Source organism: Nesoenas mayeri (genome assembly GCF_963082525.1).
Source record: "Nesoenas mayeri genome assembly, chromosome: 27".
Lineage (NCBI taxonomy): Eukaryota > Metazoa > Chordata > Aves > Columbiformes > Columbidae > Nesoenas > Nesoenas mayeri.
Genome location: NC_137555.1, coordinates 1045704 through 1113517, shown reverse-complemented (window position 1 = coordinate 1113517; position 67814 = coordinate 1045704). Strand labels below are relative to the sequence as shown.

At 53.3% G+C, this 67814-nt stretch overlaps 7 protein-coding genes across 9 annotated transcripts; 3 read left to right on the top strand and 4 right to left on the bottom strand.

The window, feature by feature from the left end:
* Nucleotides 1–10944: 10944 nt before the first annotated feature.
* LZTS1 (leucine zipper tumor suppressor 1) lies at nucleotides 10945–14199 on the top strand (the record flags this gene model as incomplete). The annotated part of the gene is made up of 3 exons (XM_080360298.1): nucleotides 10945–11295; nucleotides 11756–12577; nucleotides 13534–14199. 3 exons carry the CDS (start codon nucleotides 10945–10947, stop codon nucleotides 14197–14199), a joined length of 1839 nt encoding a protein of 612 aa, XP_080216424.1.
* Nucleotides 14200–20581: 6382 nt separating this feature from the next.
* Nucleotides 20582–27658, bottom strand: ATP6V1B2 (ATPase H+ transporting V1 subunit B2). The gene is made up of 14 exons (XM_080360218.1): nucleotides 27529–27658; nucleotides 25091–25146; nucleotides 24518–24616; nucleotides 24164–24257; nucleotides 23987–24064; nucleotides 23454–23593; nucleotides 23222–23323; nucleotides 22718–22815; nucleotides 22342–22465; nucleotides 21758–21908; nucleotides 21467–21549; nucleotides 21270–21374; nucleotides 20958–21087; nucleotides 20582–20833 (listed from the first exon to the last, which is right to left on the bottom strand). The coding sequence occupies exons 1-14, from the start codon at nucleotides 27626–27628 to the stop codon at nucleotides 20691–20693; spliced, it is 1503 nt and encodes a 500-aa protein (XP_080216344.1). The 5' UTR covers nucleotides 27629–27658; the 3' UTR covers nucleotides 20582–20690.
* Nucleotides 27659–31222: 3564 nt separating this feature from the next.
* Nucleotides 31223–38029, top strand: SLC18A1 (solute carrier family 18 member A1; the record flags this gene model as incomplete). The annotated part of the gene is made up of 15 exons (XM_080360249.1): nucleotides 31223–31594; nucleotides 31824–32157; nucleotides 32778–32836; nucleotides 33056–33139; nucleotides 33378–33470; nucleotides 33589–33678; nucleotides 34578–34621; nucleotides 34765–34825; nucleotides 34940–35035; nucleotides 36628–36706; nucleotides 36814–36865; nucleotides 37043–37106; nucleotides 37189–37308; nucleotides 37505–37638; nucleotides 37916–38029. Exons 1-15 carry the CDS (start codon nucleotides 31471–31473, stop codon nucleotides 38027–38029), a joined length of 1548 nt encoding a protein of 515 aa, XP_080216375.1. The 5' UTR covers nucleotides 31223–31470.
* Nucleotides 38030–39986: 1957 nt separating this feature from the next.
* Nucleotides 39987–42791, top strand: MAK16 (MAK16 homolog). Its single transcript, XM_080360181.1, has 10 exons — nucleotides 39987–40028; nucleotides 40363–40412; nucleotides 40593–40702; nucleotides 40824–40888; nucleotides 41012–41163; nucleotides 41340–41394; nucleotides 41485–41559; nucleotides 41724–41834; nucleotides 42036–42092; nucleotides 42180–42791. The coding sequence occupies exons 1-10, from the start codon at nucleotides 40014–40016 to the stop codon at nucleotides 42366–42368; spliced, it is 879 nt and encodes a 292-aa protein (XP_080216307.1). The 5' UTR covers nucleotides 39987–40013; the 3' UTR covers nucleotides 42369–42791.
* A 24-nt stretch (nucleotides 42792–42815) lies between these two features.
* TTI2 (TELO2 interacting protein 2) lies at nucleotides 42816–46121 on the bottom strand. 3 transcript variants are annotated; one of them, XM_080360180.1, is made up of 7 exons: nucleotides 45353–46121; nucleotides 44897–45083; nucleotides 44302–44394; nucleotides 43809–43993; nucleotides 43580–43723; nucleotides 43173–43335; nucleotides 42816–42919 (listed from the first exon to the last, which is right to left on the bottom strand). In XM_080360180.1, exons 1-7 carry the CDS (start codon nucleotides 45979–45981, stop codon nucleotides 42839–42841), a joined length of 1482 nt encoding a protein of 493 aa, XP_080216306.1. In that variant the 5' UTR covers nucleotides 45982–46121; the 3' UTR covers nucleotides 42816–42838. The 3 variants fall into 3 exon arrangements, 2 of the variants coding, with proteins under 2 accessions (XP_080216306.1, XP_080216305.1); XM_080360179.1 differs by having other exon boundaries at nucleotides 43809–44066; nucleotides 44302–44390; XR_013923377.1 differs by lacking the exon at nucleotides 42816–42919 and having other exon boundaries at nucleotides 43207–43335; nucleotides 43809–44066.
* Nucleotides 46122–47167: 1046 nt separating this feature from the next.
* On the bottom strand, nucleotides 47168–53557 carry RNF122 (ring finger protein 122; the record flags this gene model as incomplete). Its single annotated transcript, XM_080360400.1, has 6 exons — nucleotides 47168–47282; nucleotides 47365–47447; nucleotides 48211–48252; nucleotides 48448–48493; nucleotides 49336–49492; nucleotides 53533–53557. 6 exons carry the CDS (start codon nucleotides 53555–53557, stop codon nucleotides 47168–47170), a joined length of 468 nt encoding a protein of 155 aa, XP_080216526.1.
* A 1076-nt stretch (nucleotides 53558–54633) lies between these two features.
* DUSP26 (dual specificity phosphatase 26) lies at nucleotides 54634–55971 on the bottom strand (the record flags this gene model as incomplete). The annotated part of the gene is made up of 3 exons (XM_080360361.1): nucleotides 55766–55971; nucleotides 55062–55274; nucleotides 54634–54853 (listed from the first exon to the last, which is right to left on the bottom strand). The coding sequence occupies exons 1-3, from the start codon at nucleotides 55942–55944 to the stop codon at nucleotides 54634–54636; spliced, it is 612 nt and encodes a 203-aa protein (XP_080216487.1). The 5' UTR covers nucleotides 55945–55971.
* Nucleotides 55972–67814: the final 11843 nt, after the last annotated feature.

Here is a 67814-nt window from a genome sequence, read left to right as displayed (position 1 = left end):
CGCCAGACAATCCCAGGGCCGGGCAGGAACGGGCGCACCGACGATCCAAATCTGGCCGCTTTTACCCCAAGCACCTCTCACCTCTTCCTCCGCTTTAGCATCTGCTCTGGCCCCAGAGCGAGAAAAGGACAAGCTCCCGACCCCCTTCTCCAACACACCGGCACCCCGCGCTGCCGGGACGGGGCTGCGGCCGCTTCCCCGCGGGGGCGGAGGATGGGACGAGCAGGGACGGGACGAGGAAGGACGGGGCGAGGAGGGACGGGCAGAGGGGGGCTGGGACACCCCGTGGGCTGGGACACAAAGGCCGGGGGCTGCGGCGGGGCGGGCCGATGCGCGGGCGCGGGGCTCCAGGCTCCTCCTCCGCCGCCGCCGCGCCGGGGATGCTGCTGCCGGGCGCGCACCGGGAGCCCCGCGGAGCGCTCCGCAGCCGCGCAGAGCAGCCAGCGGCCACCCCAGGTGGGCGAAACCCCGCGGAGGGGACGCGGGGAAGGGAGTGGCGGGGAGCGCTGCGGGCCCCCCCGGGTGTCGCTGCGCTGCGGGGACAGGGGACGCGGTGGGGGGGGCTGAGCTGCGCGGCCGGGACTCCCCCTGCTTGGCGCGGAGAAGGGGCTGCGAGCGGAGCGCGTCTTTTGGGGGTTCAGCGAGCGGGCAGCGTGGCTCCCCCCGCCACCCCCAGCACCGCACAGCAGCTTTCCCGGCCCGACCCCGCGGTGACAAGGCGAGGGGCTCGGGCACAAAGGGTCGGAGCTGCCCAGGAGAGCGGGTTAAATCGAGTGCGCTTCCCCCCCCCACGCACCGGCAGCACATCCCTTTGCGAGCTCTGCCAGGTCGGAGCCGCCTTCGGCTCCCACAGGGCTCAGCTCTGTCTTTTCCACTTCCTTCTGAAGTCTGGAAAACTTCTTTTCAAGGCAACGAGAAAATTCTGCACGTTCAGCACCTTGATGCAGGCTGCTGCTGGTTCCACGGTCCCCACACTCTCCGGGAAGAGAGAGAAAGGAGCAGATGCCTTTGGTTTGTTGTCATCGGTGTTGTGCCATCCTCGGAAAAGGGGCTGCCTTGCCCTTGGTAGAAATTATTTGCCGGTAGTGCCTGTGTGCATGGGGTAGGACGGGCAGCAAGCGGGTGGGCAGCGTGGGTGGAAGAGGAATCGCAAGCGCGGAGGCTTGCGCGGACATCGGGTACCTCTGCGTGCAAATACTCACCGCATCTGGCTGCGGTGTCGTTGCGTGTGAGCGCGCAGGCAGGTAGCGCTGGAAGTGGTTTAGCCTTTCCTTGGGCAGGCAGGTCTGAGCGGCGATGCTTTGCTTTCCTCGGGGTGTGCATGCGCGGTGCGGGCTGCGGGGTTTGGGACGCGTTGTGCACACAGGTAGATGCGTGGCGGGCAGGTCGGGGCTGACCGGAGGATGCACAGCTCTCAGGGGTGCCCGCTCAGCTCCTGGAAAGCCAAGGATTAGCCTCTGCCTTTAAAAACAGTGCTGGAGCGTTGCTGTGGCAGAAGTCAGCTCCACGATGCCCCAGCTGAGCAGTGCTGGGGGGATTCATTCCCCCTCCCGTGTTAACAAGAGAGCTGAGACCTGTGAACTCCTTGCATGTGTGACCTGTGTGCTCACTGCAGAGTGGCCGGCACCCAACCCATTATCCCGAGCAGGCTTGTGTTCCCGCAGCAGCTACCGAGGTTGTCCAAATCGAGCTTGTTTTCCTCCCTAGGGGCTGCAGCAGTGGAACACGAGCAGGAAAACAGTCCTTCTGAGTCTCCACTATCTGTCCTCCCGGTACCATCGCTCCAGACACTGATTAACCTCCCTTTGAAATCATTGCCGGGGCAGAGCCTGCTCGGCTGCTCCTTGCCTGGCCCCAGCGTCCCCCACCAGCCTGCGGTCACGCACCGTCACACACCGTGTCCCCGAGCCCCTCCGTGCCATGCCGACCTGCCCCGCTCACACCTACGCCTGCAGCCAGGCTTTTCCGAGGGGCCGCAGAGCCGCCGTTGTGCACTATCACCCGTGCAATTAATCACCAGGGCCATTAATCAGTGGGACAAAGAATTGTAAGTGCAAAATCGTCAGTGCAATCAGCGGTGGGGGCAATTAATGGCAGCTGCAAAAGTGCACTCAGGAACACAATCGCACTCTCCGGGGGATGCTCTCAGGCTCCCGCCAGCCTGCGGCACACACACGTTCCAGGGGCTGCAGCCCCCTCGCCCTCCGAGCCCCCAGCTGTGCCGCTGTCCCTCCTGCTCCCCAGGTGACCCTCCTCCTCTTGGCACCGCAGGCTGCTAAATTGGTCTGAAGTCGTTCTTTTCCACCCACCCCTTAGTCACTCTTCCCTGGCAGGCAGCGCTGCGAAGCGGTGGGAGGCGAATGAATGCGAAACTCGGGCAGGAAAATGAGATTTCAAGAAAAGCCGAGCCACCGGAGCAGGCGCACGGACTTCCAGGGCAGGGTTGCTGTGCCGAGGGTATGGGGACCAGATCCCCAGGCACTGGAGAAAGGGGGAGAGCTCAGCCCTTGCAGATGGCAGCAACACGGATGCTGCCCCAGGGAGCTGCTGCTGCTCTCCCGTCCTGTCCCTCCCATGGTATCCTTAGCCCTAAATCACTCTTTTTCCCCTCTTTGAAAGCCTCTTGTTTTGCTGGAGGCAGGTACAGTCATGCTCAGGTGAAGCATCTTTGGCATGCGGAGAGATGGGCAGCCGTGGAGCAGCCGCTCTCCGTGCAACAGGGAGCAAAACCCGACCGAGGGCTGTGTCGTGTACCTCCTTTCCTTGAGACCACTGATAAAAGCCCTCCCCATCTCCAACAGCGTTCCACAGGACACCAGCACCCACAGACATCCCAGCAGAGCTCGTGGTGCAAGGTGCTGCGTGGACAAGTGTGAAAAGATAGTATCACTGCAGCCTTTATGGGAAACGGATGCTATAAATGTTCCCCAGAGCAGCACAGACGGGCAGAGAAAGGACGGCGGCCCTGTACTGCTCGACATTAGAGCCCCCCAGGCTTTCCTTGGGCAGTGCTGCCCTGCGCCCCAGGCACGAGACCTTAATCCTCAGCACTTAGGAAAAGCTTAGCACTGACGGGAAGCTTGGAAACCTTTTTATTCCCTAGTCCCCTTAACCACCGACTTGCATGTGGTTTAGAAATATTTCTTTCTCTTGGGAGGTCTTAAAAGTCCCGTTTCCCCCCCTCCGCCTAATTTATTTGCTGTTATATGTGTACTGGCTGCCCTTGGGTTTGCTGTCATGGGTTTTTTCCCACCTCTGTAGGTATAAGCTGCAGAATGTCCCTCTGTGGGCAGGAAGGGTGAGGAGGAGCAGCGGGAGGAAGGATGTGGGGGGAGATGTGGGGTGTGCAGCCCCTGGGTCGGGGAGAGCAGCGGTGAAGGCGAAGGCGTGCGGTCGGGAGCGGGCAGGACCTCCATGGCCGGTTGCCATTAGGGATTAGTTAAAAATAGCAGGGAATGTACAAAGATTTGGCACGTGGGTCACAAAGTCTTTCCTACACGGATTGTTTGCTGCCGCTGGGTTTTTGCGCTTGCTGACACGAAGAAAAGCACCCCCTTGGGCAGGAAGGCTTGACAGATTGTTTCCGAGAAGCCCTGAATGTGCATACATGTGGTCACTGCCTGGGTTTGGAGAGTAAAAGCCGAGGGAAGGAGGACACCCCGTTGCACGAGCAGCTGGGATTACTGAGGAGCTACGGGAGCAAACACCGGCCCTGCATCACTTCGCAATCAGCTCCTCTCAACAGCAGCACTGCAGCTCAGACCTTCCTCCTCCTCCTCACACACTGAAGTCTTCCTCCTGAGCCCAAAGGAGATCTCCATCCACCTCCTTTGCAGCGTCAGGCCTCTGTGAAAGCGAGCTCCTTCCACCAGAGGGTAGCAATGCATGTGCACGCTCTCCTCCTTAGAATAAAGGGAGTTTTAATTGTGTATTAACGAGCCTTATCTCCTGAGCCTCTTTTGGAAGACCGAGCGAGAAAAAGCCTCCAAAAGATTCCTCTTGTCATCATGCAATGACACAGAGTTATTTGCCAGCCAGGGCATTTCCTAAGAGAAGTTTATCAAGGTTTCCCAGATGCAGAAGGGGTGAATTTGGCCACTTGCCATATTGCCTAAGCACGGATAACCATGGCAGAGGTTCTAGAGCAGAATGCATGTTGGAAGGAACACTTAGGTGTTCAATTTTAGCAAGACATCAGTGGTAAGAGCAGCAAAGGCCAGAAGTGTCTCAACAGATGCTCCTCTGAAATGCAAGTGCCTGTGCTGATTCTTTTAAACAATTAAAAGACATCTCTGTAAGCCAGTTATGGATGATCTCCTTTAAAGGTTAATTGAATATACCTTGCAATTTTGATATACATTTCTCTTTAGGAGAGATCTGCTCCATTTGGCAGCCAGGCATTAAAGGGGTGGTTCTCACAATGGGCCAAGTTAGAAAAGAAGAAGAGGAGGAAAATAGGAAGCAAGCACTGAATTTGTCTCTTTTTCCTTCTGTGGCTGCTGCGTTGAAGTTGTTTGAGCAGAGCAGGGATGGGGCCATGGAATACTCTGGAAAGCACGAGAGGGAGCTGAAGGATGAGAAGAGAGCACAGCAGATGCTTTTTGCAGCAAGGACTGAGATTTGCTCTTCATCAACATGCAGAAGTTGCCTTTGCTCAGCTCCCACTTGGCTGAGCATCATGCAAGGTACAAAAATACCCATAGTTTAGCCCAATCTCAGCATCACCGGTGTCACAAACAAGGCAGGACAGCGCAGAAATGCTGCACAGCTCAGTTTTGGGGCTCAAGTGCTGTGAAGCCAAGCACAGACTTGACATGGAGAAGTTTCCTTGGCTGGAAGGTCTCCTGGCTGCTTTGCAACCACTTCGGAGAGGAGGAGAGACAATAAAAAGGGAGAAGATTGCAAACAGAGCCCTGTCTCCATGGCAGCCTGCAGCTCCACTTCTAAATTTTGCCTGTGCATGGAGAGGATGCTTCTCCCCTGGATGCTCTTGGGGGAGTTTTGCAGCAGAAAGAGCCTTAGTCCGGGTATGTCCTGGTGGCTGGTGCTTGGGAAGGAAACCCTTGGTGCTACCATCATGTCATAACCTGGGGAAAAAGGCTCACTGTCCCTCATTGCTGTTTTACCCATAATTAGGGGGACGTGTGAAGCCGGTGGAATCGGAAAGCTGGGAGGAAAAGTATTTAGGGCTCATCTCAAGTTACATGAAGTTCTTGGCTATTTTTAGCTAGACAGACAAATCCTTTCCATCAATCAGACCCCAGAGAACATGCGTGGGAGACGCGTAGGACACCAAACCTCAGCGGTCAGGCTGCGGCTCCACTGATGAGCACCAGGCACAGACCTCGCCGCATGGGAGCCGCGCAGGCAGGGACTGAAGAACAGCATCTCTGCAGCTTCCCAACCACGCTCAGAGCCACCTGCAAGATGTACAGAGACGCTGAGCTGCCTCGGGCAAGCCAGCCCTTTGTAACCATCTTTTTTGGCTGTCCCCCCCCATGCTCACACCCTGGCAGATTGTGTTTTACAGGGTCGGAAATAGATGCGCGAGAAGGGGCCTCGCGGATCCCAAGTGAAAGCCGCGCTCAGCTGTCACCCACCCCGGCACCAGCTGCCAGCCCCAGACGGTTCCCAAAATAACCAGCCCGTGGTGGGGACGTGAGGGCCCCTCGCCCTCCGCCGAGGGAAGGAGACGTCGCTTTGCACCCGCCAGCCCCGCAGGCACGGGCTGCCATAGATGGTACCGTCCTCCCCGCGAAGAGCATCCTCTCCCCAGCAGCATCCCGGGGCTGCACAAACCCCTGCCCAAAACTCGCCCCAGTCTGGAGGTGGTGGCCGTTCCCCGGCGCTGGCATCGCCGCTCAGGTGTCCCTGCCGCCGCCCCGGCGAGTCCACAAACCTGCGGAAGACAAAAGCAGGGACCAGAGCATCTCTGAGTTTCCAATTAGCGAGGCTTTAATTGCAGTATTAGTTACTCATTAGCAGGAAAAGCCAGATGCTCTTAGGAATTAAGTAAGCTGAAAAGATCTTTCTCCCCACCCCAGGAATATTTAGCTATGTCTCACACAAGCATTTCCTTTGTACCGGGACCATGAGTGATAGGACTGGTGTGGGCGCTGTGAATCACCCGTGAGCTCCCAAGCCCGTGTAATGAGGGGCTGCCCGTGCGAGAGGGACAGAGCCGTGAGGAGAGGGCTGGGTGTCGCTGGGTGCCACAGGTGGGGTGTCTTCGAGGGAAGGTTAGGAGCTGGAGCGTCCTGGAGTGGCATTTAACCTAAAACAGAGTGAGAAAGCATTTAGACTCTGGTCTAAGCCAAGCTGGGGATGTCGTGGATAGGACTGAGAGGTACCTGCTGAAATATATGGCACCAGGAGCATAAAGAAAAGCTATAGACCAAGCCAAGGTGGTGATAACACAGAGGATCCCAGAGCAGTGCTGGGATATTCCCACAGTGCCCTGCGGTTGCTGTGCAGGGGTGATGCATCATCTTTTGCCAGTTCCTCTTGGGGACATCCCTCGCTGGGTCAGAGTGGGGACAGGGACAGCAGGAGGGTGGCTGGGACTGTTCCAAGCCCAGCTCCTGATAATGATTTGCTTGTCTATGGAGCTATTTAATATAAACTGCAGCTGTGTGGGGGAGAGCTGAGCGTTTCGGCACCAGCAATCCCTCGTCGCTCTGCGCACAGAAAACACGGGCTGGCCAGGGACATCGGCATCCCAGCACAGCCGCCTTTTAATGACACTGTCCCATCTCTAAAGCTTGCTCTGCCAATATGATTCATTGTTAATTTGAGAAAGTCCTCTGATTCTAGTGCTGGCTTCCCCAAGCACAGCTCAAGCCAGTCGCCCACATCATCACACGGACCATTTTGCCTTGTGCTCCCATTAAAGCCACTTGTTGACTTATCCTCGGTCAGGATCGGAGTCTCGATTGCTCGGTGGATGGAACAGAGGTGTATGTAGCTCCTTCAAGCTCTTTCCAAAGCTGATGTTGAGTTTAGTGTTGATTTTTGGCTTTTCCAGCAAACGTGAGCAACCTCAACCCGAGCTGCGCTCCAGCAGGAACCGCATGCAAAGAACTCAGCACTGACAATAGTCTTCAAAAAGGCTGCAGATTCCCTTTTTGTTGCTATTTTTCCCCCTCTATTGACCAATTGCACCTTCACCTCCAGGGCCTGCAGCGGGATCACCGGTCCTGGCATCGGAGCCCAGCTGCCAGGGGACACGGGCAGGGACACCGGCTGCTCCACCGCGCTGGCACCGAGCCACCCGCATCCCTGCCAGAGCCGCTGCCGGCTCCTCTAACAAGCCCCAGCCAGCGGGTGTGAATTCTCTCAGTGTTCATCGAAATAACATTAAGTGTGATGGACTCCTGGGCTATTAGAGTGGATGCAACGTGTAATTGAGGCTGGTTATTCTTCATCTGGAGTGTCCCCCTTCACTAATGGCAAATCAGGGCAGAACACATGGTGCGCCGCTTTGTGAAGCCGGGACTCAATTCACTCCCGGCCTCGCGATCAAAATGATCCCAATGAATGTCAATGAATGAGCGGCGGACAATGAGTTGGAGTGAATGAAAGCCTTGTCGTGGGGCCCTTTGCAGGCACCCAGCCACAATCGAGCACGGAGGACGGCGTCTGCCTGGGCGGTGCTCCAATTCAGCGCTCCAATTCAGCCCCATTAGCGTTGATTAGGGTGAAGATGATGGGGCGGGGGCAAGGTCGGCTCTCTCCAAGCCCTATTGCTGCCATCGCTGTGCAGAGCGAAATGAGCAGGTTTGGGAGAGCCTGGCTCCAGCTGCGGGCTGAGCTCCCATGGCTGACGCTCATGGAGCCGGGGATGGGTCTGTCTCAAACCCAAACCCAGCTCGGTAGGGTTGCTGCACTCCCAAGTTTTGGATTAAACCATTTTCTTGATTAAAACATAAGTCAGATGCTGCAGGTAGCACATGTGTGGCTTTTCACCATGGAATTGCCCACTCCTGGTGTCTCAAAGACCCGAATCCCTGCTGGAAACAAGGGCACATCACCTGGCACGGATCAAGGGAAGGAGGCTGCTCCTGGATCCAGGCTCTTGGCAGCTGCTGCTGCTTCTGTATTATCTCTGCATCTCCCAACAAAAACCCAAATGTGTGGGTGCATCTGCACAGAAAAGATGAATAATAATTCAAGAGGGGAGAAAGGAGTAGGCGAGAGAGCACGGGGAGAAGGAAGCTTTCGCATACCGGGGGGAGAAGAACAGGATCAGCAGGGAGACAGTAACACGGCGATGCCTGGAAGGAAATGAAGGTTCTTGCTGAGCTGACCTGTCTGAGGAATGCAGAGAAAAAGCAACTGCCTGTGAAAATATTCAGGGAAGAGGAAAATGCTCTGAAGAAACTGTTATGAGGAGATAAGATGAAATTCCTGCAGCCCATTGAGAAAGGAGGTGATGGGTAGAGTCGCTCTCCCACGTGCGATTGCAGGGTAGGCACGACTGCAAGGAGTGTGGGATGCCATTCATTTTTTCCCCTCTGTTTTTGCAAAAATAAGAGTGGGTGCATCCACGTGTGCAGCCCCTGATCCCGCAGGTTTGGCTCAGGCTGTGCGGGTGTTTTGGGGGGGCTCCATCCCATGGGTGAGCATCGCCAGCCCCCTGCACCTCCCGGCTCACCGCTGCACCTCTGTGGGTTTGTTGAACAGCCCCATGGAGGGTCAGGGAGTGCAGATGCTGCCCCTCGAAACAGCATCAACCCGGGGGTCCCACCGACGTGGGGCTCGTGCCGTCACCCCCTCCCCACCGCTGTGCCAACAAAAGAGCTTTGAAGGGCTCGTTACAGAGGCAGCAGAGTGAGAGGGACCGGCTTGTGTCTTTTCTGGCTTTCTGTCCTCATTAATTGGTGAGGGATTAATTTCAGAGGGATCATGTTGAGCACCGAGAGCCTGGCGAGGCTGGGGGCTGCAGGGACAGAGAGGGGGTGGTACGGTGGCATCGTTGTCACTCAGCATGCAAAAATCCGTAAAATATACACATGCATATCAATATCTATGTACGTACATAGATATGGGCTCAGCAAACCCACCTGGCTCCCTGCAGAGTCACACGGTCACTAGATGGGACACAGGGAAAGACACAAGAATGTGCACAGATGCTGAGCAAGGAAGGGGGACAAGTCTGGTCCCCAATTTTTGGAGGTGCCCCAGAGCCTGTGGCCTCAGCTCCCCCGTGTGCTCCCAGCTGGGCTGGCTTTGGAGCCTTTCTCTGCTGGCTCTGGGCATGAATGCCAACTCCCCCACGGCTTTCAAAGTGCTCATTTTTAAATTGAAAGAGGGAAGAAGAAGCAAAAGACCTGCCCAACCCTCTGAGGCATGTGTAGGAGGGCTGGGATTGATTGAAACGCCTCCTGCGAAGAGGCTGGAAAGTCCCAGCTCTCCCCCCAGCACTTCTGCCTTCTGCAGGCACCCAAAAAAACCCAAGAGTGCATCTACCCAAGGAGCCGCTCTGTGGTTTAAGGCATCAACCCCCCCACCACCTCTGCCATATGTGTCTGTAAATCCACCGGCTGCTTTCCCCCGGTCGCTCGCACACGTTGAGCGCTGGCACTGGCAGCTTTGCTGCTGTGGCTTTGCCTGTTCCCTTCTGCTGGCACATCCGCGGCAGCGCGGTGGGAACACGGGCTGGCGGAGCAGCCTCCTGTGCCAATTACCCCCTTTCCCACAGCGATTCCTCCCCCGCAGCGCACGTTGTGCCTCTTACCCTGCAAAAATGAATGAAGCCGAAGTCATCGATCACTTTTAGCACATCAGCATCCAGGCTGCAGTTCAGACCTCGGTTCTGATTTACTTAATCTCTCAAAAATGGATTTAGGGATTAAAGCGGATATTCTGTCTTTCTGGGACTTTTCTTTGACACTTAATCAATCTGGGTCCTCAGGGCAGAGAGGAAAAGAAAACAAGTAAAGCTGAGGGATGAGCACAGGTTGGTGTTACCCTGTGTCCTGCACCTCCTGTAATGAAGGGAACACACAAGAGCAACTCTGGGCCTTGAGGATGGGGCAGGGATGATACCCTCCATCCCTCAGCCCTCTGCCACTGTCAAGTGATGTTTCACCAGGGTTTAGCTCATTTTGGTTACACACTAACTTCTGCCTATGGGCAGCTCTTCCCCTTTCTCCCCATCTCACTTGTTAATTATCTAGATAGAAGGCTCATCTCCATTACAGCCGTGACACTGGGAGCCAAGTGACGCAAAGGCCACCAAGAGCCGGTATTTTGGTTTACATTTTTTTCCCCGCATAGCAAAGAGAATTAACGCACAGCCTCGCATACCTCTGAACCATAATCACAACACTCAGCACACACGTAACGCCTCTCATCTTCTTAAGTGCTGCACAGGCACTAAGCGTAATTAAGCCTCACAGCATCCCTTTGCAGGTAGGTTAAGAGAAGCACTGAAAATGGGAGAGAAACCAGGGAGCGACACGTAGACGCGGGAGAGGTTGTGACCATCTCGCGGTGCTGAGCGTGGCTGTCAGGATCCATCCAGCACGGCACAAGCGGGAGGCTCATTGAAATTCACACCTAGTAGGCACCCAAAGGTCACCACAAATCGCTTTTCCTCCTCATTTCTAGAATCCTGTACCTCATAACCCTGTGTGCACACAGAGGCTTGCAGACCCCCTTTGCGCAAACCCCCACACGAGGCGACGCAGCTCGTACCCAAATGTAAAGATGCGTTAATCGTCAGAAGCCGCCCCGCTCCTGCCGGTGCCCAGACGATGCTCAGCCTGCGGGTGCAGCGTCGCACCCCACTCCCGTTTCTCACCCTTCTCTTTCCTTTCCCCAGGCTCGCAGCTCCCGGGTGCAGCGAGGGCTTTGCTATGATCGCAGCAGCCGCCGGCTCTTCCCGCTGCCCGGACCCCTCGCCGCGCTCCCCCCGCCGCATGTCCCCGTCCCGGGAGCAGCATGGGCAGCGTCAGTAGCCTCATCTCCGGCCACAGCTTCCACAGCAAGCACTGCCGAGCCTCCCAGTACAAGCTCCGCAAGTCGTCCCACCTGAAGAAGCTCAACAGGTACTCGGACGGGCTGCTGCGCTTCGGCTTCTCCCAGGACTCCAGCCACAAGTCCAGCTCCAAAAGCAGCAAGAATGAGGATTTCTTTTACATCAAGGTCAGCCAGAAAGCGCACGGCTCCCACCGAGCGGACTATACCTCGCTGGCCGGCGGGGAGCTGGGCGGCCAAGCCGGGACGAGCGGCATGGACTTCGGGACACCCACTCCGCAGAAGCTGATGCCCTTTCCCAGTCAGCTGGAAGTGGTTAGTAGGGGACACGGTGGCCCCAGAGGTGGGAGGTGGCCCCAATGCCATTAGGTTTTTGGTGCAGGGCTGCATTGTTCTCAAAGAGTGTACAAGTCCCAACACAGGGTGAGAACCATAGAATCATAGATGATTTGGGTTGAAGGGACCTTCCCAGTTCATCCAGTGCCCCCCCTGCCATGAGCAGGGACATCTCCACCAGCTCAGGTTGCTCAGAGCCCCGTCCAGCCTGGCCTGGGATGTCTCCAGGGATGGTTCATCCACCACCTCTCTGGCCAACCTGGGCCAGGCTCTCACCACCCTCAGTGTGAAAAATTTCAGCATCCTCCTGAGCCTTCAGCGCCTGGTGGAGACCTGAGCCATCCTCACCATGGGGGTCTTATCTTTGGGGGTACAAGGGATGGAGTGGAACAGAGGCCACCGTGTCGGTCTGTGCTGACGTCTCTGCTCTTCTCCCCAGGGCGCGGAGAAGCCAGTCGTGCGACCCACCGCCTTCAAGCCGGTGCTGCCGCGCTCCGGCGCCATCCTCCACTCCTCCCCGGAGAACGGGGGGCACCTCTCCCAGCAGCTGCACCCCTCGGACAAAGCCAAGGAGCAGGAGCTGAAGCCAGTGCTGTGCTCGGGGGGTCTGTCTGACTCCGGCAGGAACTCCATGTCCAGCCTCCCCACCCACAGCACCAGCAGCAGTTACCAGCTCGAGCCCCTCGTCACCCCCATGGGACCCATCAGCCGCTTCGGGGGATCAGCCCACAACATCTTGCAATGCGCCATCATCCAGGACAGCAACATGATGAGCCTCAAGGCCATGTCCTTCTCCGACGGGGGCAACAAGATCCTCAACCCTGGCAAAGCCCCGCACCACCATGCCACCGAGAAGACCACTTGCATCCGTTCACCCATCTCCACGGATGAGTCCACCATCCAGGAGCTGGAGCAGAAGCTGCTGGAGAGGGAGGGAGAGCTGCAGGAGCTTCAGTCGAGCTTCGAGGAGAAGGAAATCAGCTCCTGCCAGGCGTATGAAGAGAAGCAGCGGCGCTGCAAGGAAGAGCTGGAGGGCCTCAAGCAGAAATGCAACAGCAAGCTCAAGCAAACCTCGCAGAAAACCCAACGAACGCAGCAGGTCCTTCACCTTCAAGTATTCCAGCTGCAGCAGGAGAAGAAGCAGCTCCGGGAGGAGCTGGAGAACCTCATCAAAGAGCAAAACCTGCTGGAAACCAAGCTGAGGTCCTACGAGAAGGAGAAGACCAGCTTTGCCCCGGCGCTGGAGGAGACCCAATGGGAGGTAAGTGGCACGGGAGCAGCCGGCAGCATCTCTGCTGAAGGCAAAGCGTGTGCATGGAGCCGACAGCCCCAGCGATAAACCACACGGCTCCTCTCCATCTCTGTACCTGTGCCCAGCGGCCCCAGGGAGGGCTGAGCAGAGCAGATGGTGCACACACCGAGCCCAGGCTGCAGGAGACAGATATTAAAGACAAGAGCCCCAGTCTGTCATGTGGAGGCTCTGTGAGGTATAATTGAGTGACTCGCTGCCCCTCTTAACCCCTCAGCACTTCACAGTATATAAGGAGGCAACTACTGCATAAAAAAACCCTAGTCATTCAAATAACTTCGCCTTCCCAACCTCCAGCGCGGGGTTTTTCAGGCTGCCTGCCCCAAAGGAGCAGTAAAGCCGCCTTCCCATGGGGAAAGAAGAACCTCTGGGACTTGCCGTGGCCATTTATTAGAGAGCAGTAAAACCTGATTGGGCATCGCTGAACAAAGACGGTTAAACTGCTGAAAATTCAGCAGCGAGCCTGCTCACCCTCCTGAATAACACCCACCAAACGCATTTCGCTGCGGCTGCGCAGGAGCAGCACAGCGATCGGCCGGCGTGCTGCAGAACGGGGGTTCGCCTCCCCGCCCTGGCATGCACAGATTGCTCATATCGCTTTCAGCGTCTCTATTTTATTTGCTCCACAACCCCTCAGGGCACATTTTTGAGACACCTTTGCAGGCTGTTTGCCAGCCCTACTGAAATTCCAGCTGCAGGGTCCCATCACGAGCATGAACCCCCCAGCTGCCTCCAGGAGCAGCTGTGCAAGTCACGGCCCCAAGCCTGACGACATTCAAGAAGTGATTGGACATCCTGGAGTCCATGGTGTGAATTTTGGGGTTGTTCTATGCAGGGACTGGAGTTGGAGTCGGTGATCCTTGTGGGTCCCTTCCAACTCAGGACATCCTGTGTTTTTATGATTCCAGGTGTGCCAGAAGTCGGGGGAGATCTCCCTCCTGAAGCAGCAGCTGAAGGAATCCCAGACGGAGCTCAACACCAAGACCACCGAGATCCTCAGCCTGAAGGCTCAGCTGAAGGAGGTGAGGATGAAGATGGAAGGGCTGGAGATGAAGACCCAGGACCTGGAGGGCTCCCTGCGCACCAAAGCCATGGAGCTGGAGGTGTGCGAGAACGAGCTCCAGCGCAAGAAGAACGAGTCGGAGCTGCTGAGGGAGAAGGTGAACCTGCTGGAGCAGGAGATCGTGGACCTGCGGACGGAGCTGGCGGTGCTCAGGGAGCAGCTGAGCGAGGCGCGGGAGGCGGGCAGGCCCTGCGCCGGGGGGGACGATGCCCAAGCGCTGCAGGGAGAGCTGGAGAGGCTGCGGGCAGAGCTGAAGGCTGAGCGGGACAACAACGAGCAGATGACCTCGGGCTTCCAGCACGAGCGGCAGACGTGGAAGGAGGAGAAGGAGAAGGTGATTCACTACCAGAAGCAGCTGCAGCAGAGCTACCTGCACATGTACAAGAGGAACCAGAACCTGGAGAAGATGCTCCAGCAGCTCGCCGCGGGGGAAGACGGCAAGGAGCCCATCGAGCTGGATATACCCGGTGCTGACGTCCCCTACGAGGACATCATTGCCACCGAGATCTGAGCCGGGTCTGCCTTCTCCTCCCTGCAGCTCGAGGGAAGCGCTGCCCCACGCCTTGTACAGTCCAGATGAGCCATGTATTTATTTGCAGAGCTGGCGGCCTGGCCGGCTCGCCAGCCCTCGTCCCCTGCCTGTGTCGCACCGCGGCCGCGCCGTCCGCCGCCCGTCGTGTTACAGAGGTGAACAAGCCACTCGTGCCAATGGTGACGTGCCAGCAGCCCCCCCTCGCCCTGCTGCCGCCTCGGCAGCCTCCCCTCTGCCCCCTTGTAGGACCGAGAAGCCATGGATGGGGGCGGTCAGGGAACAGGACTTCAGCAAACAGTCTCCCGTCGGGTGATGAGGTGATGCAGAACTCCCAGGGGACGCTCTGCTCCGGGCGCAGGGGGATCCCGTGATGGCACAGCGACACCACAGCCCTTCCCACCGTCCTCAAGAGGAACCACAGCACATTTCCAGCCTGGAGGAAGCCCCACGCTGCTCTCACACCTTCTCAACCTTCCTCCTGTCGGTGCCGTCTCCAGGGCACCAAGGAGCCACCTCCTGCCACCAGCACAGGCTGCACATCCACTTCTCCCGTCCCTCAGCTGCTGGAGCACCTCAGGAAGGAGCCTGCCCGCACACACACACACCCTGCACCCCCTTACAGCCGACACCCCCCAAAAATCACCCTTCGCTAAGGAGCACAGCCCAGGCTGCACCCGGCGCATCCCTCCTCCCGGACACGGCCACATCCAGCCCAGCTCGGACGCACGAGAACTCCACGTCCCTGTTCTCCAGCCGCCAGACGGGCAACTGGATTTAAGCATTAACAGGAATTTCCAAGGCATGTTCAGCCCAAGGAATGGAGCGGGAGATGGGTTGTGTTTGCCCCACGCGCTCTCGCTTGCTGTGACCGTCCCTCCCGGGAACCCCGGCTGCCTCATCTCCTCCCGTCCCCATCCGTCCTTGGGATCCCGTCAACAGGAGCTGGTTAAAAACCAAACCTCAAACCAACCACTTTCATGTTGTTTCCCATCTCAGCTCTTAACATTTCCTCCTGCCGCCAGCAAGCAGATAACAAGGCTCTGCCAACGGTGACTCCCCTGTCCCCCGGTATCCAGCTCACCGGGGGAGATGTCCAGCCGGGACCACTCTGTGCCACTGCAATGGTATTTTTAATGCAATATATTTGTTCACCCAGCCCAGGAAGCCCCATCCCAGGGTTGTGTGGGGATCTCGCCCCATCCCATGCCACAAATTCAGCCAAGGGCTCAGAGCTGTGCACAAGCAGCACAATCCACACCCCTCACCCCCTTCGAGGCAGCCTGGAAAGGTGACACACGGAAACCAGTCTGTGCCTTCTGCACCTGCCCCCAGCACCCGCCACACGCCATCCTGGCAGCCCAGTCTGGCCCAGCACAAAGCAAACCTTATCCGGGAGCCACTGGAAGAAACCCAACCTGCAGCCCCAGCCCCAGGGCTGTGGGTCGGGGCCGTGCCAGGTCCCACAGCCTTAGCCCGGACCCCTGGGAGGATGTTTGGGAGAGAAGCCCAAGGGATGAAGGACAACACCTGGCTCACGAGGCCAGGAGGGATTTTCTGCATCATCCAAGCCATAGCCCTGCGCCCCACGTCAACCAGGGCTTTCCAGTGCCAACCACAGTGCAAGGGGAGCAGAGCCCTTCCCACCACCCCCCCAGCCATGTCCCCGCTCCCGCCGGCCTCGGTGACACCGTCCCCGGTCCCCGTGTCCCCGCAGCCCGCGCTGTGTGATGTGATCGCCGGAGGCATCGCCGTGCTGCCTTTGCACAACGCCGTGTGTGACCGTCCGCATCGCAGCCTGTACAGATAATTATTTTTCTGCAGGTTTGGTTTTTTTTTTTGGATGTTATTTCTGGTGCCCGATGTAAACTACTGGTAATTTTATGTTTTTATTTATAAATAAATTTTTAAAAACTTCCTTGGTCTATCCAAGCGCCTGGTTTGGCCGCGTCGGGAGGGTTTTCATCGCCGGCGAGCAGCAATGCAGGACAATGCTTCACACCCCCCCCCAAGCCACAAACCACTTATCGCACACACCAGGGTCCCCCCGGGACATCTTTCCACCTGGCCCTGGTTGTTCCCAGCGCCGCGAGCGCTTCGCTGCGTGGGCGAGCGGCGTTATCTGCACCGTGCAGCTGGGATAACACCCCCCCGCAACGCAGGAGCATCAGAACGGAGCAGATAATCCCCCTGATCCCACACTCCGTGGGTTTCGCCCCCCAGCTCTGCGGGTCAGACTGATTTTCATCCCAACCTGGTGTCCCCAGCGCGGGCAGGTCCGTCCCTCCAGCCAGTAGAGAAAACAATGAGAGAGCAAAAAGCCCTCAATGAAAGACAAGGCCGTGTTTTGACTATCTGAGCTGTTTTCCTCCAAAACAAACCGACTCGGAGCCTGTTTGCCCTGCACAGATCTGGTGGTTTCGCAAGTCTCAACAGCACAGGGGGAGATAAAGAAGGAGGTTGGGGGACAGAAAATAAGGGGCAAACGCTCAAATTGGAGAAAATACTGTTTTCCCTGACTCATCCAGCATGGTGCCCCATGACAAAGCCATGCACAGGCTGTTCTGTGCCCCCCAAAAGGGCACCCCACACCAATGCTTTCCAGGGAGAGCCTGACTTTGCTCTTGCTGCCCCAGGCACAAGGGAAGTTTATTTTTAGAGCCTTTGAAAACTGCTGAGGAGGAAGGGGATGGAAAACCACACGCAAGGGCTCTTCTGAGCAGCATTTTGTGTTATAAATCCCCTCGGACCATCGCCTGCCCCGGTGCGGGTGCTGCCGATCAGCAGAGCCCTCCCCAATCTGCGTACCTGGGTTGAAGGGGCATCAAGGAGAAGCCCCCAAGGTGGCTTTTATCCCGGGGACACCCCTGTCCCGCAGAGGTTGCAGCAGCAGAGGAATCCAGACAGGTCCAGCATCCCCAGGGCGCACAAACCGCAGGGACGGCTTCTTGGCAATGCCCAGAACACTGAAAAACCAAACCCCCAGCCCTGGGCCGCTTCTCCCATTAAACCAGCTAAGGGTCCCACCCCTTTTCCACCAACACCCCTAATGATGAGGAAAAGCTGTGTCCTCCCCCAGGTGGGGCTTGGAGCATCCTCCACCCCAGGCAGCAGCAGCAATGGGGTGGTGGGACCACCCCGGTGCACACCCAGCAGCACAGTCCGGCCTTAGGATGCTGTGGGGTTGCAAAGACAAGCCATGGCAGCCCCATCCCTGCTGCCACCCCTGCTTCATGCCCAGGGGGAGGCACATTTGGGAAGGAAGAGAAATCCCTGATAATACCAGGGTAAAACCATTCCCCCGTGATGCCCCGTGCTTCCCCTGGGGTGGGTGGGACACGAACACGGTGGCATCGGTGCATGTTGGGGCCCCCGGGCTGAGGAAACATCCAAGCATGAGGGACACTTTGGCCCAGGTGATGGGGGCAAAGCAAGAGCACCTGCACCCCCCCACCCCGTCACTGGGGTCCCCTGCTTGGTGTCAGCTCTAGTCCAGCTGCCCAAGTGCCAACCGGCCTCAAGCAGAAGGACTTGGAATTAGTTGTTGAACTAATCAGCGCATGCAAATAAGCTTCAAGATGGAGAAAAGCTGATTTGCATCTTTTAACACCCCAGTTTCTGGCTATGGGAGGCGGGGGGGCAAAGTCAGACCTAAAATCTCAGCAGAGACCAAACCAGGGCTGCCTTTGAAAGAGCAATTAAATCAAGCCACCCCTTGCTCGCAGGGTGATAGAGGGTCGGAGGCAAAAGCTGCTTTTGATGTGCAAATAACCTGCAGCAGCTCTCCCCACCAGCCTGCGCCCCTGCCTTGCATCTGCCAGTCCCAACCGAAAACCCAAGGGGCTGCGTGGGGGGAAGCGTGTCCGATATTTGTTCTCCTCCCCTCCGAAATGAGCCGACAGCTGGCGTGTGCTTTGCGGGGGGACCCGGCTGGCTGACATCAGTTGGAAAAGGGGATAAGACCCCCAGGCATCCTCATTAGTCATTACCAGGAAAAAAAAAGAAGAAAAAGCAAACAGTGTAAATGCGCGAAGGCAGCAGCTGGGAGGGCAGCACGTCCCATTGAGCACGGTACCTGCTGTTTCCACGCCGTGTCGGATCAAGCTGTTTGTTTAGCGTCCGACTAAGTGCCGTGTCAGGCGCTGCCTGATGACACAGATGCCTCACGGAACCGGCAGCTCGAGAGGTTTAAGCAGCACATAAACCCGAATTAACACCCCCAAATAAGAGCTGAAGACCCTCAGTGGGCTGAGCCTTTTTATAAGCACGACCTTTTTCCTTCACTTTGCAAACCAGCACCATTCAAAAACTCAGCACATTTGCAGCGAGCAGCATCCAACCAAGCTCGGCAGCGCCCAGGGCCGCGCTCCTGCTTGCAGGGGAACTGAGAGTTTCTGAAGCAGTTCTGCCTAAATAACTGCAGAACATTCAACATTTGTCCCCAAACCCCATCACCTGCTGAGGGGTTCCAGGAATTCACCAGACTTTGGAATTTCTCCTGTTACTTGTGTTTTCAAACCTGCGTTACTGAGCTGTTATCTGTCCACGGGGTTATTTTCTTGCTGTAACTGAGGGGGTAAATAGGCAGAAAAAGTCAAAAGCACTCAGCCCAACTTTTTTTAAGCTATCAGGTGTGTTTTTAGCTTATTAGATCCTCCTTTTCTTCCCCCACATTAAATGAACACTTTTTAAAGCTCTGTAGGACAATCAAAGCCGTTATTAACACTGAGGCTATAGGATTGGTAACTTAGTGCCTCTCCCGGTGAAAAACATATTGCAGGAACCAGCTTGCACATTTAAATGAGGGGGTTTTTTGCTCTTCTGTTGGGTTTTTTCGTGTGTTGGTTTTGTTTGTTTGTTTTTTAAAGCTCCCCCATCAGTGCCGGGTGCTTTTTAATTCACATAAACAGGATCCCCAGTGACAAAGGGCATCTCACTTGCTGCTGAAGACCTGAAGTGATCAACCACAGAATCACAAGAGCTTCCATTTTGTTCAACACTTTCCATATTTAATTTATTTAGATATTCTCTACATTAAAGTACTCTCATGCCAACACTCCCAACCCTACACCTCAAGAAAAATAGACTTGACACAGCTTTAGGGTGGAATGCACTGGAATAAAATTGCTATTGCGTCCAACTTACAGAGAACACGGAACAAACTATAGAAAGAACTGCACAGAGAAGACGTCAGGGCAAGCTGGAATTAGCACACGATCGTTCGAGTCATCTTAGCACCTTCCTAGACAAGCACTGAAGGCGTTTCGAGAGGTGCAATATGCTTTGGTTAGCCAGACCAAAGCTTAGACTACGTTAAGCCTGGAAAAGCAGCGAGCAAGCCTGCCAGCACTGGGCTCGGAGCCGCGTCTGAACCAGGCTGAAAAAACACAAGCCCAAGGCTGAAGTGACGAGCCAAGCGTGCAGCGTCGGGAATGTTGAGCTCCCCTGGCTGGTCAAATCCGCACCTGGAGTGCAAAGCAGCACAGCTCCAAAGGCGGCTGGGGACCCAGTGCCGCCCGGCCGTGCTTTGGAACAGAATTCAAAATATCCGTTCACATATCCCGTTGCATCCTTCGGCACAGGACACTTTCTAAGCTGATCTCGCACCAGTACAACTGCGCCAGGTATCGGAGGTGTTTTCACATCTATAATCCCCGTCAGTAGCAGCACAAAGCCTTGAAGGACCTGCAGCTCTGCCCATGGGGACACGGCTGATCTCGGAATGCTTTACCTGCTGGTTTGTGTCTCTGGAACTCCCAGAATTCAAAGAAAAAAGGACAAGTAGGAAAGTTATTCTGCAAACTTGAATTTGAAACCTTTAACTTAGTAATCAAGCCATATCACGCTACCTTCAGGTAGGAACCCACCGGCTTGTAGAAAAGCCCCTGGCCTGCCTGCTAGTGCCCCAAGATCACACACCCCATCCAGAATCTTAAGCCACAGTTCAAAAGTCAGCAAGACTTGCATTTTTCAGAACAGTATGTTGTCATGCACAGGGTTTTCCACATATTGGCCTGATCTTCGGGCACAGGAGCGGGAGAGCAGCGTTGCCATCTGTTCGACCAGCAGCACAGCGACTGCGTGCAAGCAGATCGAGCAGATGCTTGGGACAAAAGAAGTCACATTTGCTCTTTCATGTTTTCTGAACCATGTGCTCCTGCTTCGAAAGTAAAGATTTGCCATTTCTGGTAATCTTGGACATTCCCGCAACATGCCTACAAAAGGTCCAGTTCAAAAACCGAACTTTGGGGTAGCTATTGCACATTCGTAAGAGCTGGCCTAAGTATTTTCCTGAAGATCCAGGCTTTGGAAGAAGGGATATTTTAAAAACTGGTATCAGTGTACATGGGAACACTGGCACAAATGTCACCTACTCTCGGTTTTAATTGTAAGGGCAACGAGTAAACACCAACACATGAAGAAAGAAAACAAAGAGCATTTCACAGAGCAAGGAGTTGGAGATGAAGCTGTGGCTAGTGTTTCGCAGTCGAATCTCGAGGATAGAATTCAGCCAGTGTTGTCTGAGGAATTCTCTTCAACATTTCCTTGGGGAAGATTCGCAAAAGCTGCCAGCCAATGTCCAAGGTCTCGTAAACAGTGCGGTTTTCGTAAGGACCTGCAGGAAGCAACCACAGACTGCAACACGGAGCAGGAAAGCATCTCGCTACCCAGCAGAGCCGAGAACAAGCTGTTCTATAGGCGTTAACACACGCTGCGACGTGCCTGCAACAGACACTTACCCTGAGCAATGAAGTTCTTCTCAAACTTCTGCAGAAACTCCAGGTAAAGAAGATCATCTGAGGTAAGAGCCTCCTCACCAACCACCGCCTTCATAGCCTGGACATCCTTCCCGATGGCATAGCAGGCGTACTGGAGGGGATGGAAACAAGTGCTTTTACCTCCAGCATCCACGTAACCATTTCTGTTCAAACCTAAAGTGTCTTACTAGACACTCAGCTGATGTTTTAAAGCAGCCTCTGGAGTGTTCTGGATTGCAGTGTTTGGCACACACACTACTGGCTGTTTAGCACAAGGTGACTGTTTTTACATACCAGTTGGTTGGATACATCTGCGTGATCCTTCCTGGTCATACCCTCTCCGATAGCAGACTTCATCAGTCGAGACAAGGAGGGCAAGACATTAATAGGTGGGTAAATCTGGAGGAAAAATACATCCAAGAATTTCAATGTTAGTATTTCAAAAAGAACAGGGTAATCGTAAAATTTGTTCTAACCGGTATAGTACACACCTGTCTGTTATGCAGCTGCCTATCCACGTAGATTTGTCCCTCAGTGATGTATCCAGTCAAGTCAGGGATAGGATGAGTAATATCTGCAGGAAAAAAATGGTTTGACAGTTTTCAGCGCTTTTATATCCATTCTAGCACTGACACAGTGGCTTTTTGCAGATAAATGACTCCTAAAGTAAAATGCCATCCATCAGTTAGTACCCCCAGATATCACTGAGCTGTAATATTGCAGGTTGCTCTAAAAGGGTCCTTTAAAGTGCCATTTGTTAAAAACAATTGAAAATAACTCACCATCATTGGGCATGGTAAGAATAGGAATCTGAGTAATGGAACCGTTCCTGCCTTCCACGCGCCCGGCACGCTCGTATATAGTGGCCAAGTCTGTGTACATGTAGCCTGGGAAGCCCCGGCGACCAGGTACCTCCTCCCGAGCTGCTGAGACCTGAGGAGAGCCAGAAAAAACATTTCCAGGGAGTCAAATCACTCGTACAGACCCACTGTCTCCCCTAATTAAGCTACACCAGCAACCTACAGTATCTCTTCCTGCAGGCGATACCAAAATACAGCCACACAAATCCCTGTTAAAAGAAATGTCACCACAACCACGTGGGACAAGACAAGATGCCAAGGCAAACCCAAAACTATATCCAACTGCTGAATGCCACCAGTCACAGAAGTTGAGCTATCACAGAAGCAAGAGCTTTTAGCCAGCTGAACGTTATCCTAGACAATCAATGAGTAACTAAAAACCTTGCTGGCTACTTAAGAACACAGTAATGAATATTAATCACAACAGCTTGAGCAGAAGTCGACCTTCCCACTTTATACCCTGAGCCCTTTCTGCTGACGCCCAGCACGAGCGGGTAAGCACGTACCTCTCGCAGAGCTTCGGCGTAGGAGCTCATGTCTGTCAGGATGACCAGCACGTGCTTCTCGCACTGATACGCCAGGAACTCGGCTGTTGTGAGGGCCAGACGAGGCGTGATAATGCGTTCAATGCTGAAACACAACAGCATAGAATTGTTTACGACAAGGGCTTGAAGGCTGCAAGGTGACAGTTTGAAGTCACAAATACTTTAAACCCCCCTGAAAACCTGCTACGTCCACCAGCTGCAGTTCCAGCATTTCATATTCAACCCTGCTGCAAAATGGCAGCCTAAGTGACACCTGGCAGGACACCAGTGAGGCTCCAGCTTCCAGTTCACTCGTCCTTCTCAGCCTTTTCCCAGCCACCACAGTGTAACCACTTACGTTGGATCATTGGCCAAATTGAGGAACAGACACACGTTGTCCATGGACCCATTTTCCTCAAAGTCTGATTTGAAGAACCGGGCAGTTTCCATGTTCACCTAAACCACAACATTAAGGCATCAGTTCCAGACCAGATCTTAGCATACTACATTTTGCATCATATGAAGGTCTAAACACCTCACTAATCACCCATAAGCAAAGCTCTCTGTATTATGAAGACACCCCCACACTCCCAGAATGAGTTAATTCTACAAATTCCAGGCTAGAGATTCTCAGTTTAAGGTAATTTATCCAGAACAGACATACTTTTAAAAAGTATTTCTGGTTATTTGGGATTTTCAGCTACTCAGCCAGCCCATTTAGCACTGTTCAGTTATAAATATGAGACTTACACTTAAGACAGACATAAGTACAGCATACTTTCAAACAAATAATGTTCAGCTACTCGCAGCATTTGGTTATTTATTACTTAAGCATCATTTTCCTTTCATAATATTGACTTACACCCATAGCAGCAAACACGATGGCAAAGTTTTCTTCACTGTAGTCCATCACATCTTTGGATTTCTTCACCAAGCCAGCTTGGCGACATATCTGAGCTGCAATCTGGGGGGAAAAACAGTTTCAATCTGTATATTTGATGCTATTACACAGAGCAGAATTTAATGGAGTTTACTTTTTAAACCCAGGGAAACACAAGCCACTAAGTGTTTAGAGAGTAGCTTTGAGTACTCACTTCATTGTGGGGCAAGCCAGCAGCTGAGAATATGGGGATTTTCTGCCCCCTGGCAATACTGTTCATACCATCGATAGCAGAAATGCCAGTCTGAATCATTTCTTCTGGATAGATACGGCACTGGGGATTGATCGGCTGGCCTGTTATGTTTTTAAGAGAACACTGTTTATTCCATGTACATGTTTGAAGCTTGATCAAACTACCGCTGGCCTGGAGCACTGACCCGTGGCTCATCTCACAAGGTGCAAACCCCACTGCTAGACCTACAAATCTTCAGCCGTACCTGGTCAAACCTGAGCCCTTTGTAGATCCCAAAGAACAGCTTCCAAGCATTGCTGAAAAGTTATTTTCTGCTACCCCATCATCTTGCACTTGTGTAAATCTGAGTTTGATGCCACACACATGCTTAAAAATAAGATTAACCTCCCCCTAGCAGTCATATGCTATGTTCAAAACCTAAACTATAGCAACACTGAGAAATCAGAACACCAGATTTGTCCTTAATTCCACACCAGAAATGGATTAAAACTTACCCGATATGTCAAGGAAATCCTCAGCCAAAACAATGGGGCCTCTGTCTATGGGTTTTCCTGATCCATTAAACACTCTGCCTACAGGAAACAGCAATTAAATCAAAATGTAAGTTACTGTGAAATATGTTAGCACGTGGTAAGTCCATTCATTCTTCAAAGCAAGAAGCAAGAACTTACCGAGCATGTCCTCAGAGACAGGGGTTCGAAGAATATCCCCAGTGAACTCACAAGAGGTTTTCTTAGCATCAATACCTGAAGTTCCTTCAAATACCTGTAAAGATAACAGAAGAACAAAAAACAGAGGAGAAAGGAGTAAGTATTGTGCTTCACAAAGTAACACACTAGAACACTGTCTCACAGCTTGAGAACTTGATCAGCCATGGGGCAGAAAAGCAAGGCAGAATAAGGAGGTGATTTTTGATTTATTTATGGTATGAAAAGAACGTATCACAGGACGGATTTGGCTCAGACAAATGTTGTTTAATAAAATACTTCTCTGTTGCAACGAGACACTCCCGTGCCCAACTGTACCTGAACCACAGCCTTGGAGCCACTGACTTCCAGAACCTGCCCGCTTCTTTTTGTGCCATCAGGGAGAGTCAGGTGGACGATCTCCGCGTACCTGGGAAACTGGAGGAGAAAAAAGGTGGAAAGCCTTAAAATCCAGAAGAACAGTCACAAAACTGTGTCTGACAAGAAGAAGAAAAAGCTGCCTTTTGCCTGTACACAGCACCAGTAACTTGCTTTCAAGAGTAATTTGCCAGCAATCTGCAAAGAAGCCCAAACTGTAGCTCCTTTTATGAGCAAGAAAAACCTCAAGAGCAAAGCAAATATGTACATTTCTACATTTCCATTTACACAACATTGGGGGGATTTTGGCAAAATTGAAACAATGTTTCTTTTCTCTTCCTCAACAGCCTCAACTACTCTCCCTTTCTTCAGGACATTGACAACCCTCCTTCACTTCACAGCATCATTTATCTCAGCAGTCAGACACGTATCTTGTATTAAAGCTGTGGCCCCATGAATTTCCCAAGTCTGGATTTAGCTTTTCCTGTACCCCCTTCCTCAAAAATGTCATTGATTAAGAATCTGAATTTTTACCTTCACTTGATCCAAGATAACCAGGGGACCATTCACACCTGATACGGTTTTATAAGCTGAAAGAGAGCAAGGCACAGGTCAGGTCCCATCACAAATATCCTGGGTAAAGTTCTCCAAGTTTAATTCCTACCACCAGGCTCAGGGTTGCAGATTCTGGGCCCAGCTCTGTACCACTTGTACGTTTATTACAAGCTCTACAAGGAGGATTTGGCACTGAATTCTGTGGCACTTTTTGCCACTACTTGCAACGCACCTGAGGTAACATTAAGATACATGATTTGCTGGGTTTTTTCGTCTGTCACAGAAATGCATTGATGCAAGCCTGTATGCAGGGATGATTTCAATGCCACAGAACACCAGGACAATGTAGAGATGACATTAAGCTAAGGAAATTATACAGCTGCAAGATCTTTAAAAAGCAGGCATAAACATCCAAAATTGGTGATACAGAAGTAATAATGGGTGCCACTGCAATTTATATCCAACAAATGGTGGGCAGACCTTAATATCAACACTCAGCTTCAAGTCTTTCTTTTTTTAACCACATAAGCTCCGTGACACTGAAACAGCCCACGCGAAAGCCTGGACTTAGCGAAGCAGCACATCTTGTGCCCCAAAGCTGACCAATAGAGCTTCTACAGTCAAGTTGTGTTTTCTGGCACGGGAAACCTTCTAAAACCTTTCCTGTCTCCTAAGAACAGAAGAACGGACTCTACTGCAAAAGGCTGAATTCCAGCTTAACCAAACTAGTCCTACTCTTGGATTATTCTGGCTTAATTTAAGACACCTGATAGACGGCCATGGCTCACGTCTTAACCATCCGCAGCCCAAGTCTTAGTGCTACCTACAACTTCTCAGCTACTGCGTGCCCAGAATTCGTTTTTCTACTAGCCCAGCAGAAAAGTGGTAAAAATGGTGCACCAGTATCCCAGTTAAACTCAGCATCACTTGATCCATGGAGCAAAGCAACACTGAGTCAAAGCTTTATCCGAGTCACAAGGAGAAGTGACTGTTCATCACTTGTCCCCAGGAGGGAAAAATGAGCAAGTGGAACCATCTGCAGGACAGGTGAGACACCAGCGCCCATTCGAGACACCAGCGCCCATTCACGGTCACCCTACAAAGTGAAGAAATGGGCAGGAAAGAACCAAATTTCCAGTGGCACCAGCTCACAGGGAATCCCCCGGCTCAGCCTGCCCGGGTTTGTGACACTTGTGTGTTGTCCCGACTGTCAACAATGTAGTGTTTACACTTCAACAAACCGTCTGAACTGTTGCAATGTAATCTCTTAAAACGACAACAATCAAAACTGCTTTAGATAAGGTTTGAGGGTCACTAGGTGTGTGGTGCTCAGTTCTACTCTTGTCAAAATCCTGCTGAACACCCCAAGACACAACACGTCCCTAAATTAAACAAAAGCACAGGTTGACCCCGCTCCTTTCACTCAGCGGGGGTTACACAGACCTTACGCTACGAGGAGGACTCTGCTTGGGCCACGAGTGCTCACAGCCCCGCTGTCCACAAGGGATGGAAAATATGATCTCCAGCAAAGCGTTTCATCCCATGACTGTCTCATGAGCGCTCCTTCCTCAATCAGCAGGAGAGGGTGTCACGCCTCGCTTTTCCACAACAAAATATTCCCTCAAAAATCAGTTCCCCTCAAAATCAGCTGGTCGCTGACTCAAAACTCCCGTTTCCAATGAGATCGGCCAGTTTCATGACAAACCTAAAGCAACTGATAGATTATTTTTAATACATATCCAGCTTGCGAGCAATGTCAGTTTGGGCGAAAGCCAAAAGCACATTAAAACACAAGGTGAGGACAAAGCGACTCTGGCTCCAGCCTCACCAGAAGCCTCCGCTCCACACCAAGAAGCGGGAACGGTGACGATGGGTTTGGCTTTCAAACCAGACTGACATTTTGGGAGAAGCCGCTGGCTGCACCGCGTCGGTCCCTGTGCTGCACACGCAGAGTCACTCGTGTAATTACAACCTAGAGCAAAACAAAAAGGCCAGAAAAAATGCACCTTCGAATAACTTCGGCTTTCCCTTTGCTATACGGCAATAAAGGGGTTTTTTTGCAAAGCTGTCGCGTTTCTCCTTTTTCACCACATTTCCCAACTTCATTTTGAAGGAGCGGAATCCACGTCACCCCACGCACCTCGCAGTTTATGGTAATTTTCAGTTCGTTTTTCACGAAGGACACCCTGTGTCACCCAGGGGGAACAGCCTCCCCGTTGTGACTGATTTGTTTAGAGAGGACACAGGCCTGAAAAGCCTCACTGCAGCCCCAGGGGTAACTAACAGCCCCCCCGCGCACGCCCGGCCTGTGCCTGAGGAGCCCCCGGGCCCGCCTCAAGAGCGGCTGCCGAGCCTGCGGCCCACCCGGCCTCGCCCCCGCCCTCCGCCGCTCCCCCCGCCGCGGTGTGCGCACTCACTGAGGCGCGGCTGGGACAGGTAGTCGCGGGTGAGCGCCGCCGCCTGCACCCGGGGCCCGCCGGGCCCGGCGCCGTTCACTAGCCCTCGCACCGCCGCCATCTTCTCCGCCCGCACCGGCCCCGGCGCCGCCGCGCATGCGCTCAAATAGCGGAGCGGCCGCGGGGCCCCGCCCCGAAGGGGGAGAAGCGGGAAATGGAACTGGCCAGGGTGCTGGGGCGGGATGGGCGGGGAGGAGGGGAGCGGGAAACGAGAGAAGGGAAAGGAGAGAAGGAAAGGAGAAAAGAAGGGAAAAAATGGGAAAAAAAAGGAAAAAGAGAAAAGAAGGAAAAAAGGAAAAAAGGAAAAGAAGGAAAAATGGGGGAAAAAAGGAAAAAGAGAAAAGAAGGAAAAATGGGGAAAAAAGGAAAAAGAGAAAAGAAGGAAAAAAGGAAAAAAAGGAAAAGAAGGAAAAATGGGGAAAAAAAGGAAAAAGAGAAAAGAAGGAAAAAAGGAAAAGAAGGAAAAAGGGGGGGGAAAATGAAAAAGAGAAAAGAAGGAAAAAAGGAAAAGAAGGAAAAAAGGGGGAAAAAAAGGAAAAAGAGAAAAGAAGGAAAAAAGGAAAAGAAGGAAAAATGGGGAAAAAAGGAAAAAGAGAAAAGAAGGAAAAAAGGAAAAAAGGAAAAGAAGGAAAAATGGGGAAAAAAGGAAAAAGAGAAAAGAAGGAAAAAGGAAAAGAAGGAAAAAAGGGGAAAAAAAGGAAAAAGAGAAAAGAAGGAAAAAAGGAAAAGAAGGAAAAAAGGGGGAAAAAAGGAAAAAGAGAAAAGAGGGAAAAAAGGAAAAGAAGGAAAAAAGGGGAAAAAAAGGAAAAAGAGAAAAGAAGGAAAAAAGGAAAAAAGGAAAAGAAGGAAAAAAGGGGAAAAAAAGGAAAAAGAGAAAAGAAGGAAAAAAGGAAAAAAGGAAAAGAAGGAAAAAGGAAAAAAGGAAAAAGAGAAAAGAAGGAAAAACGGAAAAGAAGAAGAAGAAAATGAAGAAAAAGAAAGAAAAAAGGAATAAAAATGAAAAAAGGGGGAAAAGGGAGGAAAAAAGGAAAAAAGCAATAAGGTAAAATAAGGAAAAGAGAGAAGGAAAAGGAGAAAAGGAAAAAAGGGGAAAAGAAGAAAAGAAAAAGGAAAAGAAAAAAACATTAAAAAAAGGGAAAAGAGGCAATGGGGGGAAAAGAGGGAAAAGGAGGGAAAGAAGAAAAAGAAGGAAAAAGGGAAAAAAGGAAAAGAAGAAAAGAAGGAAAAAAGGAAAAAAAAGGTAAAATAAGGAAAAGAAAGAAGGAAAAGGAGAAAAGGAACAAAGGAAAAAGAAAGAAAAGGGAAAAGAAAAAAACAGATAAAAAAGGGAAAAGAGGCAATGGGGATAAAAGGAAAAAGGGGAAGAAGAAAGAGAAGAAGAAGAAGAAGACTATTAATAACAATAACTGTCTCCACGTTCCTCTCCTCACCTGAAGGAGAACGCGAGTGGTTTTCCAGGCTGAGCGGGGCGATGCCGCGGTCCCTCGGCAGGTGGCGCTGCTGCACCGCTCATCCCCCGCCTGCCCCGCACAGCCTTGCCAAGTCACTGCCAGGCCCAGCCGCTCAATTCTTCGCTCATCAAACACATTGAAAGGCTTCAATTTCTGCTCTAACGCACATCCAGGGAGCTCCGCGGTGGGATGCGCTCATCTCACCTTATTGGCAATGAGTTTTGGCCATGCAGAAGTCAGATAAATGGCCTCAGCGGCAGATTTACGCGCCAACAGAGGAAGGGTGAATACATTTAGGATTTATTTTCTTTCTCTGCGGTAAATCTGTGTATCATGAATGAGTGATGGTATCAGTTTTGCTTTAAAAAAGAAATCACAGAGCAAAGTGTCGAAAGTTTAAGAAAACAGAAATGATGGAAGAAAAGAGATCACGTTTTCTGTGGCATTTGCAGTATCCATGCACAGATAGAGTTTTACATCCAGCTTTGCTTTTGAACCAGCCCTGTTAATCCAAGAAATCTCTCTGTATCCCCGGAGATAGGACAGAGAGTGTAACCACTCAGGGAAGGTTCAGGACGGGCACCCTGGTGCCAGCATCTTCCTGTGCGAGCTGGGGCACAACACCAGATCTGGAGGGAACACAACCCTGTGAGGTCTGGGATTCACCAAAGATCCCTGAGGTGCCGCAGGGCTGGTAAAAACCGCCGGGTTCTACCCCAGGATGTGGAACACGGAGCTACAGTCGGAGCGAGGGCAGCCACGCCGAGGACAAGCAGCATTAGGCAGCAAGAGAACAGCCATCAGTCCAAGAACCTAGAATATTTTATAGCTATTTTGTACTGTATATTTTGTATTTTGTATTTTATATTTGATATTTCTTTTAGAAATGCATTTCTCTGAATGACGCCAGCCTTGCCCCCCCGGTGCTCAGCTCCAGGTGGGAGTTAAAAGAGAGATAAACAGCTGCACAAGCCTGCAGAACAGCCCTCCTGCCTCCCGTCCCGCTGACGCAGGGGGAGCTGCAGGGCTGAGCGACACTTGTTTGAGGTTCCAATTAAATCTCCAGGGAACAGGGACACTCATCTCCTCTCCAGATAAAAGGGACCCATAAATCCGGAGCGCAGCAGCTCCCGCCGCAGCAGCCGCCTCCTCGCAGCGCCATGGGCTCCGTGGTAAGACTTCGCTTTCCTTTGCTCCATACAACAGGTTGGCATGGACAAGGGGACAGGGTTTGCGGCTGGAGATATAAGGGCTATATTAATCCATATATCTTTATTGTCTATGCTTCCTAATTTTTGCGTATATGTATCTGTGTCTATCTTCTTTTGCATTAATTCTGTTATTTGGTCTTTGCTGCTACTTGGGGGCACAGTGAGAAACCATCCCTGTTTCCGCACTAAGTGACCTGTGTGGCATTCGTATTCAATGAGAGGGGGTTTGGACAGTTTGCCTTTTTTGTTGTTGTTATAAATTGATAAATAGCATTGGCTGGGATTTCAGGAAACCACGGGAGTGTTAGAAAGAGCGGCAGTTCAGACTCAGCTCCATCCATTTTGCCCCTTTACCCTCCGAAGTGCCTGTGAGCTCTAAGGAAGTAAACTGCTAATTGTTTGGTTCGTTTAGTGCAAACTTCTGACTGATATTTTCAGTGTGACTGAGCAAGCAATCTCCTCTCAGCCCTCCAAAGCCCTGATCTTAATCATCTATATTGGGCTTTAAGTCCTGTATCTCACCGTGACATTTCAATTAGGTCAAATGAAAAGACACGTAAGGTAAATGAATTTCCTTTGAGACCTAATTTAATCTCCAAAGAACAAACATGGAATAAAACATGTAGAGATTACCGCAGATAAGCTACTGGCTTGATCTGTGCTTTGAGTCTTTGGAAGGAGACTTAAATGATGCCTTGGAGCAGGTACAAGGTGTCTCAGGAGAATGGAAATGGATTAGAGCGCTCCATCTGCGATTTTAAATGCAGGCTGGATAAACCCACAGTCTCACAGCAAATGATAGGAAGAGAGGAACCAGCCTCAGGTTGTGCCAGGGGAGGTTGAGGTTGGAAATTTGGGATAATTTCTTCCCCAAAGGGTGTGGGGCATTGGAACAGGCTGCCCAGCGCAGTGCTGGAGTCACCATCCCTGGAGGGTTGGACAGACGGACATGAGGTTCCCAGGACATGGGGCAGTGCCAGGGGTGGGGAACAGTTGGACTCGACCTTGAGGGGCTTTTTCAACCAAAAAACTCAAAGCAAACCAAACCCATCCAAGCCGGTGGTCCCAGCTCCTAGAGGAGCGCACCCAGCTCTTGGAGGACACCAACACAAAGTGACCTCAGGAGCTGCTTTCTCCAGGGAGAAGCTGTGGGAGGCTGTAACCCAGAGTGGTTTCTTTAAAGGCTCCAGGAGACCTTCAGCCCTGAGGATCAGGACGCAGCTGAGCTCCAGGTCCTCGCCATGTCCCCGGGTGCCCATGGCACACCCTGGCAGTGTCTGGCGGCAGGACGGGCGTCGCGGAGGCTGGTGCTGGTGGTGGTGTTCGTGGCGCTGCTGCTGGACAACATGCTGCTGACAGTCGTGGGTACAGTGTGCGGCTCTCATTGGCTTTTTCGGGTGGACCTCAGGGTTTCAGCTCCTTGGTTGGTGTCCAGTCGGTGCTGGTGAGATCCACACACAGGGAGAGCCATGGGGAGGGAGCCAGGAACTTTAAGGACACCAACATCTGGCCAGTATCATTCAGTTCAGCTGCGGGTTGAGCCAGAAAATGGAGTAAAATCACTAATTAATCCCTTCCCTTCCCTTTCTTCCAGTACCCATCGTTCCCACCTTCCTTTACACAACAGAATACGAAGGAGCCAACAGCTCTGTTGTCCCAGCCCAGACTGAGCCGGCTCCTCCAGCCTCGAAGGTTCCTCCTTTCTCCTCCGTGTTCTCCTATTCTGACAACACCACGCTGTCCATCGTGGGCTCCAGCAGCCCCACGGAGCTGGAACGCGGGACAGGGAGCAGCCCCCCCCGGCCCAGCGGCTGCCCAGAGGGCCAGGAGTTCCTCGTCAACGAAAACGTCCGCGTGGGGCTGTTGTTCGCCTCCAAGGCTCTGGTACAGCTGGTGGTCAACCCGGCCGTGGGCGTCCTGACCAACAGGTGGGTCAGAGACCCAGGGTTGTCCCCGGGGCAGCTCTAGGGCCAGGCAGCTCCAGCCTGCTAATGAAATACCAGCAGCCGAGCAGCGAAGGTCTGTGCTGCACATGTGCAGCCCCTGTGGTCACGGAATCACAGGAACCGGGGGGTCAGATAGCAAGGGGGAGGATATATGCATTGAAAGAAGCATTAATTTTACCTTTTCTAAAAGCCTGTAAGTTTACAGTACAACATAAGCATCACTAATGTTCTCCTTGGGTGCAGACAGATGCTGTTTAATATCAATAACCATCAAATAAACAAAGAAAGATTTCCACCTTGCTATGGGTATGTCGTTGAGATTTTCTGCCCCGAGGATGTCTTTGTCTCTAGCAGATGGGTGAGGGGAGCTCGACATCTCTCTGCCCGCTCAGGGTGGGCAGATGAGTTGATAAAACAGCAGTCGTGTCCCCGGGTGAGCTTTACAGGATCATCCGGGAGCACCGAGACACCGGCTGCCTCCCCAGGCTGCACTCAGGGGCACATCCCATGTCCAGGACGTGCTCACCAGCCCGCAGGGACACCAGCTCTGCAGCTGGGTGACGAATCCTCCCTGAGATGGTGCCTCTTGTCTCCTGTTCCAGGATAGGATACCACATCCCCATGTTCATCGGGTTCATCATCATGTTCATCTCCACCGTCAGTGAGTATCGTCCTTTGCCCTGGAGGAAACATTCTGGGCTGTGCCTGCACCACCGTCCCTGTGCAGGACAGAGGAGTGAGAGCAGAGCGACCGCTCTCAGAAATCGGTGACAAGAAAGGACGAGTGGCACCCAGCACCCTCCAGCACCCAAACCGGTGCAAGTAGATTCGCTGTGACCTCCTGCGGGGTTTTGACAGTGTCTCTCTCTTTCCCCCGCAGTGTTTGCATTCGCCGGCTCCTACACCTTGCTGTTCATCGCCCGAGCCCTCCAAGGCATCGGCTCCTCCTTCTCATCCGTCGCAGGTAAATATTTTAGCTACACCTCAGGTTCTGCATTAGTTGCCCTTGTCTGGCCTCAGTTATGAATAACTAACCACAGGGATGCACCGAGCGCCTTCCTCGGTGCCAAACTCCTCCTCCTCACTGCACCAGCAAGGTGGGTGCAGCTGGTGCACCCCAGTGAGCAGATAAACCTCCCAAAGCAGATAAACCCCAACCCGTGGTCCCAGCCGCCCCACACCTCTGCTTCTCCTGCCCCCAGGCTTGGGCATGCTGGCCAGCGTCTACACCGACGACGTGGAGAGAGGCAACGCCATGGGGATCGCGCTGGGAGGCTTGGCCTTGGGTGTGCTGAGTAAGGAATCCTCCTTCCCAGCGGGGTTTGCACCCACAGCATCTCCAGAGCCCCGCTGGCCATCACCTCCTGAGCGAGGTGACATGGTCATGGGGTGACGCGGCCCTTCCCCTTGCAGTCGGGGCTCCCTTTGGGAGCGTGATGTACGAATTCGTGGGGAAATCATCTCCCTTCTTGGTCCTGGCGTTCCTGGCTCTCTTGGATGGAGGTGAGAAGCCAAACGGTTTAATCTAACCCTCCCCACTCAAAAAGTCACAGGAAAAGATTTAAATGTAGATGTTTAGGCGAGAATCTCTCAGGGCTTGTGTGATGGAAAAGGCAGATTAATACAACACGGGTAACATCATCAGTGTTGGTTATTCTGTTATTGCTAAATCATATGTTTCCTACCACCAGCTGACTGACAGCAATGCAGTAAGAATTAGTCCCTCATTACTTAATAACCCCCTTGATTGATTTAATGGCTTGAATAGCACATTCAGTAAAGCTCTTTGAACTGTGAATTCTATGTAAAAGGCACACTTGTCTGCTGCCTCTTCGCTGAGCCACAAAGGAATTAGGCTTTGCCAGCGTAAATGGTGCTCCTGTTCTTGTGCCGCGCTGCGTTACCGCTGCAGGCCACGAGAGGAAGGTCCAGATAGCAGAAATGTGCGTTTTTACTGGGAAGTATTAAGCTAATTAAATTATAGTCACAGTACCATCTTTGCCTAGATGTACTGCGAGACATCTTTAATGAGGCACGTAAGAGCTTTTGGAAAATGAAATACAGGTCCCATGCACATGAAGCTCCCTTTTTTCATCCTATTCTTTTCCACATCTCATTCCTGTCGTGCTCCAGCTGGCAGCCTGATGGGGAGCGTTTGTTATTCGGTTGAAAAGCCCTTCTAACAGTCCCCTTCAGGGAGTTTTGCTGCTCCGTCCCGCAGGAGCAGCGCTGGGACCCCCCTGTCCCCCTGCTCCCTTGAACCATGTCCCCAAACGCAGTCACAGCGTTCCCGGGGGCTCTGCCCATGGAAGGGGTCGAGCTGAAGGAAAAGCCAGAGGGAAATGCAGCTTGAAGCGATGCCGTCTCCAGAAATGAGCTAAAATTCAGTGTTTTCTTCCCAGCTTTGCAGCTCTGCATTCTGCAGCCCTCCAAGATCTCCCCCGAGGTGAGCACGGGTGTGTTTGTACAGATGTGCGTGCACAGATGTGTGCAGATGTGGCTGAAGCAGGAGCTTCCCGGGGCCGAGGGCTGAGCTGGGGATGGGTGCAAGTGCACAGCCGATGATTCCCCCCCTTTGCCACCCCACAGAGCACCAGAGGGACATCGCTGGTCACCCTCCTGCGAGACCCCTTCATCCTGGTGGCTGCAGGTATGGGCGGGTGGCAGCACATACCTCTGGATACAGAGATTCACTCGCCCCTGCTTGAAACAGCAGCAGAAAGCGGCTAAACTGGAGCGTTTCCCCTGTTCTCCCTCCCAACAGGAGCCCTCTGCTTCTCCAACATGGGGGTGGCCATGCTGGAGCCTACCTTGCCCATCTGGATGATGCAAACCATGTGCTCCCCGAAGTGGCAGCTCGGTAGGTGTCATGATTTGTGTCCTTCACTCCCAAACGCTTGATACAGTTCTGCTACAACCGGTCCTGCTTTGGCACCGCAATGTGGGTTGAATAATGTCTTGTATCGTTCTATAAAAGAAGAAAACATATATCCTCACCCGCATAGAGTGAGTGATCCCAGGCTGCGTGTTGCTCCAATTTCAGCTGGAAATGTCCTCAGTGGCAGCCAGACAATGTGCTTCTCTCTATTATTGAAAAGATTGTATAGAATCAGGCTCCCCACAAGAGCAATAACGGAGGAAGAAAGGCTGTTTCGCGCACGGGAAGCCTGTCGAATCCCATCTTCTGCAGGGCAGATAATGGGCTCGCGCTGGGCTGGAATCCTGGCAGCCAGATGGGTTTTGCAGAGGCAGCTCTCAGTAAAACGAGGCCATTTAGTGAGTCCCAGGCAGGACAGGATGGTACGTGCCAATTACCAGCTGCCTAGAAAATGTGAGCTGGAGATAACATTGTGTTCGCTACCAAAATAAAAGCTAATTGTTATAAAACCCAATTGGCTGAGGAATGACCCGGGGGGTGTTGCAGGCTGCACTTAGATCCCAAATTGAATTGCAGGCAGAGAGCAGGAGGGCTGAGAGCTCCTAATCCAGTTACCCTCCCCGGTAAGAGCCTGCGATGGGCGAGGGGAAAGCAGCGTCCCAGGGCTGCTGGCACTGGGGAGAAGGGACGGCCACCAATGTCACAGGCTGAGAAACACCCTCAGGGCTGCTCCAGGCACCACTAAACCTTTGAGGCGACTTAGCAGGACCCAGAGGTCAGTTGAAATCTAAGAAAATCCCAAAATCATTCCCCAGGTTTTCAGGTTCCTGAGGTTTGAGAGCAGTTTGGGTTTGGACACAGTTCAACCTGCCAGACATCTCACAACCTGCTACAAACTCAAGGGGCTTCTTCATGCTTCGCTTTGCTCACTCCCGTAGTTCTGGAAAAAGAAGGCCAGAGGAGCTCGGACTAAACCTGCAGGATTAACAGTGCTCTGTAGCTGCTACAGAGAGAAGAGAAAATTAAACATAAATCAGTGTGTTTCAATAAGGAAGTTGTCTTAGTGAAATGGAGCTGGTCAGTTTTATTTATAGTCAGTGGGAGAGTATATTAAAAATAAACAACTGGTAGATCAGCAAACAGTGCAAATATTTAATTTGGACTACATAATGATCCCTAAGCTTTTTACTTCAGCAGTTATTTTATTCCTATTTAGTAAGTGAAAAGCAGACGGCAAGGGGAGAAAGGTGGAAGAGGAAGAAACTACGACAGGAGAAGAGGAGGAGTTTGTTAAAGCAGTGGGGACAAAAAAGCTCTGCATTGAGCTTCTGGTTGTCTCCTAGAGCTTGTGGGTGAATCACTGCACTGTTCCGTGCCTCAGTTTCCCCCCTCCAAAAGCAAACACAATTTCTGTGCCTCTCTATGTCTTCAGAGAGAGACTTCCACCCTTCTACAGGGCACAGACAGGCCTGGCTCATGATATTCCCCAAATGGGGGGCAGTTAGTGAACATTTTTGCAAATGCCATGTATTTTCTTAGGGATGACACAGGCTTTTTTCTGCTCTCTCCCTCAGGGATGGCGTTCCTCCCGGCCAGCATATCCTACCTCATCGGCACCAACCTCTTCGGGCTTCTGGCCACCAGAATGGGCCGGTAAGTGGAAGGCAGACATTTCAGGTCACCCCAGCCCTGCGCTTTCCACGTGAATCACACCTGGGACTGAGAACGTCCACACTCTGCTACCCGTGGGCTCCTTGCAGGTGGTTGTGCTCCCTCATCGGCATGGCCATGGTGGGAATCAGTCTCCTGTGTGTAAGTAACACAAGACAATTTTGAGACCTTTCTGTAGAGGTCAGGACCGAGACGGGGTTTTGTGCCCAGCGGCCAAATGGTCAGTGGTTGGACACGTGTGTCGGTTTCACAGGTTCATGTTCCACCTTCATGCAGTTCCTTCGGCCTCACTCACATCTCGTCTCTCTCCTCTCAAAGGTTCCTCTGGCCACAAATATTTACGGGCTGATCATCCCCAACGCCGGGCTGGGCTTTGCCATAGGTAAGGAGTTGGTGTCTGGGCTGTGCGACACGGTTCCCACGCAGCCCCGCGATGAGCCAGCGCGTCCCTCTGGCTTTGGCAGGGATGGTGGACTCCTCCATGATGCCCACCATGGGTCACCTGGTGGACCTGCGCCACTCCTCCATCTACGGCAACGTCTACGCCATCGCTGACGTCGCCTTCTGCATGGGCTTTGCCATCGGTACAAGGAACTTACTCATGGGGTGACATACTCAGCGTGTATCTCGGTTTACTGCTCCCTCTCCTCCACCCACCATCTGCTGCAAGCAGCCAGCACCGAGTCTGCAACGCACTCACTGTGGATTTACAGACCCCCCAAAGCGGGACGGCACCGTTTGCTCTGTCATCTCAGCTCTTTTTAACCTTTAAATCACCAGGTCCGTCCACAGGCGGTGCGATCGTACGAGCTGTTGGGTTCCCCTGGCTGATGATCATCATCGGGGTTATCAATATTGCTTACGCTCCTCTCTGCTGCTACCTGCGCAACCCTCCCGCTAAGGAGGAGAAGATGGTGAGCTGAAATACACTTTATTACCTTAAAGTATTGGGGGTTGATAATCCAGAGATTGAGGTGGAGATTAGAACAAATTATCCAGGGATTATATGTTCCCTTTTGGGCTCTACTCTGCCCTCAGTAAAGGGACAAAAAACTCAGACAGTAAACCCAGAAAAGTCTGGAGCTACAGCAGTTGTTGGCTGCTTTGGCTTTCTGTAAAAGCGGTAATGCTCCCATTAACTATGCAAATTAATCACTGTTTTTAGTGACACGTGATTTCCTCTTTCCCCAGGCCATCCTAGGCCAGGGCTGCCCCATGCAAACCAACAGCTACACTGCTCAGAAAACCCTGCGCCATTTCCCGCTCACAGATGACAGCGACGTGGAAGCAGAAAATGTGGAATAGCAACCACGAGTATGCATGCCCTGGTGTGAAGCTTCATTACATTGACAGGATGTGGATGTTTTTGTGCCCAAAAACCCCAAGATTTTGGGTTCTACCAAAGCTCGCGGTGCCAACAGAGCCCCCTCTGTCTGTGCCACCACCACCGTCCCACTAATGTGTTCCACGCTCCCCTAAAAACAGTTCAAATAAATGTTTATGTGTTGTAACGTTTATCTGCTAATTACGGCTGCTTGTGTGTCCCTTCCAATATCCATTAAATTAATTTCCTTGAAGGAATTCAGGCAGAAGTAAAGCTAAGAGCGGTTTTAGACCTTAAACACAGACTAGACCAACAATGCTGGTCAGATCCCTTGTGACGCTCCACGACTAACAGCGTTTGTACAAATCCCCGCGCCTCACCAAGCCGGGGGAAGCGGCTGCGTTGGTGATCCTGACCCCTGCACTGAGATAAATGAAGTGATTTAATGGCCCTTTCGCAATTTCCTGGCCACGCGTTCAGAGTGAGAGCAGCCGCACTGTTAACAATAATTATTGAGCATCACAGCCTGCAGAAGTACAGTAGAGTTAAGTAAAAGAGAGTGAAGTAATGGAAGTATCAAATTAATCATGGAAGTATTGGTGAAAATTCCTGTGATCTCATTTTTCCCTCGGAAACCTCAAACTTAACAACTTCTCCAGTTCCACTGTTGGCAGTTTATAATATAAACTCATTTCTGTCTTGACTGAGCAGCCAGAAAGCCCAGATGATTCACCGCTCCAGAGCTGCACGATGCGGATACGTTTGCCAGCGGGGAAACGGGAGGATAATCACAGTTCGTCAAGATTCGGTACCTTATGACTCATTACCGACGGTCATAAATGGCTGTTGCCAGACAACCCCACAGCACCACGGGCCCATTGCCCTGCACTCCACACACACAAGATTAAATTATGTTTTTTAGGCTGGCTGGAAGTGACTAACGCTAAACCCGTTCTCCAAACCTGGTTATTTTTATCCCCCACCTGTTTCTCCGCTTTGCCAAGAATAAAAGGAAAATGTCTTTGCTTTCTGCCATGGAAGGAAAAGCAGCGAGCTGTTCTATTTGGGGATTTATTCTCAACCCCACAGCGCATCTCCCTGTTTAATTCCAGCCCGCCCTGCGTGCCCAAGGGCTGGTTGCTCAGAAACCCACCCCTGTGAGCACCAGATCGGGGGGTCCCAGCAGTGACCCCCCAAAGCACCTCACCCAGCATCACTTCACTGTGAATCTGCAAATCCGGCTCTTTCCTCCAGCACTGGCAGCTCGGGCTTCCTAATTAATAAATTACCTGCAGCGCCGGGTGATGCTGACGGAGTTTCTCTGCTCAGAGTGAAGAGTTAGACAGTAATTTTTGCATCAAATGGCACACCCTGCTGAATAAAACACATTTTTTGAGCGCATGAACGGTGATATAAACATCTCTGCAGCTTGGGGGCACAGAAGAAACAAGGGGGCTCTGGCAGCTGTGGTGAAAAGTGTCTTCCCGCCTTGGGGAAAGAACCTGCAGAGAAACATTCCTCTCACAGCTTGAAATTAAACACCGTGCGTCTGCATGTTAATTAATGGTATTAATACCGGGATTAATTCCCTTTTGTCTCCGTCACTGCTGCCACCTCCCACCGCCGCAAGCACAAGGGAGAAGATCGGGGAAGATCGGAAACGCTCGGAGAAGATCGGAGCGCCCTCAGCCGCCCCCGCTGCCTCACGTCAGGGACAGGCCTCGCCCAGCGCCGGGACGGGGCCGCCCGGGGACAACGCACTCGGCACGGCTCCCTGAGCGGCGCGCACCGGCAACGAGCCACGACACCCTGTGAGATCAACGTTCCACAGGTTTATCCACCCGCCCGGAGCCCCCCCGGGCGCCGCCATGACAACCCGGCCGCGCCCCTTCCCTTCCGGTGCCGCCGCTCTCGCGAGAGCGCGCCGGGCCCCGCCCCTTCCGGCGATGGCAGCGCGGCAGCACGATGCATTCGGACGACGTGAGTCGGTTCCGCTTGTTAATTCGGTTCTACCGGTTAATTTGGTTCCGCCCGTTGATTCGGTTCCGTCCGCCCCCCGTGCCCGCTCCGCCGTTGGGTCCGTTGCGTCCGGCCGGGGCGCGCCCCCCAACACGTGGCGGGGAGTCCCCGTGTCCCCAGCCCTGCGAGCGGGGACACACACGCGGGGGTGTGAACGGGGCTGTGACAGCAGCTGGATGTCCCTGCGTGTTTGGAGGGGACCCCAATCTTTGTGGGGGTGTCCTCCCCAAAGAGCCTCCCTGGGGGCTGCGGGAGGTGGGGTGGCAGTGTGTCACCCGCTCTTTGTCACCCGCAGGTGATCTGGGACACGTTGGGGAACAGGCAGTTCTGCTCCTACAAGATAACGTGAGTTTTTGGGGGGGGCCGAGCGCTCCCGGGTTGGGGGTACAAGGCGCTTCGGCTGTGACAGGCACGGGAGGGACAAATGTGTGTGTCTCTGGTCCGTGTGTCACCACAGCCACACGTGAGGGGCACAGTGGGGTGTCCCCCCCCCCATTTCTGCTTTATCTCACTTCTCGTTTCCAGGACAAAAACACAGAATTTCTGCCGCAATGAGTACAACCTGACGGGGCTGTGCAACCGCTCCTCCTGCCCGCTGGCCAACAGCCAGTATGCCACCGTCAGGGAGGAGAAAGGTGAGATGGCCCCTGGGTGTGGAGGGGACAAAGACCCCCTGCCCGAGGGCACCCTGAGCACCCCCCGCTGTCACAGACACACTCAGCCCCCCTCCTGGGATCACATTCCCCTTTTCTTTAGGTCGGTGTTACCTGTACATGAAGACAATAGAGCGGGCGGCTTTTCCCCGCCGACTCTGGGAGCGGGTGAGTTAATGAGATCGCTAACGAAGTGCGGTCTGATGTAACGCACCAAGACTGCCCCCAAGCACAGATGCGTCCCCACTTCATCACTGCTCCGTAGCTCAACTCTTTTCCCTCTAAATCCAGGTCTTGCTAAGCAAGAACTATGAGAAGGCGCTGGAGGAGATCGATGAGAACCTCATCTACTGGCCGCGGTTCATCCGGCACAAGTGCAAGCAGCGCTTCACCAAGATCACGCAGTACCTCATCCGCATCCGCAAGCTGACGCTCAAGCGACAGTAAGTGACGTGACATTGGTATAGGCAGAGCTTGTAAACAAACCTGGCTTAAACGGACTGAACCGCAGCGTAGCCTGCATGTATAAATGCACTTAAACTAATGTAACTGCTGCTTGTTGCCCTGAAATTTGCTCTTCTGCTACGTGAGAGGCTGATGGGTTCACTGTTCCCCGTAGGAGGAAGCTCGTTCCTTTGCGTAGAAAGATTGAAAGGCGAGAGAAGAGGAGAGAGGTAACGGCAGCTTTTTGTGAATCTCCCTTCTATTCCCTCTGTTCCACTTGTCTTTCAAACAACTGACACGGCTCCTCTCTGCTCCATCAGGAGAAAGCGCTGATTGCCGCTCAGCTGGATAACGCCATCGAGAAGGAACTACTGGAAAGGCTGAAACAGGACACGGTGAGGATCGCTGCTGGAAAAGTGCTTCCCCAAAACACAGAACCCCTCGTTTTCTGTGCTTCAGAATTAGGGAAGGGGCTGAGCCACAAGTTCAGCCTGGTTTGGTAGCACCTCAGCTGCCTTCCTCCTGCGACTCACAGAAAAATCCACATTTTCCTTTTCAGTACGGAGACATTTACAACTTCCCCATCCACGCCTTTGACAAAGCTCTGCAGCAGCAAGAGGCAGAAAGTGAGAGTGAGTCCGATGCAGAGAGGGAAGAAGAAGATGAGGAGGTAACCACAGTTAATCCCTCCCTGACTGGGTGTGGGGCGCTGTAGTGTGAATGGTGGGGTGAGAAGATGAAACTCGGAGGGGTGACCTCAGAAAAGTGTGTATGTACAAGTGTGGCTTTGATGGCTCTTCCACTGTGAGTCGTGGTGCTGTGTTGTGCTCAGCGTGCATGTACTGACTGCTGCTGGCTTGATTTCTTACAGGACATGGATAAAAGAGAGTTTGTGGAAGCAGAGGACAGTGACCTCAGCGACTTTGAGGTACGTGAAGCACCAGATTTAAACTGTCAGCCTGAAACAGGAGGTTTAGTTCTACAGCTTGTTTGATGTCACTCTGGTCTTTCTCAGGACATGGATAAGTTGGAGACAAGTAGCGAAGAGGAGCAGGAAGAGGAGGAAGAAGTAGAGAAGAAAGCCTCTCGCTCCAAAGCGAAGGGCAAAACTCCCCTGAAAGGACCAGCCAGAAGAAAACGTCCCTACATCGAAATAGAATATGAAAAAGAAACGGAGCCAGCCACCAAAACAAAAGCAGCCTGACTCCTTCCTGAACTCACATTTTGTGCTGAGTGACGGGACTCCAGACCTGTCACGAGAAACTCCTTCCAGCTTCTGCCACTGCACAGGACCCTCAGTAACTGCGCCGTTTTCCATACTCTAGACTAATGATTTTCCTTATGAAAAGAAGGATTTCTGTCCTGACCCCAGGCAACTGCAGCAGGTTTGCACAAGTCCTGCATGAAGCGCAGTTTGAAGGGAGAAGACTCCTGAGCTCTAAAACCAGACCAGGCTCAGCTCGGGCTGTGTGTGGGGTGGAACCCAGACTGGGGGCACTGCTGCTGGTTCCGAAGCTGGAGCAGCCCACCTGTGGCCAGGGGAACACACAACTCTATTGTGGTTGGGCGAGTTACGGGGTTAAAAGGGGTGGGATGAGAAAGACAGTAACTTTAAATAAATAAAAAAATATTTTACTGTACAAAAAGCAAGGTGAGCGTTGGATCAGCCAGGCCTCACGCGTTCTCTTGCACTTGTCTCAGGCATTCCCGGACGCGGTTCTCCTCGCAGCTGCTGTACACACCTTCCAGCAGGACCTGAAACAACAAACGCATCAGTATCCACCTCAGGTTTGTGGTGCTAGCAACCCGCCCCAGCTGTCTGTTAGAAGAGAATAATACAAACCATATACACACATACATATATATGTTGATATTTATCTAGTCACCTATCAAGTCAAGCAGTGATGCTGGGGTGGTGGAAACTGATGCTTTCTAAACCGTTCAGGCCTGAGGAAGCATGTGCGCTCTGGGATGCCCCATGTTACCCGTTCTAAGGGTCCCAGCTCACCTTCACCTGCCCTTCGGAGCAGCGATCCAGCAGGATGAGGCACTGGGTGGCTCCCTGGAGCAAAGCGGCTTTCACCGGCTCTGGCGTGGAACCGCGGTCGGTGTGTACATCCCACATCATCCTCAGCAGGGCTTTGAGGAGCACAGGGAGCCTGCACGGCATTCTGCAGGGGGAAACAGCAACACAAACCCTCTAGAGCTGGGGGAAAGCACAGCCTCGCTCAGCAGCTCCCACGTACTTCAGGCAGGACCTGCTGTTTGTGTGGAGCAGGATTGTAGCTGCCTTAAGACAAGCGACCGATGAGGCTGCAGAAGCTGCCGCGTTCCTTGTGCCCATCAGAGGGAGTGTACGGGCCCCAAATGCACAGGAAACATGTTCTATAGCATCTTTCACCTCTGGAGCGGTACCTGGGCCAAGCGTGCTCTATGGTGCTCTGCAGTGTCTCCAGTATTCCCAGTCGCGCCTCTTCCTCAGGCCCATCACAGACTTCCAGATAGCCCAGGATAACGCGCTCCAGCCTCTTCAGGTGCCGCGCAATCAGGATCCCAAGCCTGCCAAGGTGAGAGACACGCTGAGCAGGGAGATCCAGACCAAGGGCACAGCGGATCCCCATGGGGCTGCGATCACCGCTCTCACCTCTGCACAAAGGCCGGCAGGGCCTTGGCGTACACCCGCCGCAGCGCCAGGCGATGCTCGGCCTCCGTGTGCGTCAGAACCAGCTGCAGCACCTCGTCGCAGGCGGCCGTGGGCCTGGGCAGCTTCTGCTGCCGCCGCGCTCGCTCCAGGATGGGCAGCAGGTCCAGCAAGCACAGCAGCACGGCCTGGTTCGGTGTGAGATGGGAAATCTGGGTGATTCTGCTGGTGTTCTCTCCAAAACACCAGTGAGCTCCAACCCTGCTGACCAACCACAGCTTTTACTACCCGTTACCAGCCCTCTTCAGCCAGGCTGCCACCCGGGAAGGGCACAAGGCAAAAGATCTTCCCTCCACTTTGAGATTTCACTGAATTACTTGGCCTGAGGCAGTGGTAGTAACAGCCTGACTGGATTGTCTGCGAAGAAACAGGTTCTGCCGCTGCCTCGTGGGGCTGATAAGTAATAACGTGAGGAAGATTAAAACGAAATTCCTACCTGGATGAGAGGGGCCTCTCGCGAATAGAGGTGGTTGTACAGCGCGTGGTACACGACCTGAGCCCTGTTGAACTGGCACAGATCAGCAGCTGGCTACAGCAACAGAGAACAGAACATTATTTCTGGGCATGGCATTCAATACCCACCTAACTTAATAAAAGACAACAGCCTTCAGAAACCCAGGTCTTATTAAACAAAAGTCCAAACCACACCAACGCTCGCACATGCTCTACATTAGGAATTTTGCTGACAAGACGGTGGGACCAGGTGTTACAATAACTGCAGGTTAAACACCATGCACAGGAGCAGCCGCTCTCACTTCCCTTGCCAGCTACACTTTTGCACTTCCACAAGTATTACTTTAATATTCTGCTCTGCAAACTGGCTGATACATGAATAAGCTGAGTTCTAAAGATGGCAAAGCAATTCTGTGCTTCGTGTTAACAGCTGGAAGAACTACACACACCGGGACAGGGTGGAAGATGGAGCAGAACCGCTAGGTTAACAGCAGAACCAGGCTTACAAGTTGGGAATCCCAACAGGTTTGATCCTTCAAACACCACCCAGAGGGGATCCAGTTCCTCAGATCCCTTACCACATTGAGAATTATATGATGCAGGCAGTGCACACCCAGGATCTTATTGTCCTCCCGATAGTCGTCCGAGATGAGCAGCGAGGGCGGGAGGACCCGCTCCAGGTAACGGCCCAACCAGGGCCGGGTGACGTGAGGCAGCGTCCAGGAGAACACGAACTTTGTGGCCGGGTTACGCTTCCACGTGTCTCTGGAAACACAAACGGAAGCTCAGCGAAGGCTGGAATTAATGAATGCTGATTTCCTCCACATCAGGGCCTCTCAGCGAACACTAAGCTCTGATTAATTACCCCCTGCTTCCATTACTGGGTATCTGTGAAGCTTTTGGCCGCATATTTATCATCTAGTGTCTTGTAATGTCTGAGCTCACACAGTTTCCCAGAAGTTTTCAGTATTTCCTACACAGAGATGAGCTCAACACGCCACCCTCTGCACCGCCACCCGCACCTTCCTACTCACTTGGTCAACTCCTGTTTCAAGATCCCCATCACAGCTGCAAACCTCCCCTCCTCATCTTCATCCTTCCCCCGCAGGAATTCAGCCACCGACCCACAGTCTGCAGCCCGAACCAGCGACGCCAGCAGCTCCTGCGCCACCGACTGGGACCTCGCATTGGTCCAGGGCCTCTCCACAACGTGTGTCGCGGCAAAGACGTAGATGGGCCCCATCACGCGGCCAAGGATCGGCCCCACCACGGGGACACCCAGAGACTCCTGAGCCTTGGCCGCTTCCAGCTTCTCAAGGAGACGCAGAAACACCGCGCCAACGTCTGCTGCTCTCTCTGCCGTCGCGGCGTACGCGTTGTCCTCCCCGGGGAGATCCGCTGCGTCTTGCTCCCGCTTTGGGGGTGCGGCGTGGCCACTCAGCGTAGCCACCAGCTCTCCCAGTGCCACGGGGCTCCGGCCCCCGAACAGCCACTGCCCGTCCGCAGCCTCGATGAGCACAGCCAGGTCTCTGAGCACGCCGGCCCCGCCGGGGCCCTGGGAGAGGAGCAGCCCGAGCTGCAGCAGCACCTGCTCGGCCGGGGGAGGCTGCTCATCCCGCGGCCCCTCCAGCCTCAGGGCCCGCACCAGCCCGCTGAGCTCCATGGCCCGGCCCTCGCCGCCCTAAAACCCCTTTAAACACACCAACACACGCAGTTTTAAACACCCGGCCCGCAGGGAGCGGCGCCCTGAGGGAAACAACCCCCGGAGCGGCCACAAAACTCCTCACAGCCGAGTGCAGCCATCATCTCCAACAGGCGCCGCAAACCGCGCCGCTGCCGCAAAATCACGTGCTTGCCGTAAAGGCGGCGGGGAGAGGGCGTGGCGATGTATGAATAAATTAGCATGTGTAATTAATCACCGATAGGCCGGGAAGAGCGACTAATTCGGCCCGGAGAGCGGCGTGAGGGAGGATGTAAGCGCGGGAGCGCTTGGTGCAGAGGGGTCTGAACCGGTGTGCGCGGGAGAAGCGGCGGGAGAGTCTCTCTCGCCCTGACATAGAGGTGAGGGGCGCGGAGATGCCATCAGGCGCGGCGACGTTTCCCCCGATCCTTCCGGTTCATAGCAAATGATGAATGGGAGCGGCACGCGGTTGCGTGACGTGTGCACCCTGCGTTACGACGTGGCACATTACCCTTCTGAGCGCCGGGGGGTCGCTGACGTCACTGTGACGTCACTCATATTTATGTCCGCAAAAAACAGCGTAAAAACGACTGGATTTGGGTGTCCTGTGGGGATCCAGTACCGGACAGGCAGTTTTGGGTCCATTTCAGGCACTTTGAGCGTTTTTCTGCACTTACACATGTCCGTGGCCCATTGTGTGCGCCCCCCCCGGGGCCTTTGGGGGGTCCCCACATCACCCCCCTGAAACGCTGCTGTCCCCGGTGACCACTCACAGCTCAGACAGGCTGAGAAATTGTCCGTTTAATCGTTATTTTACAGAAAACTGTGTGTGTGTCCCCCTGCGGGGTCTGAGAGTCCGGGGGGGATAATGTACAAAAATACTCTATGTGGCAAAAGGGGAGGAGGGAGCGGGGGGACACGCAGCCCCCGCCGTGTCCAGCTGTCCCCAGGCTCCCGTGGGGTCCCCACAGAGCGACGTAAAAAACCCAACCAAACCCCCCAAAACAAAGCGATGACCCGCGAGTTAAAAATCCCAACCCGTAGATCCCGAATCCTTAGAGATGAAGCGTCTGATCCCCCGGGACGCGGGGCCGGGGGACGCGGTGCGTGGGCAGCCCCGGAGCCGCGGTCCCGCCGCGGTCCCCACGGGCTCTGGCCGGCCAGGAGCTCACACCAGCTCGTCCAGGAGGGTCCCGATGCCCGCGCGGGGCTGCGCCGGCCCCGCCATGGGCTTGTTGCACATGGGGCAGACGCAGCGAACCTCCAGCCACTTCACCAGGCACCTGTGGGGTGGAAAAATGGGAGGATGTGCATCCCCCCTGGGGAAATTCCCCTTCCCCAGCCCCTTGGCCTGGCCGTACTCACTTTCTGTGGAAGGCGTGCTGGCACGGCAGCACCCCCAGCTCCTCCTTCACCTTGAAATCTTCCAGGCAGACAGCACAGGTCTGCTGTGGGGGGCGAGACGGGGGTGAGGGCGAGTGTGAACACCCACTGCGATGCCCACACGTGGCACAGCTCTCACCAGAAATCCCAGCGCTCTGGTGCCTCTTCCCAGGTACTTCCAGCTGGGAGTTCAGCCCAGTTCCCAAACTGCCCTTGGGGAGGGGGTTTCTCTCCCCATTCCCCGCCATGTGGTGCTGGCACATCCCCATCCTGGCTTTGCTTTGTCTGTGAGCCACCCCAAGGAGCAGAGGGGACGTGTCCCAGAGCATCGTCCCCATCAGCCCCATCTCCATCCCAACCCGGTACCACTCAGATGGGACATGTCCCAGAGCATCGTCTCCATCAGCCCCATCTCCATCCCAACCCGGTACCAGTCAGATGGGACATGTCCCAGAGCATCGTCCCCATCAGCCCCATCTCCATCCCAACCCGGTACCACTCAGATGGGACATGTCCCAGAGCATCGTCCCCATCAGCCCCATCTCCATCCCAACTTGGTACCACTCAGATGGGACATGTCCCAGAGCATCGTCCCAATCAGCCCCATCTCCATCCCAACCTGGTACCACTCAGATGGGACATGTCCCAGAGTTTCGTCCCCATCAGCCCCATCTCCATCCCAACCCGGTACCACTCAGATGGGACATGTCCCAGAGCATCGTCCCCATCAGCCCCATCTCCATCCCAACCTGGTACCAGTCAGATGGGACATGTCCCAGAGCATCGTCCCCATCAGCCCCATCTCCATCCCAACCTGGTACCACTCACCCCGTGCACATTCAGCCTCCGGGCATCACCTTTCAGAACCACCTGAGGGAGAAATGGAGGTGAAAGATTAACATGGGAGGGATTTTGCCATGAGTTGAACCCAGCTGGACAGGGGCAGGTCATGCTACTTTTGAATACACCCCACTGGGACAAGCAGCATCGGTCCCCACTGTGTCTCCACCCACCTGTGGCCCCGAATTGCTGCAGTTACATGTGGGAAACAACCCCTGACTTTACCTCCTTGTACCCGAACCTCTCGCTCTGAGCCTGGTGCCGCAGTTTGCTGGAGAGGGGGAGAAAAAGGCACCGTCAGTTTTACAGCATCCTCAAGGGCCAAGTCTGAACAGGGCGGCCAAGAATATTTGGGAGGCACCTGAAAGCAGGGGAGCACGCCCTTCCCGGACAGGGTTTGGGGACAAGCGGCTCTGAGGCTGCGTTTGTGCCCTGGGCAGAGCAGAGCCAGCAGGAATGGGGGAGCGATAAGAGCCAGCAGCCCCGATTGTTTGCCTTAGGAAGTTGTTCGTGGTGCAGGAAACGCTGTTATTTCCAGCACTCGCCCGCCGGCAGCTCCCAGCCCCACTGTGACCTTGGCCAGGGCGAGGGCGCCGGGGAAAACCGCCTGGCAAAGATACCCAGCAAGACACAGGGAGAGGGGACCGCAGGCAGCCTTCGTTTGTCCTCCAGCCGAGACACCGAGGTGAGCATCTGCAGCCCCAAAAACGGCTGAGACATGCACGGAGATGCAGCATCCCGAACCACCCGGGCCCTGCAGAAACACCCACTGCTGCCTTGGCTTTGGGGTTAAAAATAGTTGTCCCTGCACAGAGAGTGTAAATGTAAAGACACATCCTCTCCCGGGCAGCACCGCTCCTTCCCTGCCCGACACAATGCGTCCCCCCGCCCGCTCCCCTGCACAACAGGAGCCCCTTCCTGCGTTTCCTGCCCTGCTGCGGCCGCGGGGACCGTGGGGACCGTGGGGACCACGACTGTGCTGGCCCCAGCGTGGCGGGGGGAAAATCCTCCTGGCGAGCGGCTCCCGCATCACGGGACAAAACAAGGGGGTGCTGAGGAGGGCAGGGGGTACCCCAGGGATGCCGCCCCACCGCCGCAGCCCCCCCGGCTCACCTGATGAAGTAGCAGCAGAAGATGAGGCTGAGCACAAAGACGAAGATGCCGGTGCCGAAAATGACCATGTAGATGTTCAGTGGCAGATCCTGGAACGTGATGGGAGGCATCGTGCAGGGTTTACTGGTATAAATCAGTCCCAGACTGCAGGAGCACCCTTTTGGGGGGGAAAGTCAGTGTTTAGGTGGAAGGAGGGGACAAAGAAGTGAAGAAGATGTTCAGTGAGAGCAGGGAGAGCCTGGGCTGACTCCGTCCCCTCCGGAGTTTGCAAAGTGGGCAGGAACCAACGCCAAGACATGGGCTGGTGGCCCGTGAGCTGGAGATCTCCCCGGGAAGCGCAGCAGCCCCTCCGAGCAGCACGGAGAGCAGATGCTGCTGCATTCCCACAGTCACGAAACCCTTCTCCAGCAGCTCAAACAAACGTACCCCAGGCAGAATCCAGGCGTCTGGGAGAAAAGGAGGCCCCGTGCTTTCATCTCCAGAGAAACACATGGAGGCTGGAAGGGGATTTAGGGAAGGACAGAGCGAAAAAAGAGCTTGAAAAACAAGAACAGTTGGTGACTGTCACTGCTCCCTGGGAGCCAGAAATGGCAAGTGGCTGGTTCGTCCTCGGCGCTGGGAGACGCGCCGGGGCTGCGCGGGAGCACGTTCAGCACCACAGTGACCACATTCCCTTTCCCAGCAAAACCGTGGGTGCCAGGACACGTCAGCCTGGGCCACTGTGTCCCGCTGTGAGGCTGATACTGCAGGGGGAGTGTGGAGAGGGTGTCACATAGAGACGGTGACAGTGCGGCCACCCCAGGGTCCCCACTAACCAAGGGAACAGGCAGGGAAACAGCAGCCCCACTGCAGCTGCCTCTGCTGGGAGCTGATGCAAAGTCAGGCTCTGGCACTAAATAAGCGCCGCTTTTTATGTCTTGAAATCGCACTGACCCCACAAGAGCTGCAGCTTTGATTTCTCATCAGATCTCGCTCAGACGGGACTTTAAAGGAGAGCAGCCCCCAAGCCCCATCTGTGCTCTGCGGAGCATCTCCCCCCGCCCCGTCCCTTGGTCTCATCAAAAAGCTCCTATGGAAACACTTCTGGCTTTAATTACAACCCACTGAAATCCTCCGCCTGTTTCTCATGAGAGGATGAAATTTGCGGGCGGCAAAACTGCACCAGCGCGGGGTCCCAGGTTGGGTCCGTCTGGTTTCGTCCTCGCTGCGGTGGGGACAGAATGAGCAGTGGGGGCTGCAGAGGGACCCGGGACATCTGCGGATCAAGGGGAGCCCGAGCAAGGACGGGCAGGCAGCAGCCCTGGGGTGACATCCTGCTCGGGGACACCCCATTCCCAGTTATTCCCAGTCTCACCACGGCGCTGGGGAGCTGTGAGCTGTGCCCACGGGGAAAGCACAGCCCAGTTTTGGGGTCATAAACCTGCATTTGCAACGTGCTGGGCACAGGAGGCCGAGCAAGCCTTGCAAACGGGCAAAAGCGACGATACGTTGTCGGGGAGCTCAGAGCTCTCCCAAGTTTAAACCGCGGTTTGTGGCTGCGCAGATGGAACTGGCAGCAGACAGGGGTCTGGACCGTAGGAAATGGGGTTTTCCTGCTCCAGAGGGCAGAGCCACTGCCCATCTTTGCCCTCGGGAATCGCCAGAGACAATTCAGCAGCCACTTCTGCAGGGCGAGAAGGGGAGGATTTGTTTGTCGGGTCCTGCTCTCCCAGCCTTCTGCTCTGGAGACCACCAGGTGCACGAAAAGACAATAGGAAAGGTTGTTTTCTTTTTCCACTTCCGTGCTGGAAAGGATTGATAAATGCTAAAAATATATATATAATAGTCTATCAGCTCTTAAAAAAACACTGAGCAACCAAGTGAGGTAATGCTGGTGGGACACGGGCCGCAGAGTAGCTGTTGATGGATGGAGGAGCCTCATCTGAGGCCAAACAGAGACTCCTGGGTTGTGGAACAATAATGGGTCACGAATGAAACAATAACGTTTCCTACGTGTATTTCAGATGGAAAGCTATTCCAAGAATCTGCTGAAAAGCACCAGCCGCTCCCGTCCCTGCCAGGAGAGCTGCTGCGCCCCATCCCGTGGGGCAGAAATCCTATTCCCCAGCCCCACAAGCTGCTCGCTGAGCACTGCTCCATGTTAGACGCCCGAATTCCTCGTGTCTACAAACCACACAGGTGCTGAGAGAGACCAGAAACAGGGAGAACACTGACGGTGCTGTGACTCCAGCCCCACAGTGAAGGAAGCAGAGGCGCTGGGATGACGTGTCCCTGCCAGCTGCACACAGCTGGCACGGCTAAGTTTAGCCTCACCAGCCCAGGAAGGCTCATCCACGTGAAACAGGCTCTCAAGAACCCACGGGCTCCAGGCTGCGGTGCCGAAATGAAGACCTGGCAGGCACCAACCCCAAATAATTCATTTCACCAGGTTAAATCTGGCAGTTTTGCACCTGAAACCAGAATCCATGGAGGGAAAGTGCTAGAACAATTATTTAGTTGAAAAATGAGAAAAGAGGTGTCACTAGACATCTGTAAAGCACCTACAGAGACGCACTGACTTTCCGGACCCATCTCTCTACAAGAAGGATGCTCAGAAAGGCCGTTCATATTGCCAGCAAAGTGGGTTTTTCCATGCAAGCTGCAAACCCTCCCCTTTGTAAGCCCATCCTGCGCAGGCACATGGATTTTGCTGAGCAGAGCTTCTCCCTCACCCCAATTCTTGTTCAATAAAACAAATGGAAAACTCAGCAGGTCATTAAATAAAACCATTCTTTCTACTCCCACACAAAAGCTGTGGGCTTTGCATCACAAAATTGAATGCAGCCTCCATATAATTTTTGCTGTGATGGTGGAACAGGCTTCCTGCAAAAGTTGTCCCCTAAGCCAAACCGTTCTCCATGGGGGATAAGCAGGTCCCCCCCAAATAAAGTCACCTGGGGATTGCAAAGTCCCCCGAACCACAGCTGAGCAACAGGAAGAGAAATCATCGTGTCAAAGAGGAGCTGAAATGCCCCGGCAGCACAGCATATGCTGCCTGTTACCGTACTTTGAATACACCTATTTAGGTTGAAAATGTGATTTCTTTAGTGGCTCTCAGGCTTATTTACACCAATGGCCCCAATTCTGCAAAGGTCCTTAGGGGCGCATGGATAAGCGATTTTGCTGGACTCCGCTGATGTAAATACCTGCCAGCTCAGGGCTTAAAGCCAAAATGCACAAGTCAGAAGCCCACGGCTGGTCTCCTGCACCCACGTCCTGCCCTTTGAACGCGGGTGGGCTCTGCTCCTGCTGTTTCCAATGCTCGTGCATTGCAAGCTGGCGAAAGCTGTGGCCGCTCAGAGCCTTGAAAAGCAACGTCCCTCTTATTCAGGATGTTTAACACAGACCCGTTTGCGTTTTCTGCTGTGGAGCATTGACTTGCATTCCGTTTAATGGAAGCCCATGTACACACCACATGTCCAGGGCTGTTTGCAGGACCGGGGGCTTCTCGTCCCCCAAGCTGCACAAGAACACGCAAACTATGTGTTACAGGAGAGGAAGCCACTGCTTGCATTATATTTAGCTTCAAAGGCTGTAACCCTTTCATAAATCAAAATAACCCAGCCTTTGTTGCTCAGGCCAGGCTTTGATGGTGGAATTCCCAGCGCAGCTTCTCAACTGCTTAATCATAAAAATAAACCACTTCTCATTTAAACCAAAACCCCCCTCACATGTGCAAACTCAGCTCCACGTCCCTGACGATTTCTTACAGCGAACATGAGAGCGAGGAGCCAGGGCCTCGTCTGGGAGCTGTTCAAAATCAGTTTATTCCACTTCTGCGGACACATGAAAGATATGAAAGAGGTCTGGGTTGTTTTGTTGGGTTTTTTTTTCATTGCGGCCAGCAGATGAAGCGAAAGCATGGCAAACCCGTTTAGTCATTGGCTTTATTCCTGGGAGATGAGCGCGACTCGCTGCTCCGGGAGACAAACTCCTTCCCCGATCGGATCGGGACACCCGGGGACCCCAGAGCGGGGCTGGAGCGGGAGGAGACGGACGCACGGACAGACGGACCGAGCAGGGAGCGGCAGCGGAGGGGCTGGGGGCGGCGGGGGGCTGCCCGCTCCCCCCAAACTCGCACCCTCTCCCCGGGAAGGAGGGAGGGGAGCGGCTCCCCATGGCCCCCCCACCTCAGCCCCCCAGTTCCCCCGCTCTCACCGTGGCACCACTGGAACGGGGGCATCCGGCAGCCGCTCCGCCGTGCGCCGTGCGGGGCCATGGCCGGGAGGGGCTGGCCCGGGAGCGGCCCCCCCCCCCGCCCCCAAACCCCGCCCCGAACCCCCCGAACCGCCCCCGGAGCCGCCCCAGCGCCGAGCGGCCCGGGGGGAGCTCGGGGTCCGACACAGCGCGGCTGCTCCCGGTGTGGGCGTTTGTGTCTGCCCGTACCCCTAAAACACGCACGGGCGAGGGGTTCTGCTCAAACGCGGCCCCATCGGCCGGCAGAAGTCACTGAATCACAGAATAGTTTGGGTTGGAGGGACATCCCCAGCTCCCCCAGTGCCCCCCCTGCCATGAGCAGGGACATCTGCACCAGCTCAGGCTGCTCAGAGCCCCGTCCAGCCTGGCCTGGGATGTCTCCAGGGATGGTACATCCACCACCTCTCTGTCTCAGTATTTTACTACCGGCATTGTAAATAAAAAAGCACACAAGGGACAACCAAGCTTTTTCCTTAGCACTCTTTTTATTTTTACAGGTTAACACTAGGCATGGAGGACACCCAAACACTATGACAAAAAAGGCCTGTTTGCCTGAGCCCACACACCAGACCAAATTATATCACAGACCAGATTATATCACATCGCTACATAGACCGAGAACAAATGGGAAACAAGACAAGGAACACACAGAGCTTCAGTCTCCTGGGAGGGAGGGACGGGACTGGCTTGGCAAATGCATCCACCACCTGGGAGAATGAAGCCTTAAAGGCTTCCCGGAGCCAACAGGGAGAGATTAACCCGAAACGTGGGGCCGAGTCCCTCCAGAGGCATCTTGGAGCGAGCAGGCTGGGAAGGAGGCGGTGCGGGAGGCTGACCGAGGTTGCAGGATTGCAGGCTGAGGGCTTATGCTTTACCACTATAGCTCGCATGTCTGGGGACCCCCCTTTAGCCGAGTAGGACACCCAGGGCCAGTTGCATGTGAACCACAAGCTGCCAAGCGTCTGCACCGTGCAGAGAGCCCCGTCTCTGCCGCTCAGCGGGCATCGCGGTCCGGTGAGCGCTGCACACACCCGGCTCCCCTGCACAACCGCTCATCATCCTTCATGCACTCCTCTTCATCCTCAGGGCGTTGTCCAGGGCGACCAGCTGGCGCAAGAAGCCCCGGTTGGGGATGATGCCGCGGTGGTCCTTGACCGTCTTTATGGCTTCTACAAGGGGCATGTGGTGGCGGATCATGAGGTAGGCGAGGACCAAGGTGGCCGACCTGCTCACCCCGACAGCACAGTGCACAAGGATCCTTCCTGGGGGTGAAACAGAGGGGCTGGCTCACAGCAGACCAGATAACCCCGTTACAAAAACACTGAGGACCCAACTGTTTGCCGTGGTGCATCCTGGAGCCGTGGCTCAGGCGTGCAGAAATAGAAATACCTGTGTTTTTAGGATGCTTAGCAACAGGATGTCAATCCAGCTTCCCCAAGGCAATTTCTCCCCACCCTGCTCCCCACGTCTCTCCCAGAAATCATCCCCACCGACCTTCGTTCAGCGCTTGGTGGATGAAATCAGCTGCAGGGTAGAAGTAGGGGCTCATGTCGAAGGAAGGCGAGTCGTGGGCCTCGATGCCCAGGTAGCGGATGCCCGTGCCCTCGTAGTACTCGGCACCCCCCCTCCACTTGCTGTGCGAGGCGTTGAGGACGTGGGTGATGCGCAGGTGAGCCAGCTCCCGCCGGTTGGCCGCTATATCTCTACCCAGAGCAAGAAACAGCGCAGAGATGCATAAGTTTAGCTAAAAAATACATTTCCAAGGACAGCCTAAGGGCTGTCGTGGGCAAGTATTTACACCTGAGAAGCATTTGGGGTTGTTTGTTTGTTTGTTTTTCAATGCAAATCAGAGTTTAATAATTTAAATTCTCATCTGGTCTCAAAATTATTAGAGAATAATAAGAACAAATTAACTCACAGTACTGTACTTCATCCCATTTTTTCCAAAGTTCTGCAGAACAACATTAATTGCAAAGCAGCACTAAAAATCAGAATTTAAGCCACATTCGAGCACAATATCATTTCAAGTTTTCTTTTATCAGAATATTTCCCCAAAAGGTGCTCCAATGTGTAAGGACGCATCCTAAGGGGGAGCAAGGTGGTATTTTGGAGAAGGAAACCAGACTCTTAGGATTTTCCCATTTCACAAACACACCCCGAGCCCCCCCGGTTCTTGTCCCCTTCCGATACATACTGATCTCCCAGGTAGAGTCCTGGCCAGACCTCATCAGCGTGATTACAGGCGGTCTTGCCTGTGTACAGCAGCCTCTCGAGCTCAAAGACGCTGAGGATGGGGTGCTTGCTGCGCTCCTCCCGCGAGCCGCGGCTCGGCGACCTGGTGCCGTTCCTGGAGAACCTGGACAGGAAAGCCATCGGGGCTGCCGAGACCCACAAGGCATACCTGTGGGGTCGTGAAGGCCGGAGGGTGGCCTGGAGGTCCCTTCTGCTGCTGCTGCCACCCACGGTCCTGTCATGGAAGCAGTGGAGATGCCATTAGAAGGACTGGGGACCTCTCGCTCCATCTCTTTGTAGAAATACCGACCTAACGCGGGCAGTTCACACCTTCCTGCTGAGAGGGCTGTGTGGAGCCAGCTACCCAGCGGTTCCCAGAGTGAGACAAAGCATCCCCTACGCTCCTTCGAGCCGCCTTTCATCGCTTCTGCTGCCAGGGCTGCGGAGGGCAGGCAGAGGCAGCCAGATTGCTGAGCCTCCACGGGCTGAGGTTTTGCTCCAGCCCCATGACTTTGGGTCGAGGCCACGTTGGCAAGAGATGTTCTATACGGGACCACCTTCCTTCTGAGCTGGCTCTGGGGCTCTGCCCGCCAGCGGGACGACGCCAGCTCCAGAACTGATGCTGCCAACCTGCCATCAGAAGCAATGAAAGGCGGCCAGGTCTGGGCAAACCACCAGGACTGGGGAGGAAAAGCCCCCAAACAGGTGGAGGATTCCATATGGCAGCACACAGAGTCTGGCCAGGACCCAGACTCCTACAGACCAGGCTCAAAAGCCTGTGGAGAGGGGTAGGTGGGATTAACCCCTTCAAGTCCAGCAGTCCTGGCACTCCATTTCAACATCTTAGACTGGTTTGGGGTGGGAAGAGTTAATTTCAAGGGACAAGAAAGCTCATTTTACAGAGGAGATCCTCTGGGACGCAGCTCTGCTCTCAGACCTTTGGATCATGCTGATACCTGTCACACATCTGCAAGAAACCTCCCTGGAGACCCTTACCCAGGTGGAGCAGAACAGTCCTGCAGCCAGACCTCCTCAGAGCTGCCTTTTTCTGCCTTTATTTGCTGGGTTTTTTGCTCATTTGCTGCTGCCCCACTGACAGACCCTCCTGGACATGAGAACACAGTTCTCTTTCCCATCATCCCTGGGGGGGTGTCCAAAGAGCATCCCCCAGTGCAGCCCCCCCCAGCAGCAGCTCAGCACTGGGACCAGTTGTCTCTGGGACCCGGGGGACAGGCGGCGGTGACCTTGTGCTGGGTGACAGCACGTCTGTCTGCTCTGACATTCCGCCTCAGGCACCGGCCGGCAGCCAAGTGCAGGAGGAAGGAGCCTCCAGCCATTTCTTGGCAATGTGCAGGGGAGAAAACATTGCAAGGGCATGGGGGAGCTTGGAGGGAGTCCAGAGAGACTCATGGATGTCTCCCTCCCCATTCCTTGTCCCAGGGTGACAGTTCAGACCCTGCCTGGCATTTTGGGTGCTGCACCGGGGGGTCAGCCCTGCCCCGCTGGTCCCTGGCACCCAGCACCGGGAATGGGCCGGATCCCAGCCCGACATCGCCCCTGCCCTGCTGGACTTCGGGCTCCTTCACGCTGGGACTTCAGACTTGGCAAAGCCCACCTGGAAAAGGCGGCTGGCGTGGCCCCCGCGCCTTGCGTGACCTTGGCTGCCGCGCAGCCACAAGCCACCGGCGTGGGGAACCGGCAGAGGGCTGGAAAAACAACCGAATCACTGGTGTGAGGCTGTAACCGGGCAAACAGCAGCCCCTCCGATTGCTACGGCTGGCTGGGGGAATAGCAGCCCCCACCTATCCTGGGATGTAGCTCAGGCTCAAAGGTGCCTTCCAGCACCCCACCCCCAGCACCCCCCCAAAACGCTGCAGGGGAAGAGAAACTGCCCCACATCCCAGACCCCCGAGCAGACCCCAAAGCACCCCTGGCACCCAAACCCCCCCAGGCATCGGCTGCACCCCCGATTTGGGCAGGAAACCCAGGGGCTCGCACCCCAGCGCCGGGAGGGAGGGGAGAGGCAGCCGAGCCTGCACGCTCAGAGCATCGCAGAGACAGACAGACAGACACGCAGGAGGAAGGAGACGCCCACCCTGCTACTCTACCTTTGCGAGGGCTGAGATTTGCCGGCTGGGAGCGGGTGTTGTAGTCAGATCCAGTCGGCCATGTCTCCCCGCTGCCGCCGCCGCCGCTGGAGAAAGGCTGATGTATGAACATCTATTTTAAGCCATGACATGTCCAGAGGCAGGTTTGTTTATATCATGCTGTGCATGGATGGGGAAGGGAGGAAGGAGGGAGAGGGACGCGGCTGCGGGGCTGGCATGCAGGCATGCACACACACACGCGCAAGTGCCCATTACGACGCAGACAAAAACAACAGCAACAATAACGTATGGAAATTCTCCTGCCAGCTTCTCTCTCACTCCTCCTCCAGCAAACCAGAAGCCACAGGCGCGCAGAGAAGGAGAGAAGAAAAAGCCCATAAAGTGGTGCTGATGGCACGATCGCCCATATCATCAATTTGTAGCTGTCTCTAGAGGATGCTCCTTCTTTCCTTTTCCATAGGTGACCTTGTCGCCCCCCCTTGCCAGGGTCTCTTTGGCAGAGCCAAAGCTTCGTGACATCTTCTTAACCTGCTAAGAAAATAAACTGAGGGTGAGATGACAAATTATTTACACATTCATGTTAAAGTCAGGGAATACTTTATTTTCCAGAAAGAAAAAGAAAAGGAAGGGGGGGTGAAACTCAAAGGAGTGAAGCTTTTTGTTTTGACGTTTTCTAAATGACACCATTCATTTCAGAAGTGCCGCAATATTTTAGTTCAACATTTCCCAGGCACAATATCCCCCCAGTTTAAAGTGCTGCCTTTCCACATAAAAGTTTGACTCCAATCAGAAAGTAGGAGTGTGGTGGGAAAAACAACCCAGGGAAGAATCGAAACACGCTGTTCCAGGCCAAATGACACATCCAGCAAGATTTATGGCATTCCCTCCCCCATTCCTATTTGACTAAAACCCAGGAAAAATTCCTCTTTCATTTTCAGCTTGTGGTTATCCCAGGATGCCGCCCCACAGCAGCACACACAGTTCAGTCCATTGGACGTCTGGTTTAACCCCCATCATACATAACTCCATCCCCCCAAACACTCCTAATCAAACAGCTCTGCTGTGCATTGAGGGGTGACATTCCCAGCAGCCTGTAAAATGTACCTCTAAACAGAAGAACCTGCAACCCCCATCACAAAAGGTTAAATCTGAATTTAGACAACCGACATGAAATAAAATGAGGTGGATAAATGTTTTGGCAGAGCGCTGCCTGCGGGGAGCTTGCTGGCCATTTAAACAGAGGAGTAGTGGTTGTTATGGTTTTATTCCAATGATAATGCTGGAGCTGCTTTGTGGAGCAGCCAGAGGACCCCAACAAAAGCAGCGTCTGCTTCTTCGATAGTGAAATCTCAGGTACTTTGGGATGCCTGGGCAGCTGCATCAAGGAGAAGTGTCAGCAATCTATCTTCTTACAAGGGAAGCTTCTTAGACACAAACCAGAGCTCTTTGCTCACCGCCTCTCCTTGTTTTCCATAACCGTCCATGCTGTAGCACAGACCGAGTCCCTTCTTGCTCCACGGGAGGATTTATTGGTTCTGGTTTTTGCTTTGGGAGCTCCTGGCCTTGCAGAGGCCACTGGGTGGATCTGCAGGCTCGGGGGGCACAAACACCCCCGGGGCTTTGCTGTGATTTTCACACACATCTCATTCAGTTTCCCCACCTCCCTCTCATCACCCCCAGCTCAAGGGCCTCTCTGTCATCTGTTTTGTCCCGAAAAGCAATAAACCGCTCTGCGAACTAATCACTAAGGCACAGGGAGATAAATTAAAACACAAACCCCCAAACTCTCTCTCCTCCTGGCATTTATTCTCCCAAAATTGTTTCCTCTTGAGGAGCATCCAGCTGCAGGACAGGACACCGAGGTGTCCTGCAACCTCCCTTCCCTATTAGACTTATCGCTCCATGATGCCCGAGCCCACTGAGAAGGATCATCTGGTCCTTGGCGGATAAAGATTCTATGGGAACACCTATGGAGACACAGAGAGGAGGGTCTGGCTTCCCCCAGCCATGGGCAGAGAGACCCCCCAGGGCTGGGTGCTTGCAGGAGGGCTCTGGCAGCGGTTTTACACAGCCCTGGCTGGCAGCGCTGCCTGCTCTGGGGTTGGGGGTGTTCCAGCAGGGCTGGGACGCTGGCACGGGCAGCAATGAGAGCCCTGTATCTCAGCTATTGTCAAAAACTGCTGTGCACAGCAGGCCTGCGGCGGCGGAGATGCAGCAGCTGTTTTCAGCTCAATTAGGGATGAAATCGGCTCCCAGCAGAACGAGCAGGGCACCCGCTGCTCCCAGCCCTCCCCTTCTCCCAGGCTGAGCCTGGAGCAGCAACCAGGGCTGGGGCTGCGAAACCCACCCGTGAGCCAAGAGCAAGGGCTGCTTGGGCAAGTTCACAGATCCAGCCACTGGAGGCTGCTCTGGTTATACATAAATCACCGCTCTGCGCCTTGTCAGGCGTGGAAAACTCAACAGAAGGAAATAAAGGGCAGGGGTTAGAGAGTTTCAGAGCTGCTATTTCCTGCCTTTATACTCCCCATGCATGCAAATTCACCGTGGTCTTCACAGCTCTGCTTTAAAGATCAGAGATCAATCACTTCACGCGCTAAATGCTGCTTGTCCAAAAGCCACCTGGAAGGCACAGGAGCCAGACGTTATTATACTCAATCATAAACAGAAAGAATACACGTATTTCATCCAACATGTGCTATTTGATAGACCCACTGCAAAGCAGGGTGGCGGAGGGAGGGAGTGCAGAGGGCACACGTTGCTGCAGCGTAACAAGGTGAAATTAAGCCTATTGGAAGTTAACAGTAGGGTAAGGAGGTGGCACTGCTGAAAAGGCTCGTGCAGGATGGCAGAGCAGCATCACAGCCACGTACTGAAAGGGATTCGAACGAATGTGATTTACTTGGCGCTGAAACTGCCCAGGGAGGAATTGCATGTGCATCTGAGGGGGTGATATTAAAGATTAATATTATTAATAAATCCACCACGCACGCCACGGCTCAGGCTCTTCTCTAACTGCACCGTGGATGAAGCATTGCAGAGTGGGCTCCACCGCAGCCTGCCTCGAAATACATCACAGAAAATTCAGCTGAAAGGGCTGAGGCCATTTTGCCAGTCAGTCCAGGGTCGGATCAACTCTCCATCAAAGCAATGAAGTAATAAAGAGTAATCTTCACTGTCTACTTGCCTACCTTTAGGTCAGGGACAAAGATCGCTTTGGGGGCTCCATTCATGCTGTGGCAGCCTGGAAGGAAATTGCAAAGCTCCAGGTGGGCACCCAGCCAGGGCTCTCCCAAATCCAACCTGGGGACAGTCATTGGGTGCTGTGAAATCCTCCCCCAGCCCCCAAACGCATATCTACCTCCCTGGAAGAGCTGCGATCGAAGACAATAAACCCTTGGAAGCGAGGCCGTGCGAGTAACACAACCCCTCTGTGCTCATTCCAGTAGCGTCAGCCAGAAAGTTAAAGCCCCGACGCTTGGCCGTATTGATTCGCTGCTGGAGGGGGCCACTCGAGTCCTGGCAACACTGAGATATTTTTCCACTAAAAGAAAGAAAAAGGAGAGAAAAAAACCAGAAGAGGTGGAAATAATAGGCACCAGGCTCGTTGTCCAACAGCTGTAAAACCTGCAGAGCCTCAATTTGCGAGGAAGCGGCCCCTGTCCAGGGGGAGGGAGCCAGCTGCTGGCTCCGCTGCACACTTGCAGTGTGTGTGATTACTTAGCGGGGAGACTCGGAATTGCTCATGGATGCATTTTGCCTGTCATCCGCTGTCTTGTTAATACCAGAAGCAGCCTGGGATGGATTAGAGTTGCTACAGCGCAAGGAGGAAAACAAAGAAAAGGAAAAAAAAAATCAAAGAAGAAAAAACAGCTGAAAAAAACCAATAAATTGACGGTGAAATTTGCTGTGAAACCCTGATGCTTTCTGTCCAACTGTTCGCTTCAGCTTGTCACATCTTATTAGCAGAGCAGGCTGGGGCATGGTCCAAACCTTCGTGAGGCTGGTGAGAGGTTTGGTCTTGACCTGATGCTCAGTTTTATTTCCATGCTCGGAAAGATGTCAAATGGAAGAGAACCACCCACCAGAAGAGAGCACAGCTGAGACATTCATGGTCCGCTAGCGAGGAGTCCGAGCTACTCACACTTTTAAAGGCTAAGATGAAGGTCACATCTATCCTCCATGGCAAAGTGATCTCCAAAACAGAGCAAAGCAGCCCTGGAAAGCAGAGCCTCGAGGGCAGGGGGCTGGGAGGGCACCGTAGGTCCATTCGGATGGTTCTGCTCTGTAATCAGCACCACACCTGCACGGCTCAAACCCATGTGTGCAAAGCCCAGAGCCGAGCGCTGGTCAGTCCGCACCACACCTGACTCCAGAAGCTCAGATTTTACTCTGGCAAATCCAAAATCCTTAGAGAAATCTGCTTTGGAGAAAAAAATAATGAATTCTATCTGCATCGGGGTGGAAATTGGGGCCGAGTCCCCAGCAAATTCACACTGGGTTCAAGGAGGCTGGGGCTTGTCTGGGATTATTTCCCTTCTTGAGCGTTCTTGGCCCAAGAACTGATCGTTATGAACACGGACACGCAGCGGTGTCTGTCTGAGGCCTGTGGCCGCTGTTAACACAATGCATTTCCATTCACCGTGTCTATGGCACTGAGAACCCCAGCAGCCCTGCTATAATTTCTAAAGCAGCCAGAACAGCTTAGGAGCTCAAATATAAAGTCAGTGAGAGTTGGGTGCCTAATTCCTTTCAATCTTCTTTCTAATTCCTAGCCTGAGGGTTTGGAGGAAGTGGCTGGTTTGATTTGATGAAGAAAAAAGCTGCTCCATTAGCAGCTCTGATGTTGGAGAGGTTTCTTTCAGGCTGTGATGAATCCCAGCGCCCTCCATCAGGCCACACTTGCTGCTAGATCCTATTTTCCCTTCAGTGACATTATGTCTTAAACAGGCTTTCACTGTAATAACATTTGCAGTAATGAAATCACCCGGCTGTACGGTCTTCTTTTAACAGCAAAAAATATCTGAGCTGGCTACAAAGGGAGATTTAAATGTCACAGAGGATGTGCTGGATGTGTCCATCAGAAGATAAGGTTTCTCTTTGTGGGTGACTGCTGGGCTTTGGGAGCACAAAGGCTCCCGGGGGCTCCGTGAATGGGGAATGGGACAAGGGAGCGACGGCGAGTGCAGGAACAGCTAATACAGAGGGCTTTGAAAATGCCATGCTGGCTATAGGGCTCCTGAAGATGTAACAAAGACAAGGTGCTGAATTTGCAAGGGAAATGGCTCAAAATCAGCTTCTCTCTTTCCATCCGAGTTCAGGGTTTGCTCCTTTTGAAATTCCGGCTGTTTGATTTCATTGTATAGGAATCATGTCTTGCTTATCCCCAGGAAAGCTCTCACTTGGTGGATTTATTCCAGTACAAAGCTAAAAACTCCCAGTTCCATCAAAGCCCGTTGGAAAACTTTCAACATCTTAAAGAGAGGATCTCGCCCGTTCACTGAGCTGTGCCTGGGGGTTGTTGTTGTGGTGGTTTGTTGTTGTTTTGGTTTAATTTGTTTTTCTTTTTTGAGAAACAGTTCTCCCAATGTCTCGAAGTGCTGCATTAGACACCATTACATTTTGCTGCTGGCTCTTAATGGTAACATGACTTGTACCTCCAGCTTGGCTTCCCATCTGCTACCAGCAGAGACAGGGATGTTACAGTCAACGCAGAACGTGCTCGTGTTCCAAGGAGGGGATAGTAATAATGAAATAAGGAAAACGTATTAGAGCTGATGATTTAGCCTGAGAAAGGGCAGATTGTATCATACAATATGCCCTATAACACAGCTATGAAAATAATAAGCTTTCCTCTGCGAGAGTATTTGGTGCAATGGGAAGAGGGACCGATTCTCCACCTCTATTTCTTGCACGAATGTTAATTCTAGAAGAAGTAGTAAAGGTCATGAAGGACAAAAGATTGGGAGGTGGTAAAAAACAAAACTTCTTCTCCCTCCCCAAAGAGCTGACAGTCTGAGCTGCTTTGCCTAATAGAAACAGGCAGCAAAGAACATTTTGGCTTTAATAATTCTAATTATTCCACAGTATTGTGAAATAAATTAGAAATCTGAATGAAATTGGTGTCCCATGGCACGAGGAAATGCACAGTCACAGAATGAGGGTATCTACATCTATCCTGAGCTCTGTCTTGCAGAGACAAGACAGAAAATAATGGAAAATATGCTTAGGAACAGGAGAGAAAATTAAAGCACATACGTCTGCACAGTGACTGCTGCAAAGTCACGCAGGGAGCTGAAGCAAAGGCAGCCCTGAACCGCAGCCTCCTGCACACCTTGGCTCTCCCTCTCCTCATTTTCCTGTAAGCGAAGGGGATGTTTCCCTGTTTCCCCCTTTCTCCCAAGGGATATGCAGTGGGGACTTTTGGCCTGGAAGTTTGAGGGAGCTGGGAAATGCCAAGGGGTCAATCACTTAATGGGCTGTGAAATCCATGGGGATTTGGTGCAGCCCCAGGGGTGTCTGTGGGGCTCCTTGGGAGGCGCTGCCCCACGGGAAGGCCCTGGATGCAAGCGGGGAAGAAACTCGCTTGTATTTATAACAAGCGAACAGAAAATCCCTTATCACAAGGCTCAGCTTTAACCCCTTATCACAAGGCCCAGCTTTAACCCTGGGCACAGCATTCGAAGACCCATAAGCCTTCAACAGTTGTTGACAAAGCAGGTGAGCAGGAAGACAATTCATCCGGCCACACATGAGAGCTGAAGACCAAACCCAGACTTTCTCATAGAAGCAGCTATTTATCAGTAACCTCATTCATCACGCTGAAGGATGAAAGGCCAAATAAATGACCCTGCTACTGGACACTATTATATTCCAGCACTGCACAGGGGAAGGCAAATACCTTGAAAGAAGAACTAGGCTGAGCCTGGGAGCCTTGCAGAAAGGTTGAGACTAACAGGCTATGACAACAAGTGCAGGATTGTCCAGGTGAGACCCTCCTGGTGCTGATTTACACTGTCCAGAGGTAAAAGGTGGAATGAGCATCTTCCTTCAAGTGTCTTTCCCCAACGCCAGGGCTAACCCGGCCTCAACAGGCTGTTATCTCCCCACACAGACCTGGAGCTTGAGCAAAAGCCACTCTCTGCTTTTCTCAGTGGAATAACAATGCAGAATTAGTGGCATCTGTCTGACCGTGGCCATCCCTGCCCTGCCAAGAGGCACTTTTACCTACCGCCGTCCAGCCCCCGTCTCATGCCAACCCTGGAGCCGTGGCAGAAATCCAAAGACCAGCCATCCCTGCAGGACCTGCTTTTATCTTCCCCATGCACCTGGCAGGAGTTTGTGGAAATATTCTCACAGCTGAGGCTGATGGTGATTTAGCCAGGGAGGACGAGCCACCTGCAGCAGGTGTTCAAACGAATGCCCACGGGAAAGAAGGAAAACAGCAAGTGCTGCCATCCCCATCATTGAAATACAGAGAGCACCACACAGAGAAACTAAAGGAAAAATCCACAAAGATCATTTGCGAGGTCCTAAGTCTTGTCAGATGATACACAAAGCGAAACTATCTGATTCCTGAGCCCCTGCCTGAAGGACTCCTGCTCTGTTAAATTGCCTTTCCTGCATATGCAGAAATAGCTGCCCGGAGCAGTGTTGATTGCTCTGTGTGAGATGGTCCCTGTGTGCTTTGGGCAGGACCAGTCGAGCGTTGCACAGTCCATCTATCTTCACGTTTCTTGCTTTCGGTGATTTACAGTGTCACACGGAAGCTGGAGGCAGAGCAGGGAATTAAAGCAGATTCCCCAGTGCGGCTCCCTTTGAGTCCTCCTCATCTCACCCACGGGCTGTGCAAACTCCCGGGATTGAGCTCTGTCTGTGTGGCAGGAAGAGACTGACCGATCTGCACCATTCATAAAGGGACTTTGCCTTGGTTTGGGGGTAAAATAAGCTGTCCCAAGCCAAGCGCTTACCCACCGTGACATCCTTGTCGCTTACTGGGACATCTGATCTACATGGAGCTCCCAGCATTTCAGCAGCATCCTCTGCTCCCTCTAACACAAGGTGTGAGACCTGCAGCTCTGCATCTTGCAGTCCCTTTCTTGGCTTTACTGCCATCATACGCTGACAGATACTTTATGAGCCTGGGGAGCCAACTCCTTCTGTTCACTTCAAATTCACTTTGCTGAGCAAACGGAGGCAAGGGAGAGCAGAGCCGGTGCGTCTCCCCGGCAAAGCTGGGCTCTTTTGGGCTGAATCTTTTGTTCTTTTCCCTCACTGCTTCTGCTGGCTTTGGTGATCTTTCTTCATATGTTTCCCAAAAGTGACAAGGGCAATTTATTATGTGCGCACAAGGCCTTGGGAATCTCCTGGAGACATATCATTCCTGCTATTATCCTCCTCACATGAGGAGCCGTTGTTCTTGTCAAGCTCGCTCGCTTCCTCCCTTGCAAAGAGAAGAAAGGATGCTGGGGATTTTTCATTAATCATTTTTACGCCGAGAGCTGCAACTCCCGTCTGCATTCTGATCGCTTCTGATCTCTGCCACCATTTTTCATGGTAGCACTTATGAGGATTGTTTTATGCCGCTGGTTCGAGATGCGTTAATGACCCACCATTCAGTGTCCAGAGCAAAGCCTTAAATTCAATGTACACTCCAGTGGGGAAAATCTATTACAGCTATACATCTTCTTTCTTGCTATTCTTCCTCAAGTAAGGTGCCAGTGGTGAAGAGTGGGGGGAGTGAGGGAAAAGGTTGGCAGGAGGAGTTTGGTTTATGATGAAAACAGGCAGACCTGCACTTGAGCTTGGAGCTGGTGTGGTTGAAAATTGGAAGATTTCAAGGGAAATTGGAAAATTTCAAGGGAAATTGGAAGATTTCAAGGAACGGCCAGGTGGGAAGGGAGCTTATTGCCAAAACGTAATGATTTCAACTGATGGGAGCTCAGCGTGCCCGAATTTCTGGTCCGCGATGAAAAGCTGCTCCTGACAGTGCACCGGGGTCTCTGAGGCTTTTCTGGTGGGGTGGGACAGCACCAAGGGCACTTCTGTCACAGCCACCGCCCCTTCACGCAGGTCTGCGATGTCACCAAGCTCACACAAGGCTGAATTAGCCTGGTCCTGCTCAGGCTCTGCTTCCTTCACCTCCTGGGCATTCCCACTTCCTAACACCTGTGCTTACGATTCCAACAGATGATTATTAATAATGACAAAACCACCTAATTTCTCCCGTCACCTGAGCTCTGAGTCCTTTAGAAAGTCAGTAGGACCGAGCAGCGTTCTCCCATTTCCTCTCCAGAGGACGGCGAAAATGTGCAACGTCTAAAAATAAGCCTAGAGCTGGAGCTTGCCTGAGTGCCCGGCTCTGGCTGGATTCAGCCCAGCTGCTCTCTCCTCCGGGTGCTGATTTAGTGCTGGCTCTGCTGCAGCACAACGGCGGAGCCAGATCCCGGCATCTGGGTCAGTGCCCCTTCCTTAATGTGCGAGCCCTGGCACCGCTGTCCATGCAGAACTAATCTCAAATGTAATCTTGTCTTTTTACACAAGGGTCAGGAACCGGCTCCCACTCTGTGTGTGCGTGACTGAATACACACTGCATTGTAATTCGGACCCTTTGACACCTCATTTTAATACAAAAAGCATAAAACATAGGAGCGAGAGATTGGAAAAGACCTCCTGGGCCACCAAGTTCAGCTCTTCAAGATAAAAATCTCATTCATATTCTACCAAATTTTCTCTTAAAACTGTTAGGCTTCCTCTGCCACAGCCCTTAGGCCAGGATCACTCTTTCCAATGTGTAGGAATCTCTCTGTTTTCCAGCATGTTTACTCTCCGTGAGGTTGCTCTTATACCAACAGCACCCTTGAGCTTAAATAGCAACTTCAATACTAACATTAACAATAATAATAG

Excerpts from the sequence above, each read along its gene's own strand:
- ATP6V1B2 (XM_080360218.1), bottom strand. The coding sequence starts at position 27,628 with ATGGCGGCGGTGCGAGGGCTAGTGAACGGCGCCGGGCCCGGCGGGCCC. Across the intron at positions 24,065-24,163 it reads TGTCTCTGAGGACATGCTCG|GCAGAGTGTTTAATGGATCA; the intron begins GTAAGTTCTTGC and ends TGTTTCCTGTAG. Across the intron at positions 21,550-21,757 it reads TCTTACCATGCCCAATGATG|ATATTACTCATCCTATCCCT; the intron begins GTGAGTTATTTT and ends TTTTTCCTGCAG.
- MAK16 (XM_080360181.1), top strand. Across the intron at positions 40,703-40,823 it reads CACCGTCAGGGAGGAGAAAG|GTCGGTGTTACCTGTACATG; the intron begins GTGAGATGGCCC and ends CCTTTTCTTTAG. Across the intron at positions 40,889-41,011 it reads CCCGCCGACTCTGGGAGCGG|GTCTTGCTAAGCAAGAACTA; the intron begins GTGAGTTAATGA and ends CTCTAAATCCAG.
- TTI2 (XM_080360179.1), bottom strand. The coding sequence starts at position 45,981 with ATGGAGCTCAGCGGGCTGGTGCGGGCCCTGAGGCTGGAGGGGCCGCGG. Across the intron at positions 44,391-44,896 it reads ATCATATAATTCTCAATGTG|CTGCTGATCTGTGCCAGTTC; the intron begins GTAAGGGATCTG and ends TGCTGTAGCCAG. Across the intron at positions 43,336-43,579 it reads ATAGAGCACGCTTGGCCCAG|AATGCCGTGCAGGCTCCCTG; the intron begins GTACCGCTCCAG and ends TTCCCCCTGCAG.